This window comes from Megascapheus bottae, chromosome 8 (assembly GCF_031878675.1).
Source record: "Megascapheus bottae isolate mThoBot1 chromosome 8, mThoBot2.hap1, whole genome shotgun sequence".
NCBI classification, from domain to species: Eukaryota; Metazoa; Chordata; class Mammalia; order Rodentia; family Geomyidae; genus Megascapheus; species Megascapheus bottae.
In genome coordinates, this window is record NC_143516.1 from 58,653,088 (window position 1) to 58,716,635 (window position 63,548).

The following is a 63,548-nucleotide window of genomic DNA, read 5'->3' on the forward strand; positions in this document are numbered from 1 at the left end:
TCATTAAGGGAATGAGGGCATATTCTGAAACCTCCAGTCCTCAGGCCTCCTCAGAGCCATGCTGTCAACAGAAGTGACTCTTCACTGCCTGGGGAACAAGGCATGTTTATCTGTAATACTCTCTGCTTCAGGTTTGTCTCTGTGCTGGATATCTCAGTGATCATTCTGAGTCATCATTGCTACTTTGGTTTTCGACTTTGACTGCTCTGCCCATTCCTATTGTCACAGGAGCCTTGGGCACCCTCTGGAATGCCTTCTCTGGTGGAATAAGCATAAAGGTGGAGTGCATCTCAAGACCCATGAGCAAAGGGGGAAACCAGAGGGTGAGGTGAGAGCACAGTGCCAAGCCAGCCCACATCCTTCCTGCACCAGGCTTCACTTCAGTGCATGTCGAACTCAGTGGCCCTCAGCCATTGTAACAAGATCCAGAACTTTCCTCCCCATACAGGAAATCTGAAGTTCAACCTTATAGGTGAACCATCTTCTGTTTCCCCACACCTGGCGTTAGGCTTAGGAATTACCCAGTGAGCTGAAAGACAGCAATGAGGGGAGGAATTATTGCTCCCTTACAACTTTTCTGTCAAAAACTTCCAGCATTCTTGCAATTCTATCTACAATCAAAATTTTATTGAAACACGAATGCAGGTGCTCATGATTTTATAGCTTACAAAGCCAAACATAACTGCATTATCTTGGTAGAGTAGCGGAACTGCTAAGGCTTGCTGTGAAAACATTCAAAACCTAGAAGTCCTACAGATCATGAGAGGGTTTTCTCTCATATGAACAACCTTCTGTGGATCTGTGGCCTTTCCTCCTGTAGGTTGACACACATTAATGAATTGCCTCTGTGTGAGGCTGAAAACTGAGGCAATCTTGTAGCATCCTGGACATTCTACATCCACAATATAGGAATTTTGACATTTATTAAATAGTAGCTTCCTTTTACCCATTTCTTCTTTCCAAAGACAGATGTAGCAAATGTCTAGCCAAAGGCATGGTGACCCTTTCCTAAGCCCACCCCACCTAGATGGCTTCGGCAACAGACACCTCTGCTGCTTCTGGCTCTGTCCATACCATCAAGGGATCTAGGTTTTGATAGAAGGTCTTCTGGAGTGTCTTCTCTTCCAACATTTGTTGGCACTGAATTTTTTATGGCCATTAGGTTGAAAATAAAATGGAACAGTCTTCAGATATCAAACTACCTTTTCATGAGTTATGAATGCAAACTAAAGCAACTGCAGGAGAGCAATGTTTCCTGTCTTCTGCAAACTCATTAGAATATGTATTCAAAAAATCCACAAAATTTAAAACTTTTTTCAAGTAGTTTTAAAGATGGGTTTCAAGTCAATAAGTAAACAGAGTATGCGTGCAATGCGTCTTCATCAATAGCACCCTTTCTTTTGTTCTCCCCATTTCTCCCAGTCAATAAATTCTTTTATTTCTTTTGGTTGGTCATGGAGCTTGAACTCAGGGCTTGGGTGCCATCCCTGAGCTCTTTTGCTCATGGGTAACATTCTACCACTTCCAGCCACAGTGTCATTTCCCCAATAATCATTCTCAAAGGAAAGGATCTTAGGTTTGAGGAAGAGTATGTGGATTTTCTTTGGGGGGTGCAAGTACTTATTAGGACACTGAGTCATGAGTGTTGGAACGATCGTGCAGGTGAAAGGAGAAAGAGGAGAGACCTCAGCAGATCAGAGTAGGCTTTAATTATGGCTGCAGAGGGGCTCTGCAACACCACGCAGGGAAGGTGAAATGAAGGGCAGGGGTGGGGTGAAGGTAGGTTTTTATATATTCCAGGGTGAGAGTCTTTGGAATTTGTGTCCTCTCTTGTTGGGAACTTACTGTCAGAACTGCCCTGTTGGGATTTATGGTCTGGGGTTTTAAGGTAGGGCCACCCTGATGCCACTGGCGCTTTTGTGCTTTCAGATAGGCCAGGGGTGAAAATTTCCTGAGAGCCAGAAGGGGGAGAGTGGTCACTGGTCCATGGGAACAATACAGAGTTATGAGAACAAAGCAGATTCCCATCACTCCTGAGGTTTGAATTTCCCACAACAGACTCCAGAAAGCTGAAATCTTAACCGCAGCTTGGGCCTTCAGTTTCTCTTAATGGATTACCCTGTCACCATCATCACATTCTTTGCTGTCACTTTTGTGTGTTCTCATCCAATTCTTTGCTGGAGACACCATGAATCTGGGATCTTCAACATCTGTAACATGGCTGATAGCAGAATTCTGAGTAACTGACTACCTAGAGCAGAGGTGTTCCCTCTCTTTCAGGAAGCAGTAAGAACGTGGTCTCCAGATGGCTGGATGTACCACAGAAGAACGAAGTAGCGAAGGTGTGCTTCAGAGTCGGCCTAAAGCCAGCGTCGGGTGTGCGGTTTCCGGGAAAGGGCTTTGTTCCTCGTGCTCCTTACTAGGTCCTGGCGGGCCTGCCTGCCCTCCTCACCCCAAACGCCTGCTTCGCACTTCAAACAGGGAGGGAACACCAGCACGTGGAATACGATGGAGAGGTGGTGTCCCTCCTTCCTTCTTCCCGGCGCCGACTCCACCCGGCTGTGCTGGGCAGGCACCGCTTCCGCAGCAGGCCTGGCTGTGCTGTCTCGATCTCCACGACACCGCTGAATGGTCTAGACACTACAACTGAGGCCGTGCGGCGGTGGCCTCAGTGAGCCTGCATCCTGGAGACTCACGGACGCGCGCGGGTCCACAAAGAGGGGCCTGGACAGCAGGGCCAGAACAGGCCACTCACCAGGCCCACACCCTTAGGCCACGGGGAAGCAACCCGGCCGGCTCCTCTTCATGGAAGGTAGCTCGCGGGCTTCCCAGAATCCAAGAGCCTGCGAATCAGCAGAGGGCCCCGGGCTGAGGTCACTTCCGGAACTGCCCCCTCACTCCGTAGGACTGGGAGAGGGGGCCGGGCTCACGTCACTTCCGCATCCACCGTGGTCCCGCCTCCCGTCCGTCTCCACAGCCTCCAGCTCAGGGCACATTCCCCTTTTGCCTTCTCTTCCCTCTCAGGGGCTCCTCCGTCTCGTGCGCTCCCCCAATACACTCTTTGCTGCCTGAGCCACCTGCCGGTCTCCTCCCAGCGAACTTTACACACACCAGGTCCAGACCAGGCCCCGGCGGCGGCGTGTCGCCCTCGCCAGGCCCCTCGGCAAGGCTCCAGGGAGGAGCCCGCGCCGGGAGACGCTGCGTGTCTAGGGCACCTAACCCGCCCGGCCTGGGGCTGTGGTCCGGACGGCCCCGGTGACGTCACGACGTCCTGACACGCCCTCGCCCCGCCCCCCCGCGCTCGCCCCGCCCCGCCCCGCCGCCCGTCGCCAGTGAGCGCAGGCGAGCCGCGTCTCCAGGGTAACCAGGCCCCGCCCCGCCACCCCTTTAACCTTTAGGGCCCGTGGCTCCGCTCCCGCGCTCCCCTTCCCCGCCCCTCCCTCCGCGCGGCGGCCGGCTCGACCGGAAGCGAAGATGGCGGCGACGGCGGCCGGTGCGGCCTCGGCCGAGCTGGTGACCGGCTGGTGCATATTCGGACTCCTGCTGCTGGTAGGGTGGGCGGGGGGCGGGCTTCGAGGGCCGGGAGCCCCTGACCCCTCGGACCCTGTGGCCCTCCAGGCCTTCAGTCTGGCGGAGAGCGGCTTCCTGGGCCGGGTGACGCAGGCGTGGGCTTCCTGTTCAGACCTCTGTGCCAGGGCGGGGTCGGGGCTGAGGGGCGGCGAGGGGCCGGGCTGGGGGAGAGCTGGGAGGTAAGAGGGGCGGGGTCGGGGCTGAAGGGAGGGGAGGAGCTGGGGGGGGTGAGGAGGGGTAGGGGACGGTCTGTGGGAGAGCTGGGGGGATTAGGAGGGGCGGGGGCGGGGCTGAGGGGCGGGAGGGGGTGAGGAGGGGCGAGGGGACGGGTCTGTGGGAGAGCTGGGGGATTAGGAGGGGCGAGGGGACGGGTCTGTGGGAGAGCTGGGGGATTAGGAGGGGCGGGGACGGGGCTGGGGGGCGGGAGGGGGGTGAGGAGGGGCGAGGGGCTGAGCTGGGGAGGAGGGGAGGAGGGACCAGGCTGGGGAAGAGCTGGAGGGGTGATGAGGGGCAGGGGCGGGGTTGAGGGGCGGGAGGGGGGGTGAGGGGGCAGGAGAGAATGAGGAGGGGCGAGGGACTGGGCCAAGGGGAGGGGAGGGGAAGGGGGGGAAGGGACCAGGGTCTGGGCTGAGGGGCCAGGAGGGAGGTGGGTGGGAAGGGGGTGAGGAGGGGTTGTGGGTCTTTGATTGCCCCTCCTCACCCCTGTGCCCCATTCTCCTGGGCTGCCTTGGGCCCTGTTGACACAAGGTTATCTACCTGCTCTGTCCTCCCCTCCCACCTCCCCTTCCCTCCAATCCCCACAACCCCTCCCCCCCATCAAGTCCTGCTCTCATCCCTCTCCTCTGCCTCTACACCGTCCCCCCCATCCTTCCCTATGGATTTGAGTGGGTTTTCTGGCCATTTTCCGCCATTCCACACTGATGGCCACTATTCTGACTTCCAGGTTAAGTTCCCTCCTTGCCTTTCTCCCAAGGGTCATGTCAAGTAGGGTCATATCTATGTAGGCCAGGTTCGTGTAGGCCTTGTCTGTGTAGGGTCACGTCACTGTAGGGTGCTGCCCTTGTTGGGCCAGTGCCGTGTCAAGATTGCTACTGCCTGCATGACCTCAGGTGTCTTTTTCCAGCCATCTTATGTTTGGATTTTTTTTTTTGATCTTTCTTTTTTAAGTTGTTGATTATTCAACATCTGATCATGCCTGCCAGGAGTGGCCTGATCATTATTAAAATGATCAAGTAAAATTATTCAATGTGTTAAACTCTTTCCACACCTCTGTGTGTCCTTGGCCTCAACGTCTTTGTGCTTCCCATTAGAATCTAGTGTTTTCACTTATTATATTACAAAAAGAATAAAACATAACAAGTCTTCAGTCTGAGCCTAGTTTTAGGTCTGAGCCCGACACTAGTGGCTCACACCTGTAATCCTAGATACTTAGAAGGCTGTTAACAGACAGTGGTGTCTGTGGCTGGGGCGAGAGAGAGGGCTTTGTGTATTCTCAGTGTTTTAGAGACTTATGGGTCAAAGTTTAACAAAAATTTATTTTTTATTAAACCAATTAAAACAATTTTTAAAAAAATTTCCTCAATTGTTAACAAGTTATATATTTGCTTTTTTAAAATCCTTTGAGATGTTACTTCATCATACATTTATTTACTGTCACTGTTATTTGTTTGCAGTTAATATGACCAAACACAGTACCAAGAACGCTATATCTTATTTAATCCTTAGAATTTGCCATGAGAATTTCTATTCTCATTTTATAGAAGAGGGTATTGGGTTACTTTATGATGTAATTTCTCTTGTTATCTGCAACAAACAAGTCTTGTACATTCTTAAAACCAAAAGTCCACATCTCTGGCGTAACTTATACCCTGTTGCAGAAGTTAGCTCCCTTTTAACTGTGGAAAAGTACAGATCTCTCATTCTTGTAATCTACCAACAAAGTGTACCCTACACTTTATGTGAAGTACTGCTGAGTCCCAGTTCCCAGGGAATTCAAAACAGATTTCAGGAATATTTAAAGTGTTTCTGAATTCATTTAAAAACAGACATATTAAATGTTACTATAAATAACATTCTGTGGAAGAAAAAATACTTTTTCTTAAAACAACAAAATCAGTAAATACTTGAGCAAGGACTTTAGCGTATCTTTTCTTTTTTACTCCATCATCCAAATTCCAGAGCCTTAAATTGTGTGTGTGTGTGTGTGTGTGTGTGTGTGTGTGTGTGTGTGTGTGTGTGTGGTAGTATTATGGCTTGAAACCAGCCTAGGTGCTATCCTTTAGCTTTTTTTATACCCAAGGGCCACTACTACTTGAGCCTCACCTTCATTTCTAGCTTCTTGGTGGTTAATTGAGGACAAGAGTCTCCTGGACTTTTCTATCCAGGTTGGTTTTGAGATGTGATCAGATCTCAACCTTTAGAATAGGTAGGTGTGAGCCACCAGCATCCTGCTTATAAATCTCTTCCTACTTGTTTTTTTGTGCTGTAATGAAATGAAGGGTGAAGGACTTGATGTATGTCTACTTGGATGGATTTCAGATGACTTATACCAAGTGAAAGAAGAAGCAGACTGAGTCACATAGAGAAGTCACAAGTGACACTGAGAGTGACTGCTATTATAGGTGGCTTCCCACTAGAGGCCAGGCTCCAGTGGCTCATGTCTATAATACTAGCTGCTCAAGGGGCTGAGACCTGAGGATTGAGGTTCAGGGTCAGTCTAGGTAGAAAAGTCCATGAGATTATCTCTAATTAACCAGCAAAGGGCCAGAAGGAGTGGCTCAAGTAGTAGAGCATGAGTCCCGAGTTCAAGCCCCAGTCCCACTGGAAACTCAAACAGAAAAGTCAGTGTCAGAGAATAAATAAAATCATAACTGTCATTTCCTTTTGTTCTCTTTCAGGCCATTTTGGCATTTTGCTGGACTTATGTTCGTAAATACCAAAGTCAGCGGGAAAGCGAAGTTGTCTCTACCATAACAGCAATTTTTTCCCTTGCAATTGCACTAGTCACGTCAGCTCTTCTGCCTGTGGACATATTTTTGGTTTCTTACATGAAAAATCAAAATGGCACTTTTAAGGTGAGTGTTACCATGCTTTGTGGTTGGTCCTTTGCTTTTCCTTTTGAACTCTTAGCAATTATTTGGTAATAGTCCAGTATATTTTGTTCTTTTTTCCTATCTTGGGATGTGTGAACATTGAAATGTAAGCACAGAGAATGAGAATGCAATATGGGAGACCAGAAGCAGACTGTTAGCTGTTGCAAGAATTACTAATGCCAATATGAGGGATCCTGTTGTTAATCTGGAGTGTGTGAGTGTGCCTGTGCATGGGAATGCCCATGTAGACACAGTGCTACCATAGTATTTCCTGATTATCATCGAATCACTCCCTCCAGTGCTCTTTACCCATCCCTCCTGACCCTTGGTACCCAGCAGCTTTCAGTGAGTTGCCTTGTGCTGTCTTTAGACATATAGATAACATGTGTTTTGGTATTTATTCATCCTCCACCATTCTCATGTTCATCTCTTATCCTTCTTCCATTCACCAAGCCATTCCACAAATTAGTCATGTACACTTACAATTATTTATGTATATAGATAATCTTTTAGATCTAAATTTCTCCAGTGATGTCCTTTTTGAGCTTTTGGATTACCTCTCTCAAAATTCAGTTCCTTCCATTTTCCTGCAAAAGACTTAATCCACTTTCTTTAATGGGTGAGTAATACCCTCTTTGTGTGTTACATGTGGGAATGAGGGAGAATGATCAAATGAATCTGATCAGAATACACAGTGGGTTGTTTTTGTTTTTTTTTTTTTTTCTCATTCACTGGTAGTTGAACACTTTAGCCAATTCCACAGTTTGACTACTGTGAATAGAGTTGTAATAAATATGGCATCCAGGTGTTTCTCTCGTGTATTGATTTATAATACTTTGGTAATGCCTAGGAGTGATGTGGCATGGTCCTAGATCCTGTTTTTAGCTTTTTGAGGAATCTCAGTACTGATTGCCATGAGAGTTTCAGTAGTTTACATTCCTACCAACAGTACAGAGGATTTTTTCTCTCTCATATTCTCACAAAATTTGATGCTTTTTTTTCCCATCCTGGGCTTGAACTCAGGGCCTGGGCACTGTCCGTGAGCTTTCTTAGGGCTAGCACTCTACCACTTGAGCTACAGCACCACTTTTAGCTTTTTCTGTGTATGTGGTACCAAGGAATGCTAGGCAAGCACTCTACACCAGGCCATGCTCCTTGCCCCATGTTTGTTTTCTTAATGATAGCCAATCTGATTGGGTTGAGATTCAATCTTGGTGTTGATTTGCATTTATTGAATAGATAAAGATGTCGAACATACCTTTATATATTTATTAATTGCTTGAATTTCCTGTTGGCCATTTATTGTTTGGCTTATTTGTTCTCTTGCTATTTAACCTTTTGAGCTCAGTATGTTCTAGATGTTAATCTGTTATCCATTGATTAGCTGGTGATTTAATCCCATGCTATCCTGCCTCTTGGTTCTGGTAATGGTTTCATTTGTTATTCAGAGACTTCAATTTGATGTCATCCAATTTCCCAATATTTGCCCTTATTTCCTAGGCAGTTAGACAGCAATTTACTTACACGTGTGTCTTTCAGCGCTTGGTGTGTGTGTGTGTGTGTGTGTGTGTGTGTCTGTGTCTGTGTGTCTGTGTGTGCCTGTGTCTGTGTGTGTGTTTGTGTTTTTTTGTATGGAAGTTTCAGTAAGTGTTGTAGCTGAACCTTGCATTAGACCTCGCATTAAGACCCTCCATCTTTTGACTGGGAGTTTGGCCTAGCTTGCCTAGCATGCATGGAGACCCCGGTTCGATTCATTGGTACAGCAAACGTAGAAAAAAGCCAGAAGTAGTGCTGAGGCTCAAGTGGCAGAGCTCTATCCTTGAGAAAGTCCAAGGACAGTGCTCAGGCCCTGAGCTGAAGCCGATGGAGTCAGGAAATGGAAGCTATGCTTAGTACTAGAGAAAGGACTTGCGGATATGTATGGATAGTGCTGAGGAGCCTGAGTTAGAAGGGACCTGATATTGAACAGGGGACTTGTAGGTGCTGTCTTTAGAGGTCGGCCAGAGGGGAGATACTGTAACTTGACATGATAGGAAAAATGGACAAGAAAGTCAGAGGGAACTGTGTGTCAGGAGGGGAGGATGACTTTTGCTATTGGAGTTGAACCGTGTGTGAGAAGCATAGAGCGGTGTCCCCTGGCTTTGGTCATTGGTGCTCATGAATAGCTGTGGCATAGCAGTGGTTGATCAAGTCAGAGGGGCTTAAATGTGAATAGTGCTGTGAAGGTAGTCTCAAGGAAAGTTGACAGCTTCTTAAAAAGTTTTGTCTTCTAGGAAGGTGCCTGGGGTTCACATCTATAATACTAGGTACTCGGGACTTTGGGGTCTGAATTTCACAATTCAAAGCCAGCCTGGGCAGGAAAGTCCATGACACTCTGATCTACTAACTGCTAAAACCCTGGAGGTGGAGCTGTGGCTCAGGTGGTAGAGAATCAGCCTTGAGCAAAAACCCTCAGGAATAGCATCTGGTCCATGAGTTCAAGCCCCACGACTGACACAATTGCCCCCCCCCTCCCTAGAAAAGTGGGAGTATTGGGGCATGGTGAGTGTTTTTATTTCTACATTTATGTCTTTTGTTTAATGGAAATTACTAAAACCTGTATACTTTATGAAGTATGCAACTTCAAGCAGTTTAATCTTCTAGAGAAGTGGGAAATGAGGTCTAGGGGAAATGTTTGTTTTTTTCATATTTTTGTGCCAGTCCTGGGGCTTGAGCTCAGGGTCTGGTCACTGCCTCTGAGCTTCTTTGCTCAGATCTGGTGCTCTACCACTTGAGCCATAGCTCTTTACTTCTGGCTTTTGGGTAGCTAATTGGAGATAAGAGTCTCATGGACTTTCCTGCTGGGCGGGGCTGGCTTTGAACCTCAGTCCTCAGATTTGCTAAGATTTGCATACTTTATCTGATATATTGAATTTATTTGTATTTGGATATTTGAAATTTGATAGGGAAGGGGGGAAAACCAAGACGGGTGTGGGGGGTGTGGGGGGGGAGGGAAACGGGTACCAAGACATGTGAAAGGGTATCAATGTATGTGAATTAATGCACGTTCTATCTGGCAAGTATCATGTAACCCTTTCACTAATTACAATAAAAAAAAAAAGAAACGAGTAAAGTAAGAGGTTTTTGAAAGATTAGTGTCATTGAGTGTGGAATGTCCTTGACTGGGCAAAGGGTTTAGGTATACCAGATGAATAGGTGATAGGCCTCCCATTTGGAAGGCTTGCTAATAGACACGGGTTTTAGCTTGGGTAATAAGTTGGAAGAATTCCTGTCTTTTGGATCTAGATTCCTGGAGACACCAAGTGTTTCCACCAGTAACTTTGTGCTGAGAATTCTTTGTTGTGAAGAGTCTTGTGTGCATTGTAGGTGCTTAGCAGTGGCCTTGCCCTCCACTGACTAGATGTCTGGAGCTGTGGCTGTCACCATCCTGGTTTGCAGACGTGGTCAGATGTTCTTGGGAACAATGGCCTCTTGAAAGACCCACTGGTCTATGGGGAGGGTGTCGTAACAAGCAGTGTCAGGCAGAGGAGGAGGACTTTGATAAGTCAGCCTGAAGGACAGACATTATATATACTTTTCCTCTCCTCTGAAACATTCTAAATGTATTTGTTCTATTTTTTTGTTGGTTTTTGGTTGTCTCACATGCCTTTGTGTTTTAAATAATGGGAGTTTCTTTTAGTTTGAGAGACAGCAGCATATAAAACGTATCTTTGACTTTGAGAGATAACAGTGTATAAAACATATTCTGCATGGTGTATCAGATACTTAGAATTATGACAGGGGAGAGAAGCCAGTTGCACTAACAGAAATGGAAGATGTGCATATTTGTAGTTTCAAAATAGTTACGCTGTACTAGATTTAAATAATGATTTGACTGCTAAGACACTTCAGACTTTGTACTTTATTTTCTGAAGTTGGGCCCTTACTCAGTTTTAAAGAATAACTTTTAGGTAGTTCTCATGAGCACATTACTTCTTCTGGGGTTGTCCAGGATCTTCCTGGGATGTTGAATGAAAGGGGGTAGAGATAATTATCCTCTTTGTTTCTCAGCTTCTGGGTTTGTGTATATGTGTGCTGATACTGGGGCTTGAACTGAGGATTTGGGCATTGTCACCTAGCTTTTTTGTTCAAAGCTGGCACTCTGCCATTTGAGCTGTACTTCTTCTGGTTTTTTGTTGGTTAATTGGATATAAGAATCTTATAGACTTCCCTGCCCCAGCTGGCTTGGAACCATAGTATAGTACACAGATCTCAGCTACTTGAGTGGATAGGATTACTGGCTTGAACCACCAGTACCTGCAGACTGTGTGGTATTTTGTAAGTGCACAATAGTATGTTTTAGCTTCTTTCCCTGGGACAGTTAGTTTGTCTCCAACTTTAGAAACAATATAATGAATACTATTAGATAAAGATCTCTTAAGCAAAAGTCTAGGCACAGACTGGAATTTACTGGGTAAGGCTCAGCAAGCACTCAGGTTCACGTGTACCTTGTCATGCTTGAGGCTGGGTCTCCCAAGATATCGGAAACTCCAGCCCCTCCCTCTCATCCTCCCTCTTTCCCTCTCTTTTTCCCTTCCTTCTTGTACTAGTACTAGGGCTTGAACTCATGGCCTGAGTGCTATCCCTGACCTTTTCCATTCAAGGCTGCTGTTGCCACTTGAGCTCCAGCTCCACAATGGGTGTTTTGGTGGCTCATTGGAGATAAGTCTCACAGAATTTCTTACCCTGGCTGTCTTCCAACCTCTATGCTCAGATCTCAGTCTCCTGTATAGTTAGGATTATAGTCATGGGCTTATCACTGTTTTCTCTTGCCCTTGACAGTGCCCACAGCTTTCTTCTGACCCTCAAGTTCTTGCAGTCTTTCCGCCACATCACTTGCACTCTCCCTGTCCAGCATTTCTAGTGAATGTATGTTTAGCTTCTTGGAGCTTCTCAGACTTGCCCTCTCCTGTCCTTTTTCTGTACTATTCCCTCTTTTCCTAAGAGTATCCTTTCTCCATTCAGGCTTACTTATAGGTAATCTGGGAAATCATCTCTCATCTTCAGTCTGAGTTAAATGCTACAACACAGTCTCCCTGTAGAGCACAGGCTGACTTTGAACTTGCAATCCTCCTGCTTCATCTTGCAGAGTGCTGGGGTTACAGGAATGTACTACATCTGGCTGCCTTTTGACTTTGTGTTTCCACAGAACCATGCAAACAATGAAATTTATCTGCTTCCTTGGATACCTCCCATTTTTTGAATAAATGGACCATACCTTTTTTGTGTTAATGATGGAGTTTTAAGATGATAGCCAGTCATCTATAGGTGATAGGGAAATGAATGTAAGCATTAATATTTTTGTTCTTTCTGTCCCAGGACTGGGCCAATGCCAATGTCAGCAGACAGATTGAGGACACCGTGTTGTACGGTTACTATAGTAAGTATCTGCTTCACTTCCTATGTGGGCTGCTAATCATACTGCATTTATTCTCCATTGCCTACACTGCTTTAACTCACTGTGCCTCTTTTTTTCCCCTCTATGTGTGTGTGTGTGTGTGTGTGCGCGCGTGTGTGCACGCGCTTGCCACTGGGGCTTGAACTCGGTCAGGGCCTTTGAACTCTTAGTTTTTTTTTTAACTTGGCTGATGTTTTACTTACAGCTTGGACCACACCTTCACTTTTAGCTTTTTGGATTTTATTTGGAGATAAGAACATTTTCACAGACTTTTGTCTAGGCTGGCTTCAGAGTGTAGTCTTACAATCTCAGCCTCCTGAGTAGCTGGGATTACAGGCGTGAGTTACCTGTGCCTGACTGGGTTCACTTGTTAACATTTCTTGTTGGTTCAGTTGAGCTACTTTAAATCTTAACATCTCTTACTTGTGCTCTTGACTGGTGTCTTCATTTTTAGAATGTTTTCCTTTTGTTGAGTTCTTCCTGGGGCTTGAATTCAGGGCCTGGGCACTGCTTCAGGCTGTGGTCATGTAGGCACAAACACGGGTTGATCACCCTCATGAAGGACAAGACTGCAGTTGATGAAGGTCGTGTCTGTGATTTTGCACACACTCACACAGGGTGATCACCCTGATGAAGGGCTAGTCTATAATCTTGTAAACACACATGGATAGATTGATTTGTGTGTATTCAGTGGACTCCAGTATGCTATTTATTTCCACAGCTCTGTACTCTGTGATTCTGTTCTGTGTGTTCTTCTGGATTCCTTTTGTGTACTTCTATTATGAAGAAAAGGATGACGATGATGCTAGAAAATGCACTGTAAGTTTTCTCTAAAGTTTTTATTATTTTCATTCAAAATGATTCCCTTTTCAAGAAATGACATAACTACCATTGCATCCTGTTAGATCAGGTTTTGTCTACTAGAAATACAATGTTAGGCACATTGAAATTTGAAACTTCCTCATAGTTGGCTTAAAACAAGTAAAAAGAAACAGCTGAATTTAGTTTTAACTATAAACCTGTATTAAACATTTCAAATATCAAATCATAAATATAATATTAAATTTATTTTTCATTGTCTTTGACATTTACATGGTCTTTTACAGTTAACAGAGTTGGAACTAGCTAATTTTTAAATGCTTAGTAGGTATAGAAAGCCATGATTGTTATTATTGTTACTATTACTTTGTATGTGCCTGTCCTGGGGTGTGAACTCAGGGCCTCACATTCTTGCTTGGCTTCTCGGCTCCTGGCTAGTATCCTACCACTTGAGCCCTACCTTTACTTGTGGCTTTTTGCTGGTTAATTGAGGTGGCTGGCTTCAAATCACAGTCCTCAGGTCTTAGCCTCCTGAGTGGTTAGGGTTAGAGGCCTGAAACTTGGATAATTCCAAGTATGTGTGTGTGTGTTGTGTGTGTGTATACATATATATTATATATGTATATGGGGGGGCATCCTGGGGCCTGAGCATTGTCCTTGAGCTTTATCAAGGCTAGAGCTCTACGACTTGAACCACAGCACCACTTCACCGGTTTTTCTATGTATGTGGTACTGAGGAATCGAACCCTTTGTGAATACTAGGGAAACATTCTACCACTAGGTCAAACTCTTGGCCCCATTCATATATTTTTAAACTTGGATTTATATGGAATATCGAATAGAACTACATGAGACAGAGAATATCAGATTCTTTACACTAACTGCCTGTGCTGACTTCTGATCTTGATCCTTCTCTTTCTTGCCTCCTAAGTAGCTAGCATTACAGACATTCACCTGCAGGCCTGTTAGTTCACTAAAATGTTACTTAATATAATTGTACAGAGCTTTAAAACTATATTATCTTTTTATAGTCAAGTTGGTTCTCTCTCTAGATGGCATGCCTGATTTAAAAACAGAAAATCTACAAAGACATAGTAGTTAACAGATCAAAGAAGAAAATTGCATGTTGATATATGTTAAAACAATACTTTAATTTTTTTTCAATGGGAAGGCAGCTTGGTAGAAATAAATATCTTTTTATTGAGTCACAGAGCTTTATTTTATGTCTTGTTTCTGTTTTATTAAAATACAAAACTGAAAAATGGACTCAAAACCCAGTATCATGCTTAATCATGCCTAAAATCTTCAGAGCTTTTTACCTTAGGATCATGACATTTTAAATAACTCCCTGCAGTGACAGTGGTATGCTGTGATAGAAAGCATTTATAAAGCTGTCCATGTTATTATTTGCAGATACTAAGTGACTTCCTACTTGAAAGGTGAGATGGATGTGGCACAGGCCACACATTTCATAGACTGTCAGCAAGATTTGAGTTGTCACTGCCCTAGCCTTTGGCTGATCTCAGGATCTTCCTTGGGCATCCTCCTTTTTTTTTTTTTTTTTCCCCAGTCCTAGGCTTGAGCTCAGTGCCTGAGCACTGTCCTTGGACTTCTCAATTATAGAGCTCTACCACTTGAGCCTCAGCACTACTTCTGGCTTTTTTCTATGTTTGTTGTACCGAGGAATTGAACCCGGGTCTCCATGTAGGCTAGGCAAGCACTTTATCACTAGGCCAAACTCCCAGTCAAAAGATGGAGGGTCTTATTGCGAGGTCTAATGCAAGGTTCAGCTACATATTCAGCTTTTGCATGATGCTTTGTTGGAGACCTTATTGCCTTGAGTGGACAAATGATGTGACGGTGGCAGATATGACTTCTTCCCGGAAAATATTTGCTGTCAGTCCTGGTTCAGATTTTTCTGTGTTTCTTAGTCTTCTGGATTTATTATAGATCCAGACATAGCCTACGCATTTCAAGATTTTTATTTCTATTCCTTGTTTAATGCCTTGTGCCCAGTGGCCTGAGGAAATCATTTCATCCCTGGGGCCTTAGTTTCCTTATCTCTAACATGGGGATGAGAACAGCTGTCTTTAGGTTGTTGTGAGAATTAGAGGAGTCAAAGTGTCAGATTCTTCTAATAAATGCTTGGCATGGTACATGCATACACACTTACACATACATAGCCAGGCATGGTGGTGTACTCCTGACCATTCAGGAATATCACAGGTTTGAGGCTGGTGTGGGCTACATAATAAGACTCCTCAGCGCCCCCCCCCACACACATATGTATGAAAGTGTATAAGTATAGGTACACATATATGAAGGTAGTCTCAAAATGCTTGTATATGTATTTATATGTAATACTTAATCTTTATATATACAAAAATGTGCCTTGACAATATATGAAATATTTCTTGTGGTTGTAACCATTTTGATGAATTGGACTAGAAGTATTGTTTCTGATTGTTTCTTCTTTACATAATTTATAAAATCATTGATTTATAAAATTTACTGGTAGAACCCACTGGATAATCAACAATGCTTTCAGAGTGTTGCTGCTCATAAGACCCTGATCCTAAAAATTTAAACTGTGATTTTGCATAGGTTCTTAAGATTTGTATGCCAGTTATTTTTCTTTCAATTATAATGTTTATTTACCGTAGTTGAGTCTTTATACTATTGATATAAATACACATTTTGATGAGTGCTGGCTTGTACTGTTGTCAGACCTTTGTGCAGTGAGGGTTTGCCTAATGACCTGTTTTTCCATGGACATGTAGCAGGTTAAAGCTGCACTCAAGTACACCTTGGGATTTGTTCTGGTTTGTGGACTACTTCTTCTAGTTGGGTAAGTCTTACTTTTTTCCAACCTGATAATGGAAGTAGAATTATCTGAATGACAACAAAAGCCTCTGGGTTTTACACCAGTATGACTGTTTGATACCCTGCCAGGTACTGTACTGCCATCTCTTCAGGATGGAAAGCAGTGGCCCTTTATCAGTTGCACTGGCACTTCAGTTTTGCTGAAATGCTTCTCCAGTGGGGGGCTGGGGCATTTATGGGGTTCAGTAGATCATGTTTGGTCTGTTTTGTCAATACTGATATTTAGGGTAGCCAGGTACCTCCTGCCTGTAGTCTCAGCTACTTGGGATTGAGGCTCCAAGGCAACCCGGGCAGGAAATTCCATGAGACTCTTACCTCCAATTAACCAGCAAGAAGCTGCAAATAAAGCTGTGGTTAATTGGTAGAGCATTAGCACTGAGTGAAAAAACTAAGGGTTAGCACTCAGGTTCCAAGATCACACCCACCCAAGTACTGGCACAAAAATTAAAATGTGCAAATAAAAGATGTTCCAGTAAAACATGATTTATATAAATACAGGTAACTAAGTACTTTGTCAGTCCTGATTTGGAGCCTTACTGAGAAGCATGAAGATGTAACTGTACAGGAGCTGAGTGTACACGGGCTGAGTGGCTCTCATGGCTGTGCAAGCTACAAGTCTATGCTCAGGATGTTAGTAGGTGTGGTCTGTAGTGTGTAGGCCTCTCTTCCTGGTCTTGTGGTAATTGGGGGGCTTTTGACTGTAGTTGGAGGGAGTCTTTCTTCCTGGTATTGTGGTAGGGTCGTGTGTCTTCTTGTTCTTTCTCCTAAGTGTCTATGAGAATTCTTTGGAGTCTCCCTGCTCCTGTAAGGACCCTAATCCCATGGACAAAGGCTCCTACCTATCACTTCTTCTAATCTTCAGTAAGCCCTGGCATACCCTGAACCCAGGTTCTGTTGTCTTGGAGTAATAGTTGAGCACAGTAGGCTGTGTGGCCTGCCTGGCAAGCATGAGGCTCTGAGTTCATGCTGACTTGCTACCAGCAAAGACCAAAATGAATGGGAAAGCAAAAAAAAAAAAACCTTTTCACTGCTCAGGAGATAACAGTTCAGTCAATAAAATATATTAACTGAGTGGCTGAAATCGACAAGGAGTATTTGAAGCAGGGTAAAAAAAGTATGATGTGAATTGAAACCTTCCTTTTCCCTCGAAACCAAAACAAAAGAAAAACCCAATGTGGTGTTTGGAGTGTTCCCACCAACCAGTGAGAAGACACCACACTAGCCATCAGTATTTCATGAGTCTTTGGTGCCATAGTTAAGGTTTTTCTGAAGTCAGGTGCCACTGGTGCATGCCTGTAATTTTAGCTACTCGGGAGGCTTGAAATTTGAGGATTGAGATTCACAGACAGCCCTGGCAGGAAGTTTGAGAGACTCTCACCTCTAATGAACTCAGAAAAACCCGAAAGTGGCGCTGTGGCTCAAGTGGTCAAGCTCTAGCCAGGACCAGCAAAATAAATAAATAATTATAAAAGTATCTGAGTTGTACATTACTCACAGGAAAGTGTTATATACCCAAATGTGTTGGAGGCACTACAGGTGTGTTGTTGACATGATCATAGTATTTCATGTGAGAGAAATGTGTTAGAATAAGAGAAGCTTCAGTGAGCAGTAGGAAGAGAGGCACCATCTCGAAGATAGGTAGAACTCACCTGGTGACGGAAGGTAGGAAGTAAAAGTGTCAGTTTCCATTCTGTTGAACTCATCACTTCAGTTTCATGTCCATTGGGTGTATGCTTTTTTAAAATTGTTATCTGTAAGAGTGTGAGGAAAAATGGATAGGTACTTGTAGCATGTCTTCAGGATCTAATCCCCCCTCCCCCCCCCCACACACAACAGTCTCTCTCACTCCCTCTCCTTTTTGTGCTAATTCTGGGGCTTGATCTCAGGGCCTGGATACTGTCTCTTAGTTTTTTGCTCAAAGATAGCACTCTATACTTTAGCCACAGCTCCACTTCAGCCTTTTTACTATTAATTAAAGATAAGAGTATCATGAGCTTTTCTGCCCTGGTTGTCTTCAAGCAGCAGTCCTCAGATCTCAGCTTCCTAAGTAGCTAGGATTACAGGTGTGAACCACTAGCACTCATGTGAGCGTTTTAAAGCCACTGAACACTGCTTTTCTCCTTTACAGCGCTTTTGTCCCACTGTCGCTTCCCAGTAACAAGAACTCTACAGAGTGGGAGAAAGTAAAGTTCCTCTTTGAAGAGCTTGGAAGTAGTCGTGAGTATTCTTTAAAGAAAAATCCACAGAACCTTTCCTAGTCCTTTGGAGTTTCTGAGAAGTAGCCCATTTTTACTTGGCTAAGAGGTTGATTATATAGTTCTTGTTAATTTTGTACAGGAGAAGTCAGGAACTCTGGATTGTTAGGTCCACTCTGTCTAGCTTTATGAAGCTATGTTCCTGGCCTCTGCACAAAATTACCATGTTCAAAAGAAATATTTCAGCTAGGCAGTGGTGTCTCAAGCCCAGATACTCAGGATCTGAGGGTCGAGGTTTGAAGCCAGCCCAGGCAGGAAGCCTGTGAGACTCTTATCTCCAATAATAGCAAAAATCCATATGCGGAGATGCAGCTCAAGTGGTAGAGTACCAGCCTTCAACAAAGAAGCTAAGAGACAGTGCCCAACCCTGAGTTAAAGCCCCAGTACTATCTATCACATAAGAAAAAGAACTATTTCAGCAGTAAAGGTCCTTACCATTTCCATGTGGTTCACTAAGTTATTCTATAATACATTATTCTAACATGTTAAAAAATGTGCTGCATATAATGGTTTTTACTTTTCTTCATTATCCAAAGAGCCCTGTATTGTTGTTTACAGTGTGATAATTTTTTATGCAGGATAATAATTAAATGAGCTAGGCACGGTGGCTCACGCCTATAATCCTAGCCACTCAGGAGGCTGAGATCCAAAATATTTGGCATTGCTTTCCAGATCTCCTTAGCCTGATCCATGTGATCTAGATTTTAGGAGGAAAAAAAAAATGACAGGCTCAGGCTAATAAAATGGTATTTAATCATTGAAAGCAATTTTTGCCACTAGAATTAGAAATCAAAAATATCAAATATTACTCAAAAGTGTTTACATTTGATCAACTTTCTTCTGTAAGACACGTAGAATACTTACTTTTATAAGCAATTACACAGAGAAATGTTATTGCTTTCATGTTTATTCTTTCTGGTTGGTCATGTATATTCTTTGGCCATCAGTTTTTGCTTTTTACTCAGATGGGAAACTTTAAGTAAAGTCTTGGAATCTACCTCTTGTTTTTCACTTAAGATTTCATTTTGTTAATTTTGTTAATTGCGAATACCAACAAGAGCAGGTCATCTATTGGTAGATTGCCAGGACTTATGAACAGGGATCTTACTACTGAGAAACAAATCATTTCTTTTACCACTAATCATTTGAGGGCTTTGAACACTGCCTTGGACATGATTTTGTAAGTCATTATGCTTTTTGAGAATAGGATAACTTAAACCAGTAACTATTAGGTAGGTAGCATTATTCTGGGTTTGGTAACCTCACTTTCTTTAGTTCTAATTTTTTTTTTTTTAGATCTTATGCACTCCATATGCTAGAATACATTTCACTTATGCTACTTTATGTGCTGCTTTTTTCTTTTTTTTTTATTTTGCCAGTCCTGGGGCTTGAACTCAGGGCCTAGGCACTTGTCTTTCAGCTTTCTCAAGGCTAGAGCTCTACCACTGGAGCTGTAGGTGGTACTGAGGAATCAAACCCAAGACTTCATGCATGCTAGACAAACACTCTACCACTAGGCTACGTTCTCAGCCCCCAACTGTTCTTAATTTCTAGTTTTATTTCCTTATCTCCCTTCTATATATATCTTAGGCATCAGAGATCGATAAGTGTTTTGAATAGACACAAGCAGTAAAGTGCATGCAGCTTCTGCAGATGCATCAATGTAGATGATTACTGTCAAAGTGCAGAGCATATCCATTAGTGTTCCTGTCCAGTTAGTACCTCTGACAGGAGATACTACTTTTAGTCTTTGCCATTGAATGTTAGTTTTGCCTTTTATAAATATCACTAATGCAATTTTGTGATTCTGTTTTGTATATACATTTTTTCACCACATAATGTTTTAAAATAGTTGCAGCCAACTAATGTGCTTTGTGAATGTACCACAACTTCTTTATTCCATTAATAAACACATCACATGTATGTGTGTAGATTTGTGGGTGTGTTCATGCCTGGGGCATAGTCCCTGTCTTATCTAGAGAATATCTTGTCTTTTTTTCTTTTTACAAATTAGTTATACTTTACCCAAATTGTTTTTGTTTTTGTTTTATTTTTCCTTTGCTAGTCCTGGGGCTTGAAGTCAAAGCCTGGGAATTGTCCTTGGATGCTTTTGCTCAAGCTAGCACTGTGCCACTTGAGTCACAGTACCACTTCCGGCTTTTTCTGAGCATGTGGTACTAAGGAATCAAACCTAGGGCTTTGTGCATGCTAGGCAAGCACTGTACCTCTAGGCTACGCCCCAAATTGTTTCATTTTATCTTTTTGATGTGTGTTAGTACTAAGTCTTACTCTCTGTTATACTCTTATATGGTCTGTTTTTTTCTCTCTCATGTCTGACACTCTTCCACTGGTTTAGCTAGTTACCTAGAAATAGTGTTTCCCAATTCCTGCCTGATCTGGCTTTGAACTATGATTCTCAGATTGAAGCCTTCTGAGTAGCTAGGATTACAGGCATGAGCCACTGGTGTCGAGCTTGTGTTTTTGTGTTTGTTTGTTTGTTTGTTTTTGCCGGTCCTGGGGCTTGAACTCAGGGCCTGAGCACGTCCTTGGGATTTTCCTCGAGGCTAGTGCTCTATCACTTGAGCCACAACACTACGTCCAGCTTTTTTCTATATATGTAGTACTGAGGAACTGAACCCATGTCTTTGTGCATGCTGGGCAAGCACTCTACCACTAGGCCACACTCCCAGCCCCTTAGGTTTTATTTTTTGATAGTGAGTCTTACTACATAGCCAAGGTATCTTTGGACTCTTGGTCTTCCTGTCTCTCCAGAGTGCTGTGATTACAGACATGTTCTTCCACACTCTTACTTTTTTTAAGTATTAAATTTGAAAATACTCTTTATTTGCATTTGTTTTTCTCTTAAGTTCACAATCCTTTTGAGTTAAAAAGTAAAATAAATATTTAACAGTTTAGGTTGTGTAATTTAAAGACTATGGAAAAAAACTGAGAAAGATAATACTTAGAAGGGAAGGGAGGAAGAACAGTTGTTGATTGGGCCTGTCACTGTCATTGAGGAGGGTGCAGTGTTCTTTATATTCCCTAGAGATTATCTGATAGTTCACTGATATTTCTTTTTTTTTTTTTTTTTGCTAGTCCTGGGCTTGAGCTCAGGGCCTGAGCACTGTCCTTGGACTTTCTCAAGGCTAGAGCTCTACCACTTGAGCCTCAGCACCACTTCTGGCTTTTTCTATGTATGTGGTACCGAGGAATCGAACCCGGGTCTTCGTGCATGCTAGGCAAGCACTCAACCATTAAGCCAAACTCCCGGCCCCTCACTGATATTTCTTTAGGCCCAGTGATTTTCTTCTGAATTTTAAGAGTTGAAGGGAAGTAATTCTTAGCTAATCTGAAGGCTCCTGTACAGATCTGTTTTTCTTGGCCCTTTAAAAACTCTTCTTCCCAGTGAGAGTTGTAGTGTGTGTTGTTCTATTCTTTTACAATGTAGAATGGCTTCATTTTTGTTGCTATTGTTACTCTTCTGGTATTTGGGCTCACATTCAGAGGCTAGGTGCTGTTTGTTAGCTTTTTTGCTTAAGCACCACTTTTGGCTTTCTGGTAGTTAATTGGAGATGAGAATCTCAAGGACTTCCTGCCCAGGCCAGTTGCCCATGACCCTCAGATCCTCAGCCTCCTGAATATGTAGGATTTCAAGCATGAAGCCCCTAGTACTGGGCAGGAGTCTTGATTTCTACACTGTACTTGATGAGTTTCAGCACATGAGTATCTTATTGTATCTATTCATGCTTTTCCTCCTTTGCAGATGGCCTGGCTGCGTTGTCATTTTCCATTAGTTCTCTCACGCTAATTGGAATGTTGGCAGCTATAACATACACAGTAAGTTTCATATGACCATTACCTGGTAATCAAAGCAATTCTTTTACCTTAGTAATCTCTTTAGCCTAGTTCTGTTTTCACTTCTCTTTTTCTATTTTTCTACTTTTTAAAATAACTGACAAGAATGATAAAGTTTTAAGCATTTAATAATAAACATTTTATTTATGCTTATGAAACAAGTATTACTTGGGAACCTTAAAGGTGATTATGAACTTTACAATAATGGGTCCACAGATGTGTCTGTAAACTAGAACTATTTACTAGTATTAGTGTCTGCTACTAAGTAAATTTACTTTATTTGGGAATATAGGACTTTTACAATCTGATATATTTTAAGTTTTCACTTAAAGTAGTTTTACAAAGGTATTTCAGTGCAACACATTAGTTGATGAGGCACATCTTGGTCAGTGTCACTCTTCCATAGTGCTCCCCATCTCCCAGCCCCATGCATCTCAACTTGTACATCAAGTACTGTGACTATTTGCCACTCCTTTTTTCTTCATCTGTCTACCGCTCCCCCACAACACATGTTCCAGCTTCCCAGAATTCATTTTGTTAGTAAGTTTATACCATACTTTAGTTTTGTATAGTTTTGTATATATGCAGACAACAGTATGTCTACATATATGTTCATATGTTCATAATTTAGATCTAACTTAAATGTATGAGAGAAAATGTGCACTCTTTGTCTCTCTGAGCCTGAAGCACTTAACAAATACTTTTTTTTCCCCCAGAATCATCCATTTCCTTGAAAATGATGTCATGTTCATCCTGGTGGCCAAAAAAAAAAAAATACCATTGTGTATAACACACACATACACACACATAGTCACTCTGAGTTTATTCCATAACGTGATTATGGTTGAATAGTGCAGTGATATCCTTTGTACAACTTGGGGTAAATGTCCATGTGTGGTGTGGCTGGATCATAGAGTTACTGAGGACTTCCCAGAGCACCTTCCTGAGTGTTGCACCTGTTTGCATTTCCACCCATAATTTCTCAGTGTTCCTTTCCCCACAGTCCCGCTCACATCTGTTGTGTTTTTTTTTTGTCATGGTCAGTCTTATTTGGGTGAGATGGAATCTCAGTGTTGTTTTAATTTACATTTCCCTTACAGCCAATGATGTCTTCATGTGTTTATTAGCTATATTTTACTACTTATTCTGAAAACACTCTATTTAGCTCTAGCCTATTCATTAATTGGGTTGATTCTTTGAAGGTTTAGTTTATTGAACAAAATACAAACAGTGCTAGAGGTATATCACAATTACAGACTTCAGATGTTACTACAGACCTACAGTAATAAAAACAGCACATAAACAGGCTTGAAGACCAGTGGAATAGACTAGAAGACCCAGAAATAAACCCATATATCTATGCCATCTAATATTTGACAAAACAAAAATATGTATTGGATGAACAATGTTGGAAAACTGTACATCCATATGTAAAAGACTGAAATTGGATCCCTCTTTGTCACCTTAGATGAATATCTTTTCAAAATGGATGGAAGACTTCAGTGTCAGATCTCAAGCCTTGGAAGTACTACAGGAGGAAGAAGGGGAAATATTTCATTATAACTTATTGGCATAGGCAAGAACTTTGAGTAAAGTTGCAGGGGCTCAGCAAAATAGGGAGAGAATTAATAAATGGGATTTCATTAGACTCAAAAGCTTCCCTACAGCAAAAGGCATAGATGCTAAGCTAAAAAGGCAGCCTACAGAATGGGAGATTTTTTTTTAACCAGATATATATCTGACAAGGGCTTAATATCTAGAACATACATAGAATTAGATATTTCAAATAGCTTTGTATCTTTCTAGGATACAGTCTAATATTCTCCGACTCTGTTGTTGGTATGAATTACAAACAACTGACAAGCTTATATACAGATGGCTGTTTAGCTCTTTTGTTCAAATTATAAGAGAAAAGGCAGAAATGTTTTTTATACACCATTATCCTTGCTGCATCAGCGTTGTACAAGAAGCATTCAAATAACCTGGAATCTTTTCAGATTAATAAAGTCTGTTTAGAGTGTTCTCAATGAAAAATAGTGGTTTCCCCAATATATCTTCCTTTATATATAAAAGAAATGGGCTGTTAGGCGACAGCTAGGCCTGTGTATTACGTGTCATTCACGGGCCATAAAATACAATAAACCTTAGAGATACACGTTTTAGTATACTTCAGTTGCATACTGTGGATACTCAGTTGTGTTTTAGATTAGCACAAAGGCACTTGCCATCTGAAACCAGCTGGTGATTGTCCTCTTATCTCACAGAATAGACTACAGCATGTCAGTTATTTGTTTTTAAAAGAAGCAATCACAACTTGACACAAATCAGTAGTTTGATCTGGAGTTCTGCCTGCTGTTGTGTGACTGATTTGTTAGGCTGATTTGTTTGTCATCTTTGTCTTCTAACCTCCCTGTGTCAGTCTCTTCCGGATTTAGATTGGCATAGAAAATTCTTCACAGAGATTTTTGAAGGTCAGATGATACTTGGATAATTATTGGAGGTAGTGTATAAAGAGATTTGTCAGGAGAATGGTTCTGGTGGGTCATGCCCATCATCCTAGCTACTGAGGAGGCTGAGATCTCAGGATCAAAGTTCAAAGCCAGCCCAGGCAGGAAAATTTGTGAGACTCTTATCTCCAATTAACCAGCATAAAGCTGGAAGTGGATTTGTGGCTAAAATTTCTGGCACAACGGGCTTACGTGGAAAAACCAAACCCAATGTTCAAAAAATAAAGTGGACTCATGGAACCTCTCAAAGGAAGCCCTTGACCCTCCATGTGGCCTGGAGGCTCCCTGACTACCAAAGATAGATTGCCATTCCATAGCAGTACTGAGCTTGGAGTAATCTGCTTTGTAACAAGAAATCCAGTCCAGCTGCGTGTTCTACAGGCTGACACTGTGAGCTGCACTCTCTGTCGGCACTGTCCAAGCGTCCTCAGCCCCAGTGTCTCCTCTCTCCTCAGCTCAGGCGTTCAGGGAGTTCTTTCACAATTCATAAAAACCTTCAGTTCATTCACTGCAGTCTGTAGGTCCTTGTGTGCCACACCCAAACTGCATATCCATGTCTTAGGACTGACCACCATGTAGGAAGATTCCCTAGGAGCAAATTAACTAGGATGGTGATGCCTGTGGGTGAATAGCTGACCACTTCGGAGAAGCCCTGTGTGGGAGGTGGCTTCCTGCGGGTGTGCTTCTCCTGCAGGCAGCACCAGGTTGCTCTGGGTCCAGCCAAATCCCAGGGCCTGCTCCCATCCTGTACACACCTTTGGCTTCTGACAGTTACTTGCAAGGGTTTGCTGTTTTCTTTGCTTTATTCCTCTTATAGTAAATACTCATACAAAAAAGAAATTCATGAAGTTACAAATATAATTTAAAAACAATTTGATTTATTGAAAATCAAAATGAGTAAAATCTGAGGCAGGATAGCCACCCTAGCATATTATACTACTCTGTGATTCTCCAGAAATTCACTAGAGGGCAGTAGTAAGCAGTAAAAAGGATACTGTTTTTGCATAATTTTTCAAAAAGTGGAAAATGGAAAATATGGTTATTTAAGCTCTTAATGTCTTGTAAATGTTTATTACAAGCTTATTAAAATGCAAATGTTATAGTTAAATATCCCGATATTCATTGAAACTTGAACATGAGACTTCAATATAGGGTGAAAGCTTGGTAATGAGTGCTTATTCTTCCTTACTCTCTATCAACAATTAAAAATTCAGAGAAAAGCATTGTGTTCTGTTTTCGTGTTACTATAATTATATCAATTTTTTTATTTTGTTTTCTGAAATAGTTCACATTGAACTATTTAGAAAGTATTTCTTCTAACAAAGATTCATGTAAGGAAATAACTTTGTGTTATTATAAACTCTTTCTCAAAGATTTTTGATAAAATATCATCAGAAATATTTTAACACATTATTAAGTAGTTGTTCATAGAGTAGAGAGAGAAGGAAACAAATTTGGGACTTCCTTCTAATGTACCTAGGAGATTGGCTCAGGTCTGAAATCAGAGGCGGCAGATCTAGTGGTTAGGGACCTATGCAGACCACCAGGAGCCAGTGGCTCACTCCTGTATTCTGGCCACTGAGGAGGCTGAGATCTGAGGATCCCAGTGCAGAGCCAGCCTAGACAGGAAAGTCTGTGGGACTTAGCTCCAGTGAGCCAACCAAGATGCCGAAGTGGAGCCATGGCTCACATGACAGAGCCCTAACCTTGAGCCAGAGAGGTCAGGACCTGGAGTTACAGCCCTAGTACTGGCAGAAAAGAAGTATACAGACCAAAAATGCCATGTGTTTTAAGCAAGCATCTGTGCAGCTCAGGAAAGGTCTCTCAGATAGGTCCCAGTACCTCAGACCTGAATGGCACTGGTGGGAAGCTGTTGCTCTTAGGAACATGTGGCATGTATTAGTGTGGATTGTGGTGTGCGACTAAAGTACTGTGAAACTGGAATGTTAAGATTGGTGAAAAATTGTAAGACATGAAATAAGACGAATATATTGAAAAGTTTTAAACCACCTAGGTGAAACACACACTCACACACACTTTCTCTGAGATTCAGTGCCTTCTGGTCTCCCATACCGATCCTGGAGGCCCCTTCCTAGAGTCTTAGGAACGACTATAGTGTTAGCACAGATGTGGGGGGAAAGGAACCCTATTGTATTACTGGAAGGAATATGTCATATTGTTGGTGCTACCACTCTAGGAGGCAATTTGGAGATTCCTCAGAAAACTACCCTACAATACCCTGTATTACTCCTGGTCATTTATCCAAATGATTATAAGTCAGGATACAGCAAAGACACTTGACCTGTTCATAGCCAAGTTATGAAAGCAGTTCAAGATGTTCTACAAAGTGAATAAATCAAGAAAGTGCAGTGTACTCTTACCGTGGAATCCCTTTGCAAAATGTCCTTGTTACTCCTGGAAGACTGCGGAAGAGGGACATGATCAGACCGGGATGTTAGCGTGCAGTCACTTTAGAGGCAGTGAAAAAGATGGATTTATGGAAAGTGAGACCAGTAGATAATTCAGGAAAACTGAATGACTTAATATTTGACATTAGACTCTAAACAAGTGCTGTATTGTCAGTCTGGACCAAAAGAATGCTAGGAAAGCAGTACTGGGCACTGAAGTTACATTGTCAGGGACTCAGACCTGTCTACCCAGAGTGGCCTGGTCACTGTGTGCTCAAGGCCTTGTCTACAAGGGAGACTGGTGGCTCATGCCTGTCATCCTAGCCGCTCAGGAGGCTGAGATCTCAGGATTGCAGTTGAAGCCAGCCTGGGCAAAAAAGTCTGTGAGACTTCTTTCTCTCCAGTTAGTCACTAGTATAAAGCCCAAAGTGGAACTGTAGCTCTAGTGGTAAAGGGCTAGCCTCCAGCAAAAAAGCTCGGGGACAGCTCCCAGGCACTAGAACCGGTACCAAAAGGTGGGGGAAGATTTAAAGCTATAAGCTACTGTGCTTCAGACTCCATTACAACCAGGGAGTTTCAGTTGCCATCAGAGTTTAATTAAGGTCAACAATGTTTGTGAGTAAATAGCCACAAGGCAAATACCTACTCATTACATTCATGATTATGAGAAAAGTATCATTTGGGAGTAGAATGTAGAGTTATAATGAGTAGTATGTTTGTTGTTAGGGCTAATTAATAGCTAAAAGTGTGAGTGTGACATAGAATTCAAACACCGTGTGAGTGTGACTTCCTCTCTGGTGCCGCGCTGTCCACTGACTCTTTCACTGTGAACCACTTCTAAGTCTCTGCTCTAAATGGTTATGTTTCCATTTCACAGTTGGGTATATAATTTGAGACATATCAGCATATCTCAACTCTGTCTCTTTCAGGCCTACGGCATGTCAGCCTTGCCCTTAAATCTGATCAAGGGCACTAGAAGTGCTGCATACGAGCGTTTGGAAAACACTGAAGACATGGAGGAGGTGGAACAGCACATTCAGTCAATCCGGTCCAAGGTGAGTGGGTACTGGGATGTGACTGGCAGCGGGCGTGGGTGCTGCTTGGGATTCTAGCACTGGGCAGCCCATCATTTTCTTACTTTGTGGAACGTCTTGAAATGTATCCTTCAAGAACCATATCCCTAGTTTGAAGTGCATCTTCTGTGTAATGTACATCATACACTGACAGATTGAACATTTCTAGCAGGGCTTTAAGAGCTAAACTCCAAAGCTTCTGCTTCGTGAGTGTCATCTTGCTGTCTCTTCCTTTTTCGTTCCATGTGTGATGTCACATCCTGCTTTGAAGCCTTATTGCTGTGTTCCTCTTGCCAGGGGCATTCATTTTAGCCCTTGGCCTGCAGGGAATACCATTCTATAAGGGATCTGGGGTGCAATTTGAAAATATCTAATGTATTTGGCACAAGGCATTTAAAGAAGCGAAGGTAATAAAGTACATCCTGTGTCTATAAACTCTGGTATTTGGACAAGTAGAATCAGCCTGCCTTCAGGATACATATTTCAGGACCTCTCAGTATCTGAGTTGTATTCTCTGGGGGGTAAGGTCTAGAAATCTATGTTTAATTTGTCAGATGATTATTATGTGAGATGATTATTATTTGAGAAACTATTAAGTCATAGAGGAGGATGGTTGGTTTCAGAAGAACCTTGTAATACAGGTATATGAAGAGACAGTTCAGATACTCAGCAGATTGAGATCTGAAGATCATAGTTCAAAGCCCACCTGAGTGGCAACTCAGGTGAGATGAAACTCTCATCTCAAATGAACCCATAATATGCTATAGTTCAGATGGTAGAGTGCCAGAGCTGTGGGAAAGCACCCAGGCCCTTGATTCAGACCTCATAAAAATAGGTGGAGATATATTGTTGCCATGTTGGCTGCCCAAAGACAATGGCTTTTTGCAGAGGTTCCTACAGCCCAAGGAGATGACAGCTCTTGGCAGTGACTACAGCACCCCAGCATGCCTGCTGCCTTGCAGTGTGATGTCTCTTGTCTTGTGTTCTTTTTGATGATATTGGGGACTGGCTCAGTGCTTTGCTAGGCCACTTCCACTCAAGCTCAAGCCCAGCCCTCTGCCTGTGTGGTATTTGAATCAGCCTCACAGACAGCAGTTCAGAAGAGAGCCGTTTGATAAAAGGAAACAAGGTCCGAGCCAAATTTAAGGATAGAGAAGTTTAGAGGTGAGGTGAACAATAGAGAAAATACATAGTAGTTAATACCTTTTTGTGTGCTTGTATTGGGGCTTGAACTCAAGGCCTGGACATTGTCTCTTAGTTTTTTCACTCTAGATTGGCACTCTACCACTTGAGGCATAGCTCCACCCCCAGCTTTTTGGAAGTTAATTGGCGATAAGAGGTTCATGGACCTTGCTGCCTGGGCTGCTTTTGAGCTGTCATCCTCCTGGGTAGCTGAGATTACATATGTGAGCCATTGACTCTCAGCTAATTCATACTTCTTACAGATGCTTTCCTTTTGTATGGAATGCTTTCACAAATATCTTATCAGAACTTAATAACATATCTAGAAAACAGAATGAGAATGTCAGTGTGGATCATGTGTACATCTACATTTTGATGCTGACCCAGAGTGAGATATAAACATTGTTGTCTGGTCTGCTAAGTCTGATGAATACTTTTTTTGACACTTAATGGTAAAAGAAAAACATCTGTAATTTGTTCTATTATTTGCAGAGCAGAGATGGTCGACCTTTGCCAGCCAGGGATAAACGTGCCTTGAAGCAATTTGAAGAAAGGTTACGAACACTTAAGAAAAGAGAGAGGCACTTAGAATTCATTGAAAACAGCTGGTGGACAAAGTTTTGTGGCGCTCTGCGTCCCCTGAAGGTAAATGGAGTTTAGAAAAATTAGGCAGTCATTGTTTCTCAAGTTTTTGTACTGCTCTTCAGAACTATTTTCCTTCTGGGCCCTCCAGTATGACAGAGAGCAGGGAGGGTGCTGTGTGCTGTTGAAATTGTGTGGATTTGTGCTGTTAGGTGGTTTGGACAAGGTACATAACTCTCAGAGCCTTATTTAGTCGCATATAATGGAAGTGCTGTAACTAGGAAAGGAAAATAAAAAGAATCAGTAAAACAACAGCTGTTAGCATATTTTTGCAAGTTGGTACTTGCTGTAATTAGGGAGGAGGATCCATATTAGAACTCAAGAGTTTGCTTGTTAGGTGATGTTTCTAGAAGTAATAAATGGATTACTAGATGGAAGACCATTGTGTTCTTACTTTTAGAAGCCATTGTTTACCAGTTTCTAATTCTTAGGACTCTGGTACCTGAATTTAAGTCCTAGGTAAATGAAGGCAATTACTGTGTGACTCACACTAAAAAGTAACCTGCAGGCATTAGCTAGAGATTTCCAAATTTGCCAGTTCTCTGTTGGGGAAAGGACATTTTGTACACTTTGTATGCAATAGTATTAAGTTGTAATTCACACAGTGAAGTGACTACACTGATTAGAAGTGAAATTAAGCAAGGTTGAGCTAGAATGTGGGTTTTGGCTAAACATTTTAGAAAATGTGCCAAATTGAGTGGTGACGTCTTACTCATATAATCATAGCTACTTGGGAGATATGAAGATCACAGCTCAGTGCCAGCCCAGGCAAGAAAGTCCATGAAGCCCTTTATTTCTAATTAACCACCAAAAAACCAGAAATGGAGCTATGTCTCAAGTGGTGGAGAGCTAGCCTTGAGCAAAAAACACTGAGCAGGAGCATGAAGCCTTGAGTTCAAGGCACCATGCTGGCAAGACAAGGAAACCAACAAACCATTGAGAGAAGCCAAGCGCAGACCCGCAAGTCAGAGCCAGTCAGCTTGGATTATGGTGTTACTCTGTTTGCTTGGTATACCTGGAGAGTAAGCACATTAACTGTTCACTTTTAGGAGTTTCCAGTATATCATAATTAAGTTAACCAATTTAGAAGAATATGATCACTTTGTTAGAAGAAATGATTTTTTTCAGTGCTAAGGATTAAACCCAGGGCCTGGTGCACATGGAGAGTATTTGTTGTGCCTAACCCAGAATTAGAATTGTAAGGATGTCCACCTCGGTCATCTTCCTGAGGTGGCTCATTTCCAAGCAGCACAGCCTTTCCAGTCCTCACTTTAATTTGAAATTCACTAGAAGATCTTACAAGTATTTATAACCCAGACTTTGGCATGAGCTACTTTCACTTAAAAACATACACATTCAAATTAATGGAACAAATGCTTAGAAGAATTGTAAAATCAGCATTATTGAGTGTATGATACAGCTTTGTAGCTAAAGAGTACATCTACACAATCCCCCAGACTATGGAAACCTCTGACGGGCACTGTAGGAAGCCTCGGCACAGCACACGCTGTGGTTCATATATGTTGCCAAGGCACGGTAGGAAGGTCTTGGCACAGCACATATGTGGTTCATACATGTTACCTGAGGTTTTTGTCGTGGTTCATTCCATTTCAGTGCCAGCTGGGTCTGACTCAGTGCTGTGCAGTCATAGTCGATGAATATTTTGGGTGTTTTCCTGCTTGATACTATATGAATGATACTGATAGGAAAGACTCACACAGACCTCTATAGGTATGTGCTTTCACCAGTCTCTCTTGGGTAAATCCAGGGAGTAGAATTCCTGGTTTTACTATTCTGTGCTAACTTTTTAAAAATCTGCTGTTTGGCCAGGCGTGGTGGCTCATGCCTGTAATCCTAGCTACTTAGGAGATACTGAGATCTAAGGATCAAGGTTCAAAGCCAGCCTGGGGAACAAAAGAACCTGAGACTCTTTTCTCCAATTAACCTCTAGAAAATGGGGAAGAGGGGCTTGGCTCAAGAGTAGGGAGATAGCCTTGAGCTGAAATGCTCAGAGACAGCACCCGGGCCAAGTTCAAGTCCCATGACCCACAAAAAAAAAAAAATCTGCTGTTTTATGTTTTCTAAAATGGCTATACCATTTTGCTCTCTCTAAGCAGTATGAGATTGAAACAAAACCAAGACTCCTTTCACTTGTAAAGTAACTGCATATTCAGGGTAAATGGAAGCAGAAATAAAAATGCCCTGTGGCATTTTCTGACAGTAGTAGTGCTGTGCCACCCTGCTCACATGTATATAGCATGATTGTGGTTCCCGACAGAGAAGGTGAGAAGTACTCAGGATCATTTCCCTGTCACTGCTGCCCAAAGAATAATAGAGTCATGAGAACAAGACCGTCCAAAAGAAACAACTGCTTCTCTTTTGAGAATGTCTTAGGTTAGTAAAGAAAAGCAGGAATGGGCTGGGAGCATAGCCTGGTGGTAAGAGTTCTGGCCTAGCATGCATGAAGCCCTGGGTTCGATTCCTCTGTACCACATACATAGAAAAAGCCAGAAGTGGTGCTGTGGATCAAGTGGCAGAGCTCTAACCTTGAGCAAAAAGTGCTCAGGCCCTGAGGTCAAGCCCCAGGACTGGCAAGGGTAGAGAAGGGGAAGGAAAAGAAAAGAGCATCATGACCCTAGGTTGCATTGGGGTATAGAAAAAGAACTTCTTATTTTAAGTAAAGAACATTAATGGAAGTTAACAATTAGATTAAGAGTTCTGTATCTGTATTAATTTCCTGATTTTGATCATTAAACTATAACTATATGAAAAATTACCTTTGCTTTTATGACATTGATAGTATTAAGTCATTTTATTTGTATTTTGAAGGATCTGGGTAAAGGGTATACTGTAATTCTTTGTACTGTCTGTGCATGCATATATCGGAAACGAATAGTTGTTCTAGTCTTAAGTTTCATTACATCTTCCCAATTAGTCCTCCATCCCACAAAATCGGTTCTTGCCTTCTCATCCCTTTGGTAAGTGTTCATTTATTAAATACTGAGCTGGATAAATTGTTCCTAATAGATAACAGGGAAAATTACCACCCTAGTCAAGAACTAAGTGGGACTTCCTTGAAATCATCCTGACAATTTTTGCCTCTTTGAAAATAATATTCTGTGAAAGAGCAGAGTAGATTTTAAAAAAAAAACCTTTCAACATTTAGAAGAGCATTAAGAAAGGTGCTTGGCATGTAAAGGAACCTTGTTCTCCTCACTTGTCCTGATCCTGAGTGAGCTTTCAGTGTGGGGAAGGTAAACCACATGGCTCTGCTTGCAGTGGGGAAGCCTTGACACTGAGTGCATTCCCATGCAGTTAGATGGAGGGAGGGCTGGGACCACTACCATTTACAGTGCTCTGCACAGTGCATAGAAAATCATATTGCTTCTGGAGAGCAGAAAGATTAGTTTGGGTTAAAATCCAAATTCTTTCCAAATATGGATAAACATGACAGCTTTATATTTATTTTATGTACTACTGGGGCTTAAACTTAGGAACTGGTTGATGTCCTTTATCTGTACTGATCAAGGCACTCTACCTCTTGATCCACACCATCACTCCAGGGGATTTTTTTTTTAGTGGTTAATGTACTGGATGAAAATCAGGGTCCTCAGATTTCAACCTTCTTAGCAGCTAGTATTACAGGCGTGAACCACTGTTACCTAGCTTGTCACTATTTTCCATTGCCTTTTATGGGTTCAAAATCTTTGTATGACTCTGAAGTCCAATTAAAAGTGACACAGTGTGGTATCTAGAAGTCAAAGAGTTTCCTGTCTCTGCTGTCACAGCTCAGTGATTTTTGAGAACAGTCATGTAAAATCTCTGTCCTTCCCTGTCTGTGCTTACTGAAGTCTCTGCTCTCTTCTAACTGATGGAGGCTTTCCTGAGCTCCTGTAGATAGCAAGTCTGATCTTTGCCTACAGTCTGTGCATGATGGTGTATTTTTTCAATGCCAAACAGACCTACAACTCAGACTTTACTGTCTTGCTTTTGTTTGTTTGTTGTTATTTTATCAGCCATGGGGCTTGAACTCTGGACCTGGGTAGAGTCCCTGAGCTCTTTAGATCAAGGCTAGCACTCTACCATTTTTGAACCACAGTGCCACTTCTATTTTTTTTTCTGCTGATTAATTGGAGATCAGAGTCTTATGGACTTCAGTGCTTGGGCAGGTTTTGAGCAGTGTGATCTTTAGGTCTCAGCCTCCTAAATAGTGAGGATTACAGATGTGAGCCACCAGCACCTGGCCCTTAACTGCTTTGTAGTATGGACCTTCAGTATCTGCCAGAGCTGTGCCTCAGACTGTCTCACACTCTTCCTGGTCACACACATGGCCAGAGAATATGTTGGATCTTCCAGATTCCTGGCACTATGACCGAACTTTTATGAACATTTGAAGATATTACCTCCTGAGCTGTATACTTTAAGCCTGTTGGGTAACTTCTGCTGTCTGCTGGCCTACCCTCCTGAGGTTCATTGGTAACTTATAATTATTTTTGGCCAGTACTTTTGGGCAGAGGCTTTTAGCATTTTGTGAACACCAGCAGAGACCAAATCTGGACAGGCGTGCAAGTGGGGTCTTGTGGAGAGCCACAGCCAGGTCACACCATGATGGCTCTGGGAAGTAGAGCTGAGCGGAGCTCCCAGGAGGCACAGTGGCCACCATGGCCCTTCTCCTGAGATGAAGCTGCTGTCCTTTGCCTGGGCGTTCTGGATCGCTGCATGTCTCTGATGGATTTCCAAAGTGTTGCAAAGCTGATTCTGACATTTGATGGTAATTTCTTATTGATAATAGAGTAGAGAAAATTTTCAGAGATTTTACTCTTGGTGTTACCTTTATAGTTTAACTTTTATTTCAAAGTAACCCTAATGCAATGTGGTTCTCACTGGCATGAGTCTCAAAGTACTAATTGAAGTTAGGTTAAATATTTGCAGTTTTCTCAGCCTCTATAAAGGATTTATATTTTTTTTGCTATTTATTATGTGTTAAATAATTAAACAGCTCTCAGTCATTTCAGCAGACTGATAAGATAGAAAAGGATTTTTCTTTATTTCTTAACTTTCTTTTTGCTTGCCAACATGTTTATTAGTGGAGGAAATCTTCATTTCAAGTACCTTTCTATATGCTGTGCTGGACTGCTAGTTGGAGTCTGGTAATGATACTGCCTCCTGTGATGAGTGAGTTTTGAACAGTTGTCTGGGAAGTGCTGTAATTTGTTGGTCCTCTGATATGACATTGTCCTCCCTCTGGTGTGTGAGTTCCTTGCCGCCCCTCCCCTGGACCCGCTGGAAACCCACAGACTACAAGCAAGTCTCTAGCTCTGGAGGAGGAGTCTGCCTGGCCTGGTATTGGGCTGTTTTCTCTCTCCTTTTCTTCCCTTTTGAACATAACAGTTTGCATATTTTTTGTTGTTGTTTATTTTGGTGCTCCTGGGGAACAGACTGGCAGGACCTCTTACATTTGAGTCATCTTCTAAGATGTTTTGTTTTACTTTTCAGGTAGGATCTCATACTTTTGCCCAGGCTAGCCTTGTTCTGTCCGAATTCTCTTAGTTCTGCTTAAGTAGCTGGGATTATAGGCATGCATTACTGTGCCCCACCAAAACTTTTCCTAAGTATTGGAGCACCATGAGAAACACCAACCCCGTTAAGTATCTAACGTGCACTGTCTCTCTACCACAATGGATGGTTGTAAGTTTCTGGTCCTTTCTCTGCCAGCTCTTCTCCCCAGGAGGCTCTAGAATGTGAAACAGAATAATTTTTAAACCTCCGTAATTGGCCAGCAAAGTGATCTGTGATTCTTTTTACTTCTTTCATCCCTTCCACACATTGAACTCACCTCAGCCATCTTGTGAAATGACAGGAAAGTCTCCCTAACGTTCATGATTGTATCTGTTTTTTGTGTCAATTCCAGTCACCGAGGCAGCTGAAAACACTTCACCTGTATTTGCTAAGAGTCTCCTTTTTTCCTTTTTCTTTCTGTGTTTCGCCAGTTCTTGAGCCCAATTGTCCCTGGTACTAGGGAAAACACCAGGGAAAGAGAAGCCAAGCCCCTCCTTCCTGATACCAACCCTGCTACTCCCCAAGGGCTGACCATTAGGGCAAAAAGGGGTACACCAGCTAAGTCCCAATGCCTTCTCCACATCCACGGGGCACTCCCCTCATGCTGTCAACACTCAGTTCCAATGTGACTCCTGTAAACTTACTGCTGCTGGGTAATCAATCTCTCTCTCTCTCTCTCTCTCTCTCTCTCTCTCTCTCTCTCTCTCTCTCTCTCTCTCTCTCTCTCTCTCTCTCTCTCTCTCTCTCTCTCTCTCCTCCCCTCCCCGTTAAATGCATATCAGTATTTCTATGGGAAATAATGAAACATGAGTTTCTTGATCGTATATGTGTATACTTCTCTGTTATCCTATTTGAGTGTGAGAGAAGAAAAAAACCCTTGTATTTGATCAAAGTTTTGCTTGCTTACAGTGAAAAGTTAAAATGCTTTATTGGTGTTTCTAAGCAAATAGTCTCAAAATGAAAGTAGGTATAAATGCCTGGGTTTATACACTAAGTCTCAGATCGTTTTGGTTACATCATTGTTATATACCAGCAACTTACATTGAGCATAATGGACTTGTGCTTTTAACCCAGCTGTTAGAACTCTATTGTAATGAGGCTATTTTTTGCTTTTAGATCATTTGGGGAATCTTTTTCATCTTGGTTGCATTACTGTTTGTAATTTCTCTCTTCCTGTCAAAGTAAGTACAATAGATGTATTTATATTGCACTTGTAGAAGTACTATAGTATTTTATATCATTTCATTATGAATTCCATTAGTGTAGCACATTCATCTGGAATAACTGTGCTACCTGAAGTACTCTATAGCATTAACTTGAAGAATGGCTAAAAAGTCCAATAATCAGTATTTCTTTTGCCTACATAACTTAATACTATCTGTGAGAAATTTGGTTAAGGGGTCAATTTTGCCTATTTTCTTTAATGCAACTGTTTTCCTCCTTAAATTACAATGATGCTCTTTGTAGTTGACGAATGATAGTATAACAGATCGACATTTTTTTTCTTTTCTGTGTGTATGTAGTTTAGATAAAGCTCTTCATTCAGCTGGAATTGATTCTGGTTTCATAATTTTTGGAGCTAACCTGAGTAATCCACTGAATATGCTATTGCCTGTTCTACAGACAGTAAGTAAAGTAGCATTTACTTCCTTCCCCAGTAGGCTACCTGAACATAGATAGTAAATAAAGTGCCACTTACTTCCTTCCCCAGCAGGCTGCCTGTACCATAGATAGTAAATAAAGTACCGATTACTCCATGCCCCAGCAGGTTCCCTGTACTATAATTAGTAAATAAAGTGCAGGGGCTAGGAGCATGGCCTAGTGGTAGAGTGCTCATCTAGCATGCACAAAGCCCTGGCTCAATTCCTGAGTACCACATACACAGAAAAAAGCTGGAAGTGGTGCTATGGCTTAGGTGGTAGAGCACTAGCCTTGAGAAAGCCCAAGGCTATAAGTGCCCAGGACTGGCCAAAAAAATAAAGTACCACATACTTTGTGCCCTCACTGTGTCTTGGGTGGTTGGTTATGATGAAAAATTTTAATACTGGAAGTGTATTTGGCTCTTTGCAAGAGTGGGTTTTAGTTTGCACATAATTTCTACATGCTGTTTTAAAGATTATTATAGTGATACATTGCAATATTCTTAAGCAGAATTCAACTGGGGAAACAGTCCATGGCATAGATGAGTTTTCCCAAATAATCTTTGTGTATGTGTGCAGGGTGGGGGTCTGGGGCTTGAGTCAAAGCTTCATGGGCTCCTTGTTGTTTCAGCTGGCACTCTACTACTTGAGCTATGCCTCTAGTCCCATTGTTTTGCTAGGTAATTGGAGGTAGAGTCTCTTGGCTTTCTTCCTGGCTTTAGATCTCCATCCACAGAGGTCACTTTTCTGAGTAGTGAGGAATACAGTCACGAGTCACAGACACCAGACTTGTTTTCAATGTCTGTGAAATCTTTTACTTCCTATAAAAATTTAGGCTGTAGTTTATTTTAGAATTTTTCTTAGGGTAATGGTACTGAACAATTTGATAACAGTTTAATACTAGTTAGTATTTTTGAAGGATTCTTTTTTATGCTATTATAGTAGCTTAATATTGATACTTACCAAATAATGAAATCTCTAATGTTCTATGACTTCGAAAGCTTCATAGTTTGTGTATTAAATATGATTTTATCTTTTTCCAGGTGTTCCCTCTTGATTATATTCTTATAACAATTATTATTATGTACTTTATTTTTACTTCAATGGCAGGAATTCGCAATATTGGCATATGGTTCTTTTGGATTAGAGTAAGTATATAATATAGTTTTTATTGTTCTTGTTTTGTATATTTTCTCTGATATGACATTGTATGTTGTAGCATTCTTTATACCAAGAATAATAGGACTGGTGACTTTTTCCTTTCACAATAGCATGTTAGTATTTCTTGTTTTGTTTTGACCTGTTTTGTGCCAGCGGTGGGGCTTGAACCTCAAGGCCTTTCACTGTTGCTTGGCTTTTTCACCCCAGGAGTGCTCTACCATTTGAACTATAACCCCACTCCTGGATTTTTACTGAGTAATTGACAATTAAAGTTTTTCAGATATCCTAAGCTGGATTCTAACCTCGATCCTCAGATCTTAGTGAGTAGCTGGGATTACAGGTGTGAGCCACCAGCACCCAGCTTATAGAATGCTTTTCCTCTAGAGCAGGTTTGAACGGATTTGCCCTCTGTGGGTGGTGGGTGTTGGGCAGTGGCTAGACACACTTGTAGCTGCAGTAACTAGTGTTTAGTGAGCAAGGCTGAGCGACATTTATCTAGGTGATGTCTCCTCTTGTCTGGCTGTTTTAGAAGCACATTGAAATATAATGGCCTCTGCTGAGCTCAGAACATGGCAGTGCCAGCTCCACAGCCACTCCCTACCTGTGGGCCCTGCATCTCAGGATGTGGCAGTGCCAGTTCCAGAGCTATGCTATCCCTATGGGTTTACATCTCAGAGCGTGGCAGTGCCACCCCTGGAGTCACGCTATCCCTGTGGGTTTACATCTCAGAGTGTGACAGTGCCACCCCCGCAGCCACTGTGTCCCTGTGGGTTTTGTGCACCTTGGCAGAACATTCATGAGAACTCTGCTCCTGGCCTGCCTATCTTCAGATGTTCCATTGTGCACTACACTAGCTGCCATAAGTAGCCTAAATGTGGATTCTGTGCACACACTATGTAGGAAAGGACCTGCAAGTCTGGGGTCTGCCCCTGTGACACCCAGGAGCCGGAATATCATACTCACTTGACATCATGTAAGAGTTTCATGCTGGTGCCCATGGTTCATATTTGTAATCCTAGCTGCTCCGGAGGGTCTGTGGATCCTAGTTCAGAGCCAGACAGACAGACCTGAGCTTAATCACCAGCTAGCCAGTACAGAGCTGGAAGATGCGGCTGAAGTGCTAGAGTGCCAGCCTCGAGGGGAAAAAGCTCAAGGCACCAAACAAAATAAAACAAAAAAAGCAGAGCCAGGTAGATGCTCCTCCTAGCTATGAGTAAAATAGTTTATACTCTGAGACTAATGTGATTTAGAGGAAAAGTGTCAGGCCTATTACCCATCATCCTCTTGTCTCCCCCTCACAATTGTATGGTAGCTGCTGTAGCGCCCTTGATCCACTTCATGTTCCATTGGAAGAAGGTAGAGGGCACAGGCTTCCTCAGTGCTCCTTTAGGTGGTTTGCATTTGGTGATTGGCACATGGCCTCTATAAGACATAAAGAAAGCTGAGCCATGAGCAGGGTTCAGGGCTCTCACATATCTCGGAGTGGGCGTTCTGGAGGTGTGAGTTGCACAAGCCTGGGAAGTGACAGGGAGGAGGCGTGGCTCCTCCCTGCAGTGAGGCCATGAGGCTGGTCACCTCCCACCCAGTCGATACCAAACGTGAAAAAGTCTGTGGGCATGGATTTCTATAAACGTGACATTCAGCTTTGCTCAGTAGTGTTATATTAAGCCATAAGCCGTGAATGTAGTACCAGCACTAAAGTTTACACTGATATTCCCAAACTTTAGATAGATCTAGATACTCAAGACTGCTGCGCAGTAAGTCTGCAAAGCTAGTCTAGAAGCCAACCATGTGAACACTTAAGTTTGCTAGGTTCTGGTTTTTGGCTTTTTTTTTTTTTCCAGTCCTGGGGCTTGACTCAGGGCCTGGGTACTGACCGTGGACACTTGTTGCTCAAGGTTAGTACTCTGCCACTTATGCCACAGTGTCACTTCTGTTTTTTTCTGGGTATAGCATTCCGGGGAATTGAACTCAGGGTTTCGTGCATGCTAGGCGAGCATGCTACCACTAGGCCTTACTCCTGGACCCCTCCCCTTTTTTTTCCCTCAATTTACTTTTTTTTTTTTCCTTTTGGCTAGTACTGGGGTTTGTGTGGCTTATTTGTTAGGCTGTCACATTACCATTGAGTCATAACTCCAGCCCAGCTTTTTGCTGGTTATTTTGGAGATGGATCTTGCAGACTTTTCTCCCTGCTTGGCTTCTAATTTCAGTCCTTCAAATTTCAACCTGTGATGTAGTAAGATTACAGATGTGAGCCACTGGCTCCCAGCTCTGGGGCTGGGATTTTAAGAACTCATTTATAGGGCCTTTTGAATGTAGCTGCTCTGCCATACTTTTAAAATAAACATGAAGGCTAAACCTAAAAGCTTCACAGAACAGACTTACCTGGAATGGCAAAGGATTCTTAGTAATTAAGTTGAAAGAGAGAAGTGGTTGATTGAACTATGCCAGACTCCGCAGGGGACAGCGTGGGACTGCATGCTTCACTGATGGAATACAGTGCTGACACTCAGTCCCTGTCTCTTCCCTTTAGTTATATAAAATCAGAAGAGGGAGGACGAGGCCTCAGGCCCTGCTATTTCTCTGTATGATCCTTCTGCTTATTGTCCTCCACACGAGCTACATGATCTACAGTCTTGCCCCCCAGTACGTGATGTACGGAAGCCAAAATTACATAGTAGAGGTAAGTACAGAGTGCTGCAAGATTTAAGTGTTAATGTTGATAGTTGGCTTTTTAACTCATCAGATTAATTAAGTTTAGTATCTAACCTGGTTTTTCGTTCCATGCTTGAGCATAGTTATATTTGCTTCACATTTTGGATGTGTGTGCATGTATTCACACATACCAATATGGGGGCTTAAACTCAGCACTGGGGTTCTCTCAAGTTTTATCAAAGCTGGTGTCTTACCCCTTGGGCCACAGCTCTGCTTACAGTTTATACTTCATTGGAGTTGAGAGTCTCACAGACTTTTCTGCCTGGGCTGGCTTCCAGCCTTACTCTTCAGATCTCAGCCACTTGAGTAGCTTGGAATGACAGGCGTGAGCTGCTGGGATCCAGTTTGTCTCACGGTTCTTTAACACACAAAGTTTTGTCCTAATTGATCTTTAAGGGGATCCTGTGGCACGAAGCTATTGAGCTTCATCTCACCATTTTATTACATTTCATGATGCCTCTTCTCAAACCGTGATTGAAGTAACCAACATGAGCCCTGCAGTGCTTTGGTGTGAACAGTATGCCTAGTCATTAGTGCTAGGAGCCCCAGGAGTGGCTTTGCAACGACTCTGTTAGTGACTAAGTAGTCTACCTATAACACAGTCGATACTATCTGCTGACTGCTTGATACTGAGCTCTCAAAAGCCAGCTCTTAATTTTTAGTTTTCATTAATAGATTTATAAATAAATAAATAGTGAAATAGTTTACTTTTAATTAATAGCAAATTTGTTTCCTCTGACTCAACATTTGTTTTATGTTTCCTTTTTATAAATTACTCTCTTCCTTCTTTCTTTCTTCTTTTTTTTTTTAGGGTGTCATGGGGCATGAACTCTGGGCCTGGGCGCTATCCCTGAGTTCTTCAGCACAAGGCTACCACCCTTCCCCTGGAGCCACAGCTCCACTTCCCGTTTTCTAGAGATTAATTGGAGATAAGAGTCTCATGGTTTTCAGTGCCTGGGCTGGCTTTGAACCTTGATCCTTATATCTCAGCCTCCTGAATAGTTAGGATTACAGGTGTGAGCCACTGCACCCAGCTTTTATAAATTACTCTTTGGTCTGCTTCCTAACAATTCACATCTGTGACAAAGGGCCTAGATCAAGCATTGCTTTAATGGAATCTTTCTTTTTTCTTTTTTGAGTCTTTTTTTTTTCTATTATAATGTATAGAGGGGTTGCAGTTACATTTGCCAGGTGCATTACTTCTCACATATTAATACCCCTTCTCATGTTTTTGTCCCCATTTCCCTCCCTCATCCCCTCTCAATCATCTTGTTTTCCCCACTTCCCTTTTCTATTTCAAATAATCAAATAAATGTATATATAATATACTAAGTAACAGTCAGATACAGTAATGAGTTTAACCAAAGGGCAACAGAAGAGAAGAACAACAACAGTACATTAAGAACAATAATCACACAAGATAAAGCTCTTGTTTCCATATCCTAGAGATCTTTCATTTAAGACTAAATGACCTTATGTACCTATATGACCATATGTACTTAGGTTTTGCGCTACTGTGTACTAGTTATTACAAATAAGGGAAACCATTGAGCTTATGTTCCTTTGGGTCTGGCTTACTTCACTTAATATGATTTTTTTCCAAATCTTTCCATTTGGAATCTTTATTAATCCAACACTTTCTTTGTTCTTTATTTAATATACAACTAGAAATAATAATTTGGGTTCATCAGACCCTCTCTTGGTACCGTGAACAATATCACTAAATACTAGAAAGCTAGTTCATTGAGAATGCTTGATAGTTAGCATGTAAGTAGGAGAGTTGAGTCCCAAACATGATGGAGTGATCTGAATGACCAGAGTAGGGAGATCACCGTCCGTTCCTGGATACCTGGACCATACACTCCTCTGCTTGTCCTTTCTGTCCTGGGCTGCCTCCATTCAGCCAGGCTTAGGAAAAGTTCCCCTGTGGAGGGAGGGAAGGAGGGCTACTTTTGCTGGGGAAGACATTCTTTATCTGCTTAACCATTTGTTTGCATTTTTTTTAGATGCCATGTTTTAATTAGATGCTTTCGTTCTGGGAAGACACTGTTATTTCTCTGAAGTTTTACCATAGTTCTTTCTTCTAATTATAATTTCGATTAGATTTTCCTTTTAGACTCGTAAATAAATTTATTTAATAGAAAACAGTACATAGTTTATAATGTGATTACTTTTTACATTTAGATATGTCTGTTAATGTGAGTTTTATGTTTTAACTATATTTTTACTTTTCAGAGCAATATAACTTATGATGACCATAAAGGTAATGTCACCTTTCCTGGGCCAAAGCGGTGTGATGCTGACGCCCCTGAAGGTAGGCTACTTTATCTGCTGTCTGGGAACTTAGAGAAGATGAGAAGTGAAACTGGCATGCCAGTGGGCTACCCTGGAGGCCGAGATCTGAGGATTGAGGTTTGACGCCAGTCCAGGCTGGAAAGTCCATGAGATATTTATCTCCAATTTTCCTTCACTTAGCTGGAGGTAGAGCTGTGGCTTGAGTGGTAGAGTGCCAACATAACTTTTTGTTATTATAAAAATGTGGTACAGAGGCGTTACAGTCTCATAAGTCTGAGATCAGTAGACTGTTCTCTGACCCCATGCTCACCTCCACAGAGAGTGAGTAAATTTGTTTTCCATACAGATTCAGTCTCTGGTGAGAACTCAAAATCCTGAGCATCTAGTTTTGTTATGTTATACTCTTAGTTAATAAACGCTGTTCAATATGGCTAGCACACCCATGTCTTTTCTGTGTGGTTACATGAAGGTAGATGTTGGAGGCTAAGCTAGAGTAGTTCTTAGAAAATCATGCTCCCCATTTACTAAGTTCCAGTCAGTTGAGGTTATCAAGACAGGATTGTTGTCAAAGAAAAGATTGCATGTCAGAGTATAATGTCAACCATGAACAGCTCCTCAGATCCATGGAGAAGGCACCCTGGTCTAAGATGGCAGGTGGAACATAGTCCTTCTGTGTGTTCTTCCTTGGACTGCATTAAAACCCATCTCGGGCATCAAGCCAGGAGTAAGCCCTAACTGTCATGAAAGTGAGAGCATGTCCATCAGCTACAAGGCTTCAAAAATGATCTAGAAAATGGAAAGCCACATATCAAAGATCTCCTGAATAAGCCATATACAATTATATAAACCCAGAGTGGCCTGGGTGGTACTTTTTGTGATAAATGAGAAGAGATGTTTTGTACTGTATTCTTGTTGTTGTCCATGAGATACCCTTTCTCTTTTTCTTTGTTTCTTGGTTCTAGTGGAAGAGTTTGAATTCAGGGCCTCATGCTCTACCACTTGAGCCACATCCATTTTTGGCTTTTTACTGGTTAATCAGAGGTAAGAGTCTCATGGGCTTTTTGGCATGAGCTCTTTTAGAACTGTGCTCCTCTAATCTCAGCCTCCTGATTAACTAGGATTAGAGATATGAGCCACTATTGGTACTTGATTCTTCCATTTTAGGACTTTTTTAGTACAGTCTCTGTCATCAGAATAAAAATTAATTTTCATAGTTAATGTTTAGTCTTCAGTTTAGTTGGAATTTTCATGTGTCCTTTTCGAGTAATACCTGTCAGAAGGCTCCAGAACACTTCTGATTTTAAACACAATCCCCAGTTGGAAAAGTCCACATATTAAATCTACAAACATCTAGAAGGATCCATAGAACTCCTGTGGCCCCGGAGGGGAGCTAGCAGATGGAAAAGAGCAGCATCCTTTCTCCAGAGTGGACAGTATGTGGGTGTGCTGACTGTGGCTCCTGGGGGGCGTCTTTCAGTTTGTATGTATAACCCAGTACAGAATAAAATGTGGTAAGAGGCAGAAGAAAGTGGTGGAAAAGACTCTGGCCCCTGTGTGAAGCTGGAATCCTGGCTTTAAGGCTCTTTTATTTTCTAACCAAATTGTGAATATTCCTGCTAGACTTTACTGTTGGTGAAGAAAGTATAAGAATGTGTGGAAAACCGGGTGCCAGAGGCTTATACCTATAATCCTAGCTACTCAAGAGGAAGAGATCTGAGGATTGTGGTTCAAAGCCATCCTGGGCAGGAAAGCTCATGAGACTCTTACTTAAACTACTCAGAAAAAGCTGGAAATGGTGCTGTGGCTCAAGTGGTAGAGTGCTGGCTTTGAACACAAAGAAGCTCAGCAACAGTGCCCAGGCCCTGCGTTCAAATCCCAGGACTGGCAGGGAAAAACAAAAAAGAGAATGTAGGAACCCCTGGGTAACTATGGGACAGGAATTATCCCATCCTTCCAAGAAAAGCTGGCCTTGGGCCTGGCCAATGAGCAACCCAGAAGTGAGTGTTGGGTTATCCTGGAGAGACAGAGACAGTGTGGGTATCCAAATGTCCACCTGACAAGCCCTGACACAGCCTTGGACTTGTGAAGGGACCTAACTTATGCTTTTCAGAAAGTCATGTGTCAGCCGATCATTAAAAGGGACTTCACATCCTTTTTGTAGTCAACTGGACTCCACAGCTCCTGTTCAATTTTGGTTTAAGGAAAAAATTAGCACTATTCATTGAGACTGAGAAAGCCATTCATAAAAATAGCAATTAGGGGAATATTTTCTTAATCGGCAGCAGGAAGTGAGATCGGCCCTTCATTGCCTGGAAGATGCTTTAAATTAATCATTTTGGATAAAAGTATACAGACATCATTATCTCTTGTGATAGGCTAAGAAGTAAGCTGAGGGTTTTATTCTGTGAGAAGTAAAGGTTTCTATACTATATTATAACCTGCAGCAATCTCATTGTACTTTACACATAGATCTAAATCTGTATTTCTAGATAATGTTACATAAATATATACATATCAATATATTTGGATATATTTACATAATGTATTCTGTAGATACATATAGATAGATGACTTTATAATTTAATGTAAACAATGAGCAAAAGCAGCTCAGAGCGCCCAGGCCTCTAGTTCAAGCCCCAGTACTGGCAAAGATAAAAAAAAAGGATACATTTTATTTGAAGAACATGCATGGCTCATTTTAAAATGCAGCTGTCAACTTTGTACTAACCATAGCTGATTAATTTTTTCTTTTAATATTTTTGTATTTGTAATATTTTGTTTTAAGATCTATCTGGCATACCAAGTTAAATTATTTCCCTATTTCAAATACTCAAGAATAATACCTTTTTGTGTGTGCGTGTGTGGTTTGTTTTTTTTTTTGATTGTTTGTTTGTTTTTGCCAGTTTTGTGGCTTAACCTCAGAGCCTGGACACTGTCCCTGAGCTTCTCTGTGCTCAAGGCTAGCATTCTACTACTTGAGCTACAGCATCACTTTCTGCTTTTTCTGTGTTGTGTGGTACCAAGGAATTGAACTCGGTTTTGTGCGTGCTAGGCAAGCACTTTACCACTAGGCCACACTCCTAGCCCCTCAAGATAATACTTTTAATGCTTAAGATCAGGATTACAGTGGTGAAGCTGAGCGTGTGTGGCTCGCGCTTATAATCCTAGCTACTCAGGAAGCTGAGATATGATTATCATGGTTTGAAGCTAGCCTGGTCAGGAAAGTTCATGAGACTCTGATTTCCAGAAAGCTGTAAGTGGAGCTGTGACTCAAGAAGGTAGAGTGTTAGCCTTGAGCAAAGAAAGTTCAGGAACAATGCTTAGGACCTGAGTCCAACTCCTAGAACCAACATACACACAAAGAGAGGGAAAAAAAAAGATTACAGTGGTGACATTTGTTTTGTTTTGGTTTGGTTTTTGAACATGGAGTACTTGTACAAATGAGATGCCTTGTAACAGCAGTTTATAAATGCACCCCAAGCCATCTTGATCAGTGTCACCCCTTCAACATTCTAACCCTCTTCCTCTTAACCCTTCTCCTTTTCTTAATTTTGTGGTATATTCTTAACTGCATTCTTCCTCCCCTCTTCCCTTTCGTTCATCTACCCCTCTCTACTTGTCCCACCCCCATTTGGCTTTGACTTTGTCAAAGAATTGTGTTCTTTGTACTGTATCCACAGAGTCTGTAATACTTCAGATCATTCACCCCTTTCCCACCACCCAGTGTGTTTACTTACGGATTTATAGGCACATTTCAGCTTCCACAAATGACAGCCACCATGCAACCTGTCTCTGGGTCTGGCTTACTTCACTTAAGAGAATATTTTTTCTAAGTCTTTCCATTTCCTTATGAATGGTACGGTACCATTCTTTCTGGTGGATGAATAGAATTCCATTGTGTGTATGCACCACATTTTCTTGATCATTTGTTCGTTGACTCCATACCTTGGAGAAGGTAAGTAAACAGTACTGCAGTGAACATGGTTGCACTGGTGGCTCCAGTGTGGCCTGGTTTGTGCTTTGTTGGCTTAATACTCAGGAGTGGGGCTGCTGGTGGCAGCTTGGCTCTGTATGGAGGGGGTTGAGGTGGGCTTTGCAGAAGCCTAGGCTGCTACATGTCCTGACAGGCCATGTTATTTGGGTTTTTAGCTTTTGCAAAAAATGTTTTGAGATTGAGAACAAATGATTGTATTTAAGAAAGAAATCACCTGACCCCTGTTCTTTATTTGCTTTTATAGATCAGTGTACGGTCACACGGACCTATCTGTTCCTTCACAAGTTCTGGTTCTTTAGCGCGGCGTATTATTTCGGGAACTGGGCTTTTCTTGGGGTAAGGTTGGACAGCCCTCCCCCATGATGAAATGTGTGCATGCCGTCCCTCTGTGCTGTCCCTGGGCATGCTTTGGCGTTGAAGGGCATTGTGGAGGGGTTTTGGATTTGAGGCATAGAGGTGGCTGGTTTTCACCTGCAGGTGTTCCTGATTGGCTTTGTGGTGTCCTGCTGTAAAGGGAAGAAGTCCGTCATGGAAGGAGTCGAGGACGACTCAGACCTGAGTGATGAGGACGAGCCCTACTCCGTGTGACCCTGCCCACGGGGGCCTCCTGTGCATCCCCAACCCTGCCCTAACTTTGATGAGCTCTCTGCTCCCATGGAAAGTGAGAGAGCATGGCCAAGAGAAAGCTATATTTTTATGTATTCTGAAATAACATTATTGTACCATAGATTACCACTGAGAATGATTATAACAATACTGTGTAAATATAGAGCCACTTATTAGCTCTATGAGGGAAGTTTGTGGAAGGATGCATTTCTTTAATGTATAATAGTACTAAATTAAAAGTCCTCAGTCTCTTCATCGCCTTTTCAAGCATAATAAATTATTTGTATTAGTGCCTGTTACAGTCTCCAGAAAAACATTGAATCTCAAAGTATCTATGTCTGATTTTCTAAAGTAATATTATAGTATAGCTCATCAACTACAAATGCCACTCAAGTTTGCAGCATGTTTTTAGTTTGCTACATAATCCCTAGTGTCACTCCAGTTTCACACACACACACACACACACACACACACACACACACACACACACATTCAGTCTGCACCAGCCATGGTATTCTGAGATAAATTATACGTGATATTGTTCGGACATAAGTCCTTTGGCTGTCCTGCCACCTCAGAAAAGTAGTTGTACATGTATCGCTGGATACATTTACTTTTGAGATGATCTTAAACTGTGTGTGCCAACATAAATGACATATCAAGAATGATTGTTCATGAAAAACTCACTGGTCATTTTGATATCTAGCACCATATGTAGTGATTTCTGTAAAGATTTGAAATCTGCATAAGCTACAGTGAGCACTGTAACATCGAGAGTATGTGAATACATTCTAGATAATAAATTATCATAAGTGGTTAATTTATAATAAAGCATAAATCAGAACTCATTAGAATTACATTGTTTTCTTAAAGTGAAATTCTCTTAAGCTTCTGAAAAGTCCTCAAAAACTAGCAACCATCTCCAACTGAATGTCTTGTCCCCTAATTTTAAAAACTTGTTTTAATTTTTTTTATTATTATTAGGTGATGTACAGAGGGCTGCCATTTATATAAGTCAGGTAAAGTATATTTCTTTTTGGACAGTGTCACTCCTTTCCTCACTGTCTCCCAGTCCTCCCTGCCCATAAGTTGTATAGTTCATTTGCAACACAGTGTCTGGTGAATACCTCCCCTGCATAGTTCATCCTTTACTCCTCCATTTCTGTGCCCCTCCTTGCCCTCCCAGAGACAGGTAAATGCACAGACTAGACCAAGAGAAGAAATCAGAAGCAGCAAGAAAGAAAAAAACAAAAAAAAATTTCTTGTTTCCATTTCTTGGAGTTCATTTAGATAAATACTTTTTTATGTAGGCAGTGTGCTTTGTGTTCCTCTCTTAAGGTATCCTTCTTTGGTCTTAGTGTGTGTGAATGCCTAGAGTCCTATGTAATATGATTTATCATATCCCAGTGTATTTTACATCTAGTTTCCCTATATGAGAGAAAGCAGGCACTGTTTGTCTCTGAGTTTTGCTTACCTTATTTAACATGATTTCTTCTAGGTCCATGCCATTTCCCTATGCAGTTATACATATATATATATACATATATATATATATATATATATATATATATATATGAAAGAGTGTGTTCAGTCCAGTAAGCAACTTAGTTTGATAGTTTTGCTCAGTGGAATGCACGCTGCCAATTCTAGTAGGACTTTTTTAATTTAATGTGTCCAGGAAACACTGTACTGCAAATTATTCCAAGAGCAATAAAATGGTGCCATCCAGTTAAACACCAAAGGAAATAAAGGAACAATGAATTCATTTCCAGATTCCCAACTCCCATCTGTACAGACCTTGATAATACTTTTTTTGTCTTTGAAAAAATAAAAGTAATGAGACAAAACAAATTACAGATCTGTCTAGAGAGCTAGAGTTTGAACGCTGCTAGATTGTCCAAAGTGAAATGCTGGTCTCGATTTTGTGTGTGTGTGTGTGTGTGTGTGTGTGTGTGTGTGTGTGTAACCCCTAAGAGTAATTTAAAAAAAAAAAAAAAACGGGAGACGAGAGTAGAGATCCTACGGGAACAATCACAACTGATATTCAAGAAATTGAGTCCATTATGAATAAGTACTTCCAGGGCCTATATTCAAAGAAACAGGAAAATTTAGTAGAATTGGATGGTTTCTTAAATAAATATATGCTACCCACATTGAACCAAGAAGAGATAAGCAAACTGAACAAACCAATTTCGTACAATGATATAACGGAAGCAATCGGGGAAATGCCAACCAAAAAGAGCCCAGGTCCAGACAGTTTCATTGCAGGATTCTACAAGACTTTTAAAGATGAATTAATATGTATACTCTTGAAACTGGAAGCAGAAGGAGCCATACCAAACTCATTTTATGAAGCTAATGTTACACTCATCCCCAAACCAGGGAAAGACCCAACAAAAAAAGACAACTAGAGACCTATCTCTAATGAGCACAGATGCAAAGCTCATCCAAATACTAGCCAACAGAATCCAGAAACAAATTTTAAAAAGTATACGTTATGATCAAGTAGACTTCATCCCACAGATGCAAGTTTAACATTTACAAATCAATTAATGGAATATATCAGTAGAGCTAAGGATAAGAATCATAATTTCTCTGGACACAGAGAAGGTATTTGACAAAATACAACATCTACTCATGTTGAAAGCACTAGAAAAAGGAGTAGGAGGTACATTCCTTAAAGCCATATATGACAAACCAGTATCATACTAAATGGAGAAAGACTAGAACCATTTACCTTAAAATCAGGAACTAGGGATACCCACTATCTCCACTTTTCAATGTAGTGCTGGAACCCTTAGCCAGAACAATAAGACAAGAGAAGGACATCAAAGGGATCCACATAGGGAAAGAAAAAAACTATCCCTATTTGCAGATGACATGATCCTATACCTGAACGACCCAAGAAATTCCACTCCCAAACTCCTAGAACTAATAAACCACTTTAGCAAAGTGGCAGGATACAAAATCAACCTGCAAAAGTCAGTAGCTTTTCTGTACGCCAACAATACATAAGGCAAAATGAAGAAAATGATCCCATTTGCAATAGCCCCCAAAAGAATAAAATATTAAGGAATTAACCAAAGAGGTAAAGGAGTTATTTAATGAAAACTATAAAAGCCTAACTGAAGAAATTAAAGAGGATACCAGGAAATGGAAAGACATCCCAGGTTCATGGGTAGGGAGAACCAATATAGTGAAAAGGGCCATACTACCAAAATTGGTATACAATTTCAACGCAATTCCCTTCAAAATCCCAAAGACATTCTTTACTGAACTAGAAGGTGTGATCCAAAAGACCTGGAATAATCAGAACAATTCTAAACAGAGCAATGAAGACTTCAAACTCTACTATCGAGCCATAATAACAAAAACAGCATGGTATTGATACAAAAATAGACCAGAAGATCAGTGGAACAGAATAGAATGTCTAGAAGTAAAACTACATATCTATATTCAACTCATATCCTGCAAAAGAGCCAGAGATAAGCACACCTCTTCAATTACTGGTGCTGGGAGAACTGGGCAGCCACATGCAGAAAACTAAAAATTGAACCCTGACTGTCACCATACACCAATATGGATCAAAGATCTCAATTTCAGACCTGAAACCTTGCAACTGTGGCATGATAGAGTAGGAGAGACACTGGAACTCATACTTTCTGAACAGAGTCCCAGGGTCACAACCGATTGGAGAGAGACTCGACAAATGGGACTACCTAAAAAAAAAGGTTTCTGCACAGATAAAAGCATAGCTACTAAAGTAAAGAGACTGCCAACCAACTGGGAAAAGCTATTTACCAATAATACATCAGACAAATGCTTAATATCCAATATCTACAAGGAACTCAAGAAACGAATCCCCCCCCCCAAACCCAACAAACCAATCACTAAATGGGCAAGGGAACTAAAAAGAGAATTATCAAAAGAAGAGGTTAAAATGGCAGAAAAGCATATAAGAAAGTGCTCATCATCCATGGTCATAAAGGAAATGCAAATAAAAACAGCTCTAAGATACCATCTTATCCCAATTAGGCCAATATTCTGAGCTCAATTACAGATGCTGGTGGGGTTGTGGAGAAAGAGGAACCCTACTGCACTGCTGATGGGAATGTAAACAAGTTCAGCCACTCTGGAAAGCAGTGTGGAGGTTTCTTAAAGAACTGAAAATAGACCTTCCCTACGATCCCGCCATACCACTCCTGGGGATCTATCTGAGCATCATAACCCAGGATATGATAAGGACACCTGCTCAGCTATGTTCATCTCTGTGCTATTCACAATAGCCAGGTGATGGAAACTAACCAGATGCCCTACTGCAGATGAATGGATACAAAAAATGTGGCACATATATGTACACACACACACACACACACACACACACACACATACACACACACACACTGGAATTCTACATAGCCAACAGGCACGATAAAATAATGGAATTCGCTGGGAAGTAGATGAAACTAGAGCGAATCATGTTGAGTGAGATAAATCAAAACCAAAGGAACAAAAGGTACACGGTATCCTTAATATGTGGATATTAGATCCAAACAGTACAAGAATGATGACTCAATATTTGGGTACCCAAGGTTATGGACATGGTTTTAGAGATATATGCATAACTACATAGACATAAAAATCTATGATGGGCTATATACTCTACAGACATAATGTCTTATTACATAGATTAATATGTATCTATGACATACAAACTGTCAGCTTAATTCTAATTATATTCTAAAACCTAAGAGCCAGTGATTGTATATAGAGATTGCCTTCTTGAATACTTTTGTTAAACATGACATTTGAAATATGATATAAAAATCAATGTTAATAAATTATTTAATAAAAAATATATTACTGGAAACCCCCAACTCCAGCAAGTTCAGCTGCCATGATGGGGGGGAAAGTGCGGGGACCCAGTCCCCACCTCCTGACACACACTAATACAGAGATGTTATTGCTTTTAGAGTTACCAGTGGAGATGATTGGTCCAGATCATTTTTTTTTGCATTTTTTATTGTAATTAGTAAAAGGGTTACATGATATTTGCCAGATAGAAGGTGCATTAATTCATGTACATTGATACCCTTTCACATGCAAAGACACATTTTAACTATGAAAGAGGGGATGGTTTATAATCAAACTCCACATAGCCTTAGGATCATAGGTGTCAATAGCAAAACATAAAGAGTAGAAATTTAAGAAATGACAGAGGAGAAAGTGTATAGAAATGTTAGGATGATGGCTGGGCACTGGTGGCTCACGCCTGTAATCCTAGCTAATCAGGAGGCTGAGACCTGAGGATGACAGTTCAAAGCCAGACCAGGCAGGGAAGGCTGTGAAACTTATCTCCAATAAACTACTCAGAAAAAGCCGCAAGTGGCACTGTAGCTCAGGTGGTAGAGCACTAGCCTTGAGCATGAAGAGGCTCAGGGGCTGTGCTCAGGCTCTGAGTTCAAGCAAAAAAGAAAACAAAAAAAAATAGTTTGCACTAGAAGTGGAGGTGTAGTATAAGTGGTAAAACACCAGCTTTGAGTGAAAAAGTGCAGTAAGTACACGAGGCCCTGGTTCAATCCTCAGTACTCGCACATGTGCACACATGTGTGCAGGAACACACACATGCACACACACAGGTGCACAGGCTTTGACCTTCACTTTGCTTTGAACGCTGCTGTCTTGTCTCCTTAGCAAACAGTTCACTTATAGGGATAGATCTGTTTCCTGTCTTGTCACCTTTCTGGAGCAAGATTTCCCCAGAGCCCACTGTGGCCTTTGTGTGTCGTCAAGAAAGGAGAATGCCTGTGGGACATGCCTGTGTGTCACATCACGAAAGGAGAATGCCTGTGGGACATTAGCGAGGATCACCACCAATTTTCATCAGGGAACGTGAAGGTATAGACACAGACGGACCCTGTGGTCAGATATGACCTTGTACACGAACAGCCTTAAGATGGTAGAAATACTTTAAAGACTAAAGGTTCTGGAAGTACATACAAGGCTATGTGTATACATTCACAAATGGGCTGCTGTCCGTGGCGACAAAAGGTGGGGGGCATCTTTGGATGGGCAGAGTGCCCTTCTTTCCCTCCCTCTCCCTAACCACCCCAGAGTGTAGTCCCAGCACTCCCTCCCCAGGCCTGGACCCAGACCCAGAGATGAGATAAAAACACTCCTTTCTTTTGAAAATTTGATTAAAGTTGATTGTCTTACCTATTGTGCTCTACTAATGGAAAGCAGATGAAATCAATGCCAACATAAAACCCGAGAGTGAACAGAATCCCTTGATGGCTGCAATAATATCTCAAGGAAGAAACATTTCTAACGAATAAGGTGAAGATTGTCTAGTGAGTGTGACAACTTTAGAGAAACAAGTGGGTGGGCTCATTAAGTCAATTAGCAGACACAATCTTTGCCAAAATAGCTTTTGCAAAAATAACAGGAATACTCCAAAACACTAACCTAACGTAGAGATATCAGAACTGTGTTTCAACACATTTTGAAAATCAATTTTGGCTAGAATTCCATAAAAATTGTTATCTGCAGATTTATGACAGAAAGGTAAACATGAACGTAAGAAAAGTGACTAAAGGACAGATAGATGGATAGATAGATAGATAGATAGATAGATAGATAGATAGATAGACAAATAAATAGATGCAATAAGTAAAGTGATTGCATTATGAGAAAGAAGTAAGCCTGGGTTAGATTTTAATCTCCCAATTCTTTTCTTTTTCAATCACATTCCATTAATAAACACAGAGAACAGGGCTTTGAATCTGAAGCTTGCTAGGGTAAATGACTAAATAGCTTTGAAATTGGATTTATTTCCCTGCGTTCCTCAGGCTGGAGGAGGACTGGCTGGGAATATTGTCACCCCAGATGACAAACTGGACCCTCGTGATAAATGAGTCTCAGGGAGGCTATGAGAGAGCTGGAGGGAGTCTCAGCATTTGCTGGTAGATACGATCATAATTAGCATTTTTATTGGGAAATCTGAATAAAAAGTAAACATCAAATTAATGGAAGTGGTGAAAATTGAAGTAGAACCATTACTTTATAGCAGTGGGAACAATAACAAAACAGAGGTAGACAGAAACTGCAGAACTGCTTTGAGAAAAAGAAAAGTCTAAGAAGCGAAGAGGGAAAAAAATCCAGTTCAGGAAGATGGATCTGTTCTGGGAGGATTTTCATCTGAAACTCAATTATAGAAAACTCTCAGGCTGAGTAATAATAACAAAGGCGCCTGCATAGACAACGAGCTTGAGCACTGGCAATTATTGCCAGAGTTCTATCATCCCCAGTCAATTACTGTGCCTGCCTCCATGTCCCGTGTTCTGAAGCAAGGAGTTACAGGCTGGAAAGGGTGATGCAAAGCATGCGTTTAGAATTCTACCCACCCCCCAACATGAGTACATGAGCAAGAAGATCACACGATGTTACGCCAGTTTCTAGGAAAGTTTACTGCTTTCCAGTCACAAGCCTTTTCAACTGAATCTGAGTTTGCTTCTATTCATTTTATTTATTTTTATTTTTGGTGCCAGTACTAAGGCTTGAACTCAGAGCCTTATACTTTTGCTTGGCTTTTGTTTACCCTCGAGGCTGGTGCTTTACCAGTTGAGCCATACCTCCACACCTGGCTTTTTGCTAGTGAATTAGGATTTTCTGCCCAGGATTGCTTCAAGCTATGATCTTCAGGTCTCAGCCTCCTGAGTAGCTGGGCTGACAGGTCTGAGAACCACAGCTTTGAGTGGGAAAAACTGACCCTGACAGCTGTTTGACTTTGCCAGGTCCTTGTGATCCACATTTCAGGGTGGTTAATGAAGAAACGAATTCTGTGTCCAGGGGGCTTACAAGGCCAGCAGTCCCTGCGCTGCAGCCCCAGGGATTCATCTCCATCATTTCCACTTATCAGCTGGAGCAAGATGGCCGTTTTGACTCAGCCCCATTCCAGTTGAACTTTTTCTTCACCGACTTCCCTGAACCTTGCCTGCTTTCAGCCTGAGTCAATCTACATTTCCTCCTTAAGAATCACTCCTTGGCTGGGCACTGTGTCTCACACCTGTAATCCTAGCTACAGTGGACACTGAGATCTGAGGATCATATCTCTAAGCCAGCCCGGGCAGAAAGTCCTATCTCCAACTAACCAGCAAAAAAGCAAGATGTGGAGGTGTGGCTCAAGTGGTAGAGCTCTGGCCTTGAGAAAGAAGCTCAGCGACAGCACCCAGGCCCTGAATTCCCTCTCAGGATACAGCTCCACCCCCAGCACACAGAGCCCCTCATCAGAACACACTTATATTTTTTGATCAGCTGGTGATGCCTGCTATCTCCACTTTGCTTTACACCTTCAGTTTCCCTCATTGGATTCTTTCCAGCTCTGCTCTTCCTACAAAGGACCATTCCTTTGCTGGGCTTGTCAGCCAGGGCCTGGCGTCTCCTCTCCAGGTCCTTCCTCCCCTCACATGAATCCCGGCAGGTAGTCTCACCTTACCTAAGCCCAGATGCCATTTGATGGGACACACCAGGGCCCATTGAGGCCGTATTCTCTTCAGTGAATGTGAGTGGTTTCTGAAGCTGTTCTCTATAGGCAGAACAATTATCCTTACTCTGAGTGCTACTAGCACAGGCGCTGACTCTCTGACTCCAGCCTGCATGTATTCTTCCCTTGGCACAGCTAATTCCCATCCACCTTCCAGCTCCAGTGAAAGCAAGCTGCTCAGCTAAAACCAACACCGAGCTAGAAGCTGAAGAAATCAGAATTAATGTGTGATGGTTAGTTCTTCCTTAGGTGCGGGCAGTTGGCCTTAGGGCCCTAACACAAGAGACCACACACTTCAAAGAAGAGAGCCAAGAGGAAAGATCACGGTGGCTTTAGATCTGCCACGTGGACATAGTTGTAAGAGGGGGAGTACAACAGTGTTCAATTTAGAAACTAGGTCAAGGGTGAAAGGCCTGCCATTCCTTGCTTTGGATGTGCTCTGAGATTCAGGAGAATTGGAGGAAAACTCACCAAACAAGAGCATGCTTTATAGGGGCAGCCTTCTGGCATTGCTATGGAATAATCATGCAGCAGCTTTCCTAGGTATTTTGTGGGAGATTTCTGATGAGATTTCTGATGAGAAAGACTTGAAATTAGAGCTGGTTGGTTTTAAATACACATTCATAAACCAAGGCATTTTCTCTTTTCTCTTTCCTCCGGATGAAGACTATAACTTATTTAATGATTAATGGTACTACAAGACCTAAATAGAAGATACTAGCAAGCAAATGCTGGAGGAACTAACTTACTATAAGACATATTAACTCTCTGACATGAGATAGGTTAAAGTTTTAAAATTTTGAGCTAATAAAATGCATTTGAGTATTGAAGACATTTATACCTTACCTCATAAAAATCTGAACAGAATGTTTATTTTTATTTTATTTTATTTTGTTGCCAGTCCTGGGTTTGGGCTCAGGGCCTGAGCACTGCCCCTGGATTTTCTCAAGGCTAGGGCTCTACCACTTGAGCCACAGCACCACTTCAGGCTTTTTGCTATGTATGTGGTACTGAGGAATCAAACCCAGGTCTTCGTGCATGCTAGGCAAGCACTGTACCACTAGGCCAAACTCCCAGCCCCAGAATGTTTATTTTTACGCAGGGAAGTCTACTGTGCAGATTCTGAAATTTAAAATGCAATGAAGTAGATCAGTGGCCACCAATCTACTTTCTGTCTGTATAAATTTCCCTTTTTTGGATATTTCATAAAAATGAAATCATGCAAACATAGAAAACCTCAAAATAAACTCAGTGCTTTGTGTTCATGGATTTAAGCATGGGTGGACTGAATTTTTATCATGAAAAACTAGTGTCTGGATTTGAGTGGTATCAATTAAGATCGTTTATAGGTGGGAAGAAAACTTCATCTTAACACATGTCTGAGTAATGAGGTAATGAATATATTTTTCCAGCCAGCAGCTAAAACAAAAGTCTCTCTGACTTAGCAGGCTCTGTGTGCTATGGTTACAGGGAATTTGAAAAGATGTCTGCTTTTTAATGGGAAATCTGACTTCATTGCAATTAAATGGGCCATGTCAAACTGTGCTCTTATAATCTCCAAGCTCAGAGACCTCTTAAAAATCATTCAAAATAATTAATCACAGAACCTGAGGATAGGGTACAAGTAAATTGCTCAGAATTTAGATACTCACATGTTATCATCTGTACATCTCCTGGAATTTCATTCAGTATGTGTAATCAGATGACAACCTTGTAGGTTAAAAACATTAAGTAGTAACAGTAGGTCTCTTTACATAGGAGGAGAAAGGAACCGTAGAGTTCCTAAAATTTAATCATTTAGATACGCTTTTACAAAATGATGGCCTGACACAGCGCTGCGCGTGTACAGGTCAGCCTTGCCCTGGCTCGGAGAGCACAGGGCCAGGCAAGGCCTCCAGCTGCCCTGGGAGATTTGCTACTGCCCTGCGAGGCCATGCTGGGATGGTCATCTCTTGACGGCCGTCAGGGCCTCACGAGCAGGCCACCGGAGGACAGTGCCACGGCGCTCAGCTCTGAGTGCTCCCACCTCGCTTCTTGAAGGGAGGTGAAGATCACCAACAGAGCCAGCGGGCAGACAGCTCCCTGGAGAAGAGGGGCTGTATGTGGGGCCTGGGACCTTGATTGTGAGCTGAACTTTTGGTCTCATCAGTTCTGACATGTGGCGGCACTCTCCAGAAGTGAAGGCGCTCACCAAGTATGAAAGAGTTCACCAGGGGTGTTGGTGTTGCCCATGTGTGATGACGTTCACTCACCAAGTCTTCTGTTCTGCGAGGCAAGTCTCCCTGGGGACTGCAGAGCTGGAGCTTGGGGACATAGACTGTGCCAGAGATGGCATGTGAGCTTTCCTCTTCTGAAAAGAGATAAGCAAAGCACCAAGCAAATACCATGGGCAGCTAAATTATCTTGCTTCTCATTTGAATTTATGCTTCTTTTCTCCCCATGAACATTCATATTTGCATTTAGTACTCAAGGTCCCAGTGTTGCAGTTTGCAGAGGTACAAACCTGATTCCTACCTATTAAATTGAGACCAAAGATAATAATAATAATAAAAACAATTTAATCCAGGTGCAGTGGCTCACGCCTGTAATCCTAGCTACTCAGGAGGCTGAGGTCTGAGAGGATTGTGATTCAAAGCCTACCTGGGCACTAAAGTTCATGAGGCTCTTATCTCCGATTGACCACCAGAAAACCAGAAGTGGCACTGTGACTCAAGGGTAGGGTGGTAGCCTTGAGCTGAATTGCTCAGGGACAATGTCCAGGCCTACAAAACAAACAACCCCACCCCACCCCCAAATTAAAAAATCTTAGTAAATAAAAATGAGTGGGCATCACAAACATTGTTTATTTTGTTCCTGGTGTTTTTCTTCCACTTGGGAAAAGAACCTGAGAGTTAGATCTAATGCATAATTGAGCAGGGGAAAAAGGTTTGCGCATTTAGCCCCGTGTGTGCATCTTCTCTTCTGATGAATGATCTTGTGTTCATGAGATAACAGCTCTGAAATAGAGATGGCAGATTGAAGGAGGAGCCAAGTCCGTTTCCTGTGGTGCCAGAGTGCTTGTCCCTCAGCCTGGGTTTGGGAAGCCAGGTGCTCTGCCTGGGGTCTTCCCAGAGAACTTGCTGGGCTGGCACGTTGGGCCCCTGTCAGCAGCCACAGGACCTTTCTCTGCACACCCTGAGTCCTGGGTGTCTGGGCTCTGCTGGCACAGTCTCTGTGCAGGCATCTGAGTCTGCACACACCTTCCTAGCCCCTGCAGGAGTCCGACTTCTTTCCAGGAAGCGAGCTCCCCAACCGATGCAGCTACCCAACACTGGCCATCGGAGATCCCAGGTGCCCCGATGAGATTTGGAGCTTTTCCATGTCCAATTTTCATTCTATAAGTAATGCTCCAGGAGTGATGCCCTGGACAATCAAGTCCAGACCCTTTCACCTGAGGAGCCTGGACATGGTAGATTAGTGGTTCTGAATGTTCTATTATTATGTGCCATTATTTAACCTCGACAAATACTTGGTCATATATACACTTGGGTATATATTATGTCAATAATATTATTATTTTTCCTTCTCTGGGGCATTGCTATTTTACCTGAGGTTGTTAGAAAGTTCTAGAATGGTAGCTAGGCTTAATTTTATATCATCAAGGAAAGCGCCAGGAAACATGCTTGTTTCAGTACTCTGTCAGGCCTGGGTGTTAAATATGTCATCATTCTGTGTTGGGGCCTAACCTCCATCTCTGAGGCCTGATTCTGGCTCAGCTGCAATTAAAGGGCTTTGTCTAGGCATTCGGTCTTTTGCATACCTCTCTTAAGGCTGTGTACGTGACTCGATTGAACCCCCCGCAGTTTCGCGGGTCTCGCAGCAGCTCAAGTCTCGCGCGCTTTCCTGCACCTGTCCTGCCCACTACCTGAAAGCCCCACCCAGACCCTTAGTGGTAGCACAGGGGCCCTCTTCCTATTGGCTAGCTTCCCAGTGCCCACCTTCTCCTACCCTAACAGTATGTAACTAATTGTCTGACGCAAAAAAGAAGGAGAGCATCAGAGAGAACGAGAGATCAGCAGAGATCAGCAGAGAGATCTGATGCGCTTTCATGGTTAACACTGCTTCTGACTCAGCGTGGTTTTTTCTTCCCCGGTGATTGGGGGAGGGCTGGGTCTTCGACACTTACCATCTCGCTCGGCTCCCGGGGGACTACAGGCTGGCCCTGTGTGTCCCTCCCCGTTCCTGTGTTGCTGCCCCCGAGAGGAGCAACAATTCTGTACTTTTTTTTATACGCAGATTGTCTAATTTGACATTATTTCCCTGACACAGCTGTGCTGGGTTTTGACTCTCATCTATCCCCAAACATCTGAAGTTCTGTGTTGTAATAGTGGATGTTGTGCAGGGGAGGCAGTTCCTAAATGCCATCATACAACAGACCTAGACAGTAGCTGAACTGAGCTATCAGGCTGGGCAGATGAATAGGTTGCCTAGCAACAGACACTGCAGGCTCCAGTGAGTGCTGTTGCCCACAGAGACTGACTGGGCCATCACGCCACCGTGGGCTGCCGTGGGCAGTGGCCCTGCCAGCCAGACCAAGCTCCCAGAAGGAGGGGGTGGAATGAAATAAAATTAAAGAGGGTCTCCCTCCCTCCCTCCCTCCCTCCCTCCCTCCCTCCTTCCTTCCTTTCTTCCTTCCTTCCTTCCTTCCTTGCTTGCTTCCTCCCTTCCTCTCTTTCTTTTGTTTTAAAATGTATACTTAGACACATTAGAATATTTTCATCCAGAAATTCCTATGTTGATTGAGAGACGGAACCCAAAAGAAAACAAATATTTTACAAAGAACATAATGGAAAAATAGATGACGGACATTGACTTTCTGTTTTAGACGAGGTACAATTCATTTTGGCTAAGAGTCGTATCTAATGTATGCATGACTAAGCATGTCCACAAACATTTATCTTAGGTGTAACAATAAGAAATTACTTCTAGACATTGGAGCACATGGCTTCCATGTTTCTGTGTGGTATTTTATGGGTAGTCATATGCTATGCTCAAATCACCATGCATTAAGAGCAGTCTGACTTAGAAGTGTGGGTATTTAGAAATATGTGGCAATGACATTTTATTCTAAATGCTCGTATTCTTTTTCTATGCTGCTCCCCAGGTAGCGTTTATCTTCCAGAGTGCTTGGACTATGTAAAAATGAGGCACTTCTCTAAAATCCACCCAATTCTTCCTCTGTACCCCCTTGTGGTGTGGGCAGGCAAGCAAGGCAGTGTAACTTCTTGGGGAAAATGAAAAGAATTTATTTTAAGATTGACATTTCTGGCCATAAAAGAAATGCAAATCAAAACAACTTTGAGATTCTACCTCACTCCAGTTAGAATGGCCAGGATCAAGAAATCTAATATCAGATGCTGGTGGGGATGTGTTGATAAGGGGATCTCTACTACACTGTGGGTGGGAGTGTAAACTGGTTCAACCACTATGGAAAGCAGTGTGAAGATTCCTCAAAAGACTAAACACAGAGCTCCTCTATGACCCAGCAATTCCACTACTTGGCATTTACCCAAATTCCCAGAAACAAGGGCATACTAAAGCCACTAGCACAACAATGTTCTTTGCAGCATTGTTTACCATAGCTAAGATATGGAACCAACCCAGATGGCCCTCAGTAGACCATTAGATCAACAAGATGTGGTACTTACACACAATGGAATTTTATGCTGCCATTAGAAAGAATGACAACTCCCCATTCGTAAAGAAATGAAAAGACTTGAAAAAAATCATATTAAGTGAAGTTAGCCAGTCTCAAAGGAACATAGGCTCCATGGTTTCCCTCATTTGTAATAGTACACATCTAGGACTCTCCTAGCAGAGGATCACAATAGCTCAAAAGGCTATGCACATAAGGTCATACAGGATGAGACTATACAAAATGAACTCTAGGATATGGAAACAAGAGGTTTTCCTTAGTGATTATTGTTCTTAATATACTTTTTGCTTTTTTCCCCATATGGTTAATCTCATGTGGTTATTGTATCTGACTTTGTTACCTGGTATACTGTATATGTTTATTTGTTTATTTGAAATAGAGAATGGAAGGGAGGAAAACAAGATGATTGGGAGGGGGTCGAGGGAGGGAAAGGGGGACAAAATCATGAGAAGGGACATCAATGTTCAAGAAGTAATACACTCACTACCTGATGGATGTAACTGTAACCCCTCTATACATTACCTTGGCAATAAAATAAAACAAAACAAAAAGATTTCTCATGCTTTGGACCCAAATTATAACCAAATTATTAATTATGTTTCAGCTCAAATAAAATTAAATCCATATTTTACTAAAAATTCCATCTGGAAGTTAACATTCTTAGCTTTGTGAATATAAAACATACATAGCACATTTTTTAAATGCATGTACCTTTGACCAAGAGATTCCACTAACAGGAACTTATTTTGGAGATAAGGGTCTCACAGGCTGGCTTTGAACTGTGATCCTCAGGTCTCAACCTGTTGAATAGCTAGGATGACAGGTGTGAGCCACTGCTGTTTTCTTTATTGACATTCCTTTCTCCATTCTTATCTAACTAATAGTTAACTAATAGTATGCACACATTTGAGTGGTCAAATTCTTCACCAGAACCACAGACTGTAAGCTAAGTTACACCATAAGACATGAGAGAGAGATTTGGTACAGAGTAAGTTGTTTCTGTTTTTTTTCCCCCAAGGTTTATTTATTGTTTATTTATTTTGCAGGGTGGTAGAGGAAAGAAAGACCCTATGCTTGGGACTGTGCTGCTGCGGCTGCTGCAGCTGCTACAGCTTCTTCTTCTTCTTCTTCTTCTTCTTCTTCTTCTTCTTCTTCTTCTTCTTCTTCTATTTTCTACTATAAATCAACTTGACAGTCTTTATGATGTTCTTGATGGTTCTTTATATTTAAAGGTACATTATTTTGTGTAAATGTCCGTATTTGAATTCTTTCATCTAACATCAGAGATTAATAGCTTTTATTTATTCAATAAATATGACATACAGATAATATAGTAAAAGACATATATCATAATTAGTGGAAACTTTAATCAATTCAGAAATAACCTAAGACAAAATGAAAACATTGGCTGGATCTTGCTTTTTGATCCAACCTGCTATTCTTTTGATTGAAGAATTGAGTTCATTAATGTTTATGGCTATTATAAAAAAAGATGTCTGTTTCCTGCCATTCTCTTGATTTCCTGTATTTTTTCTCTTCCTCTGTTTGTTTACTAAATTGACCTTCTAGCGATTTTGTCTGAGATGTTTCTTTGATTCTGATTGTTATCTTCAGATTG

At 41.9% G+C, this 63,548-nt stretch overlaps 1 protein-coding gene and 1 pseudogene across 1 annotated transcript; one reads left to right on the plus strand and one right to left on the minus strand.

Annotated features, from left to right (window-relative positions):
• Positions 1-656: 656 nt before the first annotated feature.
• LOC150060002 (small ribosomal subunit protein eS27-like pseudogene) lies at positions 657-2,486 on the minus strand (annotated as a pseudogene).
• Positions 2,487-3,341: 855 nt separating this feature from the next.
• Lmbrd1 (LMBR1 domain containing 1) lies at positions 3,342-48,541 on the plus strand. The gene is made up of 16 exons (XM_090338495.1): positions 3,342-3,549; positions 6,468-6,644; positions 12,021-12,081; positions 12,821-12,918; positions 15,699-15,766; positions 17,930-18,018; positions 21,820-21,893; positions 27,756-27,881; positions 29,574-29,726; positions 36,399-36,463; positions 36,806-36,908; positions 37,966-38,070; positions 40,617-40,766; positions 43,034-43,112; positions 47,332-47,423; positions 47,565-48,541. The coding sequence occupies exons 1-16, from the start codon at positions 3,475-3,477 to the stop codon at positions 47,673-47,675; spliced, it is 1,626 nt and encodes a 541-aa protein (XP_090194621.1). The 5' UTR covers positions 3,342-3,474; the 3' UTR covers positions 47,676-48,541.
• Positions 48,542-63,548: the final 15,007 nt, after the last annotated feature.

Excerpts from the sequence above, each read along its gene's own strand:
- Lmbrd1 (XM_090338495.1), top strand. The coding sequence starts at position 3,475 with ATGGCGGCGACGGCGGCCGGTGCGGCCTCGGCCGAGCTGGTGACCGGC. Across the intron at positions 3,550-6,467 it reads TATTCGGACTCCTGCTGCTG|GCCATTTTGGCATTTTGCTG; the intron begins GTAGGGTGGGCG and ends GTTCTCTTTCAG. Across the intron at positions 43,113-47,331 it reads TGATGCTGACGCCCCTGAAG|ATCAGTGTACGGTCACACGG; the intron begins GTAGGCTACTTT and ends TTGCTTTTATAG.